Genomic DNA, 72089 nt, shown 5'->3' with positions numbered 1-72089 from the left:
ATTACCTATAATTATCATGCTGTACATTAGTTTCCTAGACTTAGTCAATCTGCATAGACTTTACTATAATTTTATACTTTTTGACTAATATATCTCCATTTCCCCAACCTCCTTGCCACCACTGGTAACCAATATTCTACTCTGTTTCTATGTATTTTGAGTTTTTAAGATTTCACGTAATGTGAGATCATGCAGTGTATTTCCTTTTGCATCTAGTTTATGAAAGAGATGTTTTTAATTTTTTTCAAGTGAGTATCATGTATTTTTTAATAGTCATATATATGTGATATCTTATTTTACATATATTTTTTATCACATATATGTGATATTTTATTTTACTTATATCTCATGTGACTCCACTGTAACACCTTAAACTCATAAGAATTGTGATTTTGGCTCTCTTGATTATTGTAGAATCTGTTCTCAACTAGAACAGTGCTTGATACATAACCAGGTGTTCTGTGTTGAACAGTGAATGAATATTATGACTATTGTTAATTGTGTAGTGTGGCATTTGGGCAGTGTCTTCTAGGGTTTTGAATGCATAGGATTCTTTTCCTATTTATTAAACATCCATTTTTCTTGTCATTTGTGTCTACTTTTGTACAATGTCTCTCTGTACTTACATGTTACTTCCAGTTGTTATTTATTTAGCTTTCTGACTATGCCTGCCAAAAGTAGGTCCTTTCTGATTCTAATATCAATGCTGGATTGAATGGGGAAAATAGATACTCAAATTAAAAAAAAAAAAAGATTAAACATAAGAGAAGGCTTCAGGATTTTGTCTATGAATAAGCAAATCAGTTTAATGTATCTGAATTTGTAGCATCTGATTTTGGTACTGTTAAAAAGACTAATATTGTAGTTTGAGGTTCTCTTTCTCTCTCTCTCATTTTTCCCCTCTACCAATCCATGGCAAATCTCAGTTTTCTCAAAAGGACACTGATAGAGCTCTTCTTTGTAAATCGAAAGTCTTGTTGGTATTTTTATTGATCCTTCCAAAAGTCTCTCCCCAATGTCATGTTTATAAACTTTCCCATCAATTTCCTATTGTGTCCCTCCAGGGTATATTATGTTAAGTGAATGTTACAAGCTTATGTTACAAGTTTTCATAAAGTTTGGGTTATTGAGGGAAGCATAAAATTACTGGCAGATGGAAGTGAATGAGTCTGGAAAAGAAATAAAATAGAAAACTTTGAAGAGAGTCCTAATTGTATCCATTGTTGCAGCTTTATGAACCTAGCCCTCAGTGGAAGAGTCTCATGGCAATGGTATTAAATATTGAGTCCCATTTCCACATGCTCAATATAAAATTTAAAGACTAATGAATGTAAAGATCATTCTCTCAACCCTACACACAGTGAGTCCTTTTGGTATGCCCATAAATGCCATCCAATAGTTTTGCATTATTTTAAATCCTGATATTAGTTAAACAGATCGATATTTGATTTTTTTTTTGTGTGTGTGCTTTTTAGGGCTGCACCTCTTGGCCAGGGCCTGTGGTTCCCAGGCCAGGGGTTGAATCGCAGCTATAGCTGCCGAACGCCACATCCACAGCAACTCAGGATTGGAGCCCCGTCTGCGACCTACACCACAGCTCACAGCAATGCCAGATCCTTAGCTGACTGAGCAAGGCCAGGGGTTGCACCAGCAACCTCATGGTTCCTAGTCAGATTCGTTCCCACTGCATCACAATGGGAACTCCCAGTATTTGATAATGTCTTAAACAAAATCCCAGACATGGACCTAAAGCTAACCTGGGGTTAGGGAACTGGCAGAGAAGTTTTGAGGCTGATTGGTGGGAAAGCTGGCAGTTTGGTGTTGCAGATGCTTGATGTTTCCAAGTAATTTTCAAGTTATCCTCAAAGGTAGTATTATGGGAAGAGATTAGTGTGAAGATCAGGATGCCTGCATTCAAATTCTGGTTCCCACTTGAGCTCTGTCCTGTAGGCAAGCACTTTCTCAGGGTCTCAGTCCTAGGACCAGGTCAGGGTGAGGCAAGCAAGGTGCCTAGGGCACAAAATTTAAGGAGGCCTTTAAAAAGAAACACTCTCAGGGTCATTTTTTAAAGTGTGATGTCAGCCCTGAGGATTAGAGCCTCCTTAAATTTTGCACCCTAAGCTCCTCACTTTCTTCACCTTCATCCAAGCCCTGCCCAGTTCCTCTTTGCAATGAATGGTGTGACCTTAATTAGTAGTTCCCAAAGTGGGACCTACAGAACAAGAATTTTTTGGCTACTTTAGAAAATGAGGTTCTGTAAAGGTGATTGAGTTCATAAAATGTAGTATATTACATTCCCACCTTGGAAAATTACCATACATCATATATTAGATTGCTCTGAAATACCCTACAGAATGTATACCTGTTTAACTTGATGTAATTCATTGTTTCTAAAATTATTGATGATCAAAACTTTTTGCTCTTCTCTGCTTAATAACTGAAAAAAAAGTGACATCTTAGAAAAACTATGTATTAGGCACTCTGGCGCAATTTCTAAATTAATCCTCAGAACAGCCTCTGAGATGGGCACAAGTACTATCTACAGTTTATAAAGGAGGAAACAGTCTGAGGGGGAAAAGTAAAATCATTGAAAGAGATGTTTGTGCTTTACCAACGCATTTCTCTGTCATTATGGTGGACTTCACATTACATAGAGAAGTTTTCCTGTGTTTCTTATTTCTTTCAACATTAGCACAACATTTTATTTTCAGAATAATGAAAACTATTTTTGCATAAATGAAGTAACAGCTTTGGTCTACACTTGTCTTTTTTTTTTTTTTTTTTGTAAACTTCTTGCCTTAACCAACTTGTAATGCAGATTTTATTTACCTCTAACCCCCCAGCCTGCCATGCTATCATGGTTTTTCAGCCTTGGCTGGCTCAGCAGGCTTCTACATACTCCTGAACAATGTGAATTTCAACCCCAGAGTTGCTCAGCTCTGCCTCTGAAATCAATACACAAAATTGTAAGATGGTGGCATTGAATAGCACTTTGTATAGAGTGTGAAGAGGGAAGCAGGTGATAGAGTGAACAGGTAGCTATCTCCAGAAGTCCCTCTGTAAAGGAAACACTTCTTCTATGGAGTGTCATAATCTACACTGGAAGTTCATTACTGAGCTCCATTTTTTTTTTTTAAACCAGAGACTATCCCATAACCCAGACATACAATGGTGGAAAGATATACATGATCCATGTTCTCTTATAATTTATAATCTGGTAGTCTTATATTCTGCACAGAAGCCCAAGTAAAAATAATGATTAAATTGTTAGTTGAGAAAATCACTTCCAATTCTCTATTGCTCAGCACTCACTGTCTTTTGTGATTGGCAGGACACATCAATTTAAGGGGCTGAGAGATGCTTCAGCTGCATCCACAGAGAGTAGTTGTATTTATATTTAGAAACTCAATCCCTCAGCACTTCTTTTAGTCCATGAGGTGTGGGTTCAAATACAGTTTCCATTAGTCCATTTTCAAGGAGGCTGAATATACATTTTGGCTTCAGTGACACTGACATATAAAATTCCCTCGGGACTTGAAATGACTGCTGAACTGCAGGACTCTGCTTGAGAGAAACTAATGAAACTCAAGTTGACTACAGATCTTTTTCTGGGTCCAAATCAGAGAATTTTGCTGACTTCCTCTAGCAAGTGAGTAAATAATTGGCCCCAACACATATTTTCTAGAGCTATATTTAGAGGGCTGAGTCAGCTCAATATTTATCACATTTTCAATTCCTATTTTGAAATGAGATCACCCTCTTGATTTTATGCTCTGTCCTACCATTACCGTCCTTGTATGTTAGGGAAGGTCCGTCTGGTGGGGAAGCTTGCCACGTATCTGTATATGGGACCAAGTTGCAACCTGGCAAAGAATTCCCTCTCAGGGAGATGGGGTTTTCCTTATAAAGCTTCATCATCAGGGAAGAGAATGTTGTTTCTTAGCACAACATGGAATATTTAGAGCATGCTTCCCTTAAGGTTCTTATATTTCCTTCTCCTTGTGTATAAGTAGATTTTAAGAGCTTGAATAATACAGAGCATGCATTATTCATTTTGAATTCCTGGTATCTACCACAGTGCCTGGTTCATAGTAGGAACTCAGTAAGTATTTTTAAATAAATATAAATGGCAGGGTTATGGTTAGACTTAGGGTAAGGACTGAAATTAGAGTCTTTTTTTTTTTCCTGGATACTTGGCAGTTCTCTAGAAGTTTACATGTGTGATATACTTTATTAGCTGCAATAAAACTCTTTGAAGTAGGTGTAATATTATTATCCTTACTTTTCAGATGAAGAAATGAAAGCTCAAAAAACTAAGTGTTTGATTAAGTTCACATGGCTGGCAGAGCATCTAATCTCAGGATTATGTGGCTCTAAATCTCATGGTGCCTCCTAAATATTCTTGTTCTGACTTTAACCTGAACCTCTTGCTAAATATTTAGGACACAGTACAAAAACGGAGACAGTTTGCCAGGCAGACTCAATAATACTTTAATGCTGGAGAGGGTGTGGAGAAAAGGGAACCCTATTACACTGTGGTGGGAATGTAAACTGGTGAAATCACTGTGGAAAACATTAATGGAGATTCCTCAGAAAACTAAAAATAGAATTACCATTTGATCCGGAATATCCCACTCTTGAGCAACTATCCAGAGAAAACCATGACTCAAAAAATACATGTACTGGAGTGTTCATTGCAGCACTATTTTCAATAGCCAAGACATGGAAACAACCTAAATGTCCATCAACAGAGGAGTGGATAAAGAAGATGTGGTACATATACACAATGGAATATTACTCAGCCATTAAAAGGAAAAAATAACAGCATTTGCAGCAACATGGATGGACCTAGCAACTATCATGCTAAGTGAAGTTAGCCAGTGAGACACCAACATCATATGCTATCACTTACATGTGGAATCTAAAAAAAGGATACAATGAACTTCTTTGCAGAATAGGTACTGACTCAAAGACTTTGAAAAACTTATGTTTTCCAGAGTTTCCATCATGGCTCGGTGGTTAACGAATCCAACTAGGAACCATGAGGTTGCAGGTTCAATCCCTGGCCTTGCTCACTGGGTTAAGGATCTGGCATTGCCGTGAGCTATGGTGTAGTTCTCAGACACAGCTCAGATCCCACGTTGCTGTGGCTGTGGTGTAGGCTGGTGGCTACAGTTCCCATTAGACCCCTAGCCTGGGAACCTCCTTTTGTCGCTAGTGCGGCCCTAGAAAAGACAAAAAAAGAAAAACTTATGTATTCCAAATGAGACAGGTTGGAGGGGGGGGGGATGCACTGGGGGTTTGGGATGGAAATGCTATAAAATTGGGTTGTGATGATCATTGTTCAACTATAAATGTAATAAAATTCATCAAATAATTAAAAAATAATATTTTAAAAATTGATATAAAGTAATGAAATCAAAATAGCATGGCAATGAAATGTTCTGCATGCTGAATATTAGCGTGCTTAGAATTCCTAGAATTCTGAGTCTAAAGATGAGGATAGGTCTTGAAGATCATCTAATCAATTGCTCTTTTGCTACTACTAGATTCTAGGAATGACTTAAGTATTTTGCTGTAGTTAATGGTGTAGTATACTTACTTGAGCAATGTGGAGTAAAAGGAAGCCCTCTTGATATTATTTCACTGTCTGAATTCAGGTGTAACCGAAAATCTATCTCCAGATTTCCTTCCACTTCCTAGTTTTGTTGGGCATTAAACAAATTTTCTCTTGTTGTTTTTTTTATTTGTTAAGCTATTTTGGGTTGGATTTTTCTTACTTTAAATAAAAAAAATATTTCTGGTAAATATAGCATATAGTCTACATACCAGTTCTAAGTCTTTGGTTTTCCCAAGACCATCCAGTGAAACGGTGTGATGGCTGGGACTAGGAATGCATGCATATCCTTTACATCTAAGCCTGAAATTGACATGAGTCCTTCTGAGTTTTAATTCAATAGATTGGGACTGGACTCTGGGTCACCCAAATTATTTTTCCCCAGATTTGTTGAGGTATACTTGGCAAATAAAATTGTAATGTATTTAAAGTGTACATTGTGATAATTTGACATATGCATACACTGTGAAAGGATTCCTCCCATCCAGTTAATTACATCCTTCACCTCAAGGCATATATATGTATATGGCAAATACATATGTATATATATTTGATGAGACATTTAATTTTTTAATTCTAGTTAATTTCAATTATTCAAAAGATTATTATAATACTATAAAAGTGTTCTATAGTATAATCAACTATAATATGATCAATATTCAGTAGCTTATTCCTAGGAAGCAGAAACTCAATATAGATAGACAGCAGAGTAGTAAAATTACTGTGGAGACACAAAAAATTAAATTGCAAAAGGGAGCTCTTCAGAATCAAAAGGAAACATTAGCAAAGCAAACAAGGAAACAATGGAGTTTTTAAAATGCAATCACAAAAGAAGATATATGTCTTGGAATAAGAAAAGCAAAATTACTTGCAACAAAAATAAAAGAAAAAATAAAATGATTGAAGGAACATTAAAAGCATGAAAGATTTCTATTCTTTTTTTTTTTTTGATTTTTGGCTTTTTGGCTTTTCTAAGGCCTTTCCTGCAGCACATGGAGGTTCCCAGGCTAGGGGTCTAATAGGAGCTGTAGCCACTGGCCTACGCCAGAGCCATAGCAACATGGGATATGAGCCGCATCTGTGACCTACACCATAGCTCATGGAAACGCCAGATCCTTAACCCACTGAGCAAGGCAAGGGATCAAGCCCACAATCTCATGGTTCCTAGTCAGATTCATTAAATTAACCACTGAGCTATGATGGGAACTCCCCCAAAGATTTCTATTCTTTACAGAAGAAAGTAAATGAAATGGAACAAAAAGTCTAGTTACTTCTTCTGGTTAAAGAGGATCATTATAAGCAACTGAATGAAATTAAAAAATACTATACTGCAATACCAGATTGATTTGGATCGATAAAAGAAAATTGTGACAAGTTAGAACAAAGTGAAAGAACCCAGGAAGTTCACCATGCAATACTTGAATTGGCTTCTTACCACCAGCCAAAGAAGAAAGACCAAACCAAGGATGGAAACTGTAGAAATAAAAATAATCTAGTCTTTGATCATATATATCACTGAGTGTCCAAATCTGTGGACACAATAAACAGACCAACTGTGGACTCCCCATTATGTGAAAGAATAAATTTCCTTATTACTTGAAATTTAAGTGTGGTTTTCTAACAACTTATTACCAGAGTACCCTAACATATATTGGCACTTTGTGTCTTTTACTACAGAATATTTGGTCTGTACAAACTAATACATGCTTAAAATATAAAATGTATTTTATAACATCTATAGGATAGTTTACTCTTTTAAATTATAGTTGATTTACAGTGTTGTGCCAATTTCTGCTGTACAGCATAGTGATACTTCACTTTTTAAAGGTCTTCTGTTTTTTACGAATAAATTCCTCTGACCCCTGGGAAAAAATCTATCATACCATGTATTTTATAGTATAATGATAGAAAATATAATCAACTATTGTCACCATGTTATATTAGATCCTCAGAACTTATTCTTCTTAGAGCTGAATATGAACCCACTTAAATTCTTACTTGTGTTAATTGTGTGTGTGTGTGTGCATGTGCATGTAGTGACTACATTGAGCCCTTACTGTAGGGAGAAATAAGACATCTGTGGATTTTCATAATTGAATTTTGCTGCACCAGCACTTATACTAAGACAGACTCTCTCATATTATTTGGACAACTTTTTCACTAATAGCTAAGTATTCAGCATCCACTGAATTGAAAATGAAAATGTTAAGTAAACACATTTATGTGTCTGTTTAAGGGGTTTCTGGAGTTCCCATTTTGGCTCAGCAGTTAAGAACCTGACATAGTCTCCATAGGGATGCAAGTTCTATCCCTGGCCTTGCTCAATGGGTTAATGATCTGGTGTTGCCACAGCTTTGGCTTAGGTCGCAGATGCACATTGGATCTGGCGTTGCTGTGGCTGTGGTGTAGGCAGGCAGCAGCAGCTCTGATTTGGACCCCTCGCCTGGGAACTTCTATATGTTGCAGGCGCAGCAGAGTTTTCTGACATTTGGATGTATTCTCATTTATTTGGCCTTCAGATACTTCCTGTAGTTTTTGGCTTAAGTCTATTAATCCTAGAGAATTATACCATGTATTCTTATTGGGGAGTATGATGACTAATTTTAAGTAAGAATATAAAGTCACCTGAAAACATTTAAGGTGAAAGTAGCAATTTACAAACTCCTTTATTATATTTTGGAATATTGCTGAGCTCAATTTTTTTATCTCTCTTCAGCAGATTTGGTATGTTTTCATGATTAATTATATAAGCCATGTTTCATAATTCAGTGAAGTTGTCATAACATTGTAGGTGCACAATCATTTATCACCCAAGCAGAGAGGCACCTCTCTCTTTCCCTAGCTTTCGTTATATAAGTTTTATATAAAAACATAACCTGATAATTATTTGGTATCAAACATCTCAGGATAAGAAGCTGAACTTAAAATCATCTAAGCCTTTAATGTATGGGTCATATTACCCACTTTAAAAAGAAAATACACCATGTGATAAATGATTTTTGTTTACTGACTGGTAAATGTACTTATTAACTTCATGGAAATGAATGTATTTAATATAAAGTGGTGCCATACCATAATTTTGATTATTTATATAATTTGACTTAAATGTTTTCACATTTTCTCCTGGTCTTTACCCCTATGTTTTTGATGTAAACATATTTAACAAATGCCATTGCTAAATATATTAATTTAAATGCATGAAATAATTTCAGAAAATTCAAGATGATATGATACAAAACATATTTTCTAAGTTAATTACCAAATGTGTAGCCCAAACACCAGGTGCACTGAGACTGGATTTGAAAGCAAGTTAGGTTAGCGTTCTTAACCTAGGGTTAGGGTAGGCTTCAGTGAAATTTTGTGCATGTGTCTACAATGATACTTTCTTTTGTTAAGTGTCCATAGCTTTCGTATTATTTTCAATGAAGCCCATACCCCTACCTTCTAAGTTCTACTGACATGATAGTTTCTCCATTGGCAAAATCAAAGACACTGGATTTTATTTTCCCTAAATTTCATTCTACTTCTCAAATTCTGACCATTCATCTTGCATGTTCTCTGAGTTCCTTCCTTCCCTCCATTTCTCCTTCCTTGTTTTTTGCTGTTTTTTTTTTTTTCCTTTGCAGGAAATGATGTAGTCAAATTCCCTCATTTTATAGACAAATAATAAGTTCTACTGAGGTATAACTACTTTCCAAAAGTTGTAAGGTTTTTCTCTCTTTGGGGGGGGGGGCAGATGTGGGAGTTTTGAAATCAAGTTTTCCCAAAGGAATGTTTTATATCAAGTTGTTAGGAAGGAGCAGTGAGAATAAAAATACTCAGACAAAAAGATGAGGGTCACGATAGCAGAATTGGCATGGGCAATGAATTCACTGTGCCATAGAGAGAAGTTTGTCTTTTTAATAATGTAAAGGAACTGAAAAATAGAGATCCAGGAAATGGAGGCAGAAATTGTAAAGTAATAGAAGCAATCAATGCAGAGAGGGTCAAGGCAGAAAACAGAGCAGCACAATTGCCTGGAAGAGGTGGCAAGACATAATGTCCCAAGGCTTCTACAAACAGACTGTGTTAAATTAAGTGGGAGAGGCAGCTGCATTCAAAGCCCAAATCTACTGCTCTGCTGCCTCTCTTCCATCATACTTTTTACACATAGGCTTCTCTTTCTGCAACAACAAATTCAATAACTACTTAAGGAGCTCCTGCTGTGGCTCCTTAAGAATCCAACATAGTGTCCGTGAGTGTGAGAGTTCTATCCCTGGCCTTGCCTAGTGCGTTAAGGATCCAGTGTTGGCACAGGCTGTGGCATGGGTTTCAGATGAGGCTTGGATCTGGTATTGCTGTGGCTGTGTCAGGCCTGCTGCTACAGCGCTGATTCGATCTAATTCCGGTAACTTCCATATGCCGCACATGCAAGTGCAAAAAGGAAAAAACAAAAAACAAAAAACAAAAAAAAACCCCAAAAAACCCAAACACTTAAGAATCTGAAGCTTCTAGAATAAACTAGCATAAAGGAAGCTTTTGTGATGAGGGAGCTTTGGCCTGTCATACCAAATGAAGAGAGAAGAGATAAAGATTAAAAATTTAAGTCAGGAACTTACAGGGTGTTCACTGAGCATCAGATCAAAGCCTTGCCTGTTATTTCCACACTGTAGAAAGAAGGGCATATGCTTGAGTGCTCTAGTTTCTGCTTCTCTGTGAGCCATCTCCATCATGGAAGGGCTCTCATGAAGCATTTAATACCTGCTAACTGCCTGGACGCCTGAGACACTCAGAGGTAAGATCTCTGAATTCTTTCTTGGGGGGAATTTCCACCACCAAGGTTTAGGTAGATAGTCTGAGGTCATTAACAAAATGAAACAAATGGTGTGGGGGGAAAGGGCATGAGATTTCAGAGGCCCAATAACACAAATTACATCAACTCAGTAATTTTGTCATTAATCAGTTTCCCCATATGACAAAATGAAGATACATATGCACTGGATTTGGTACAGAATTTAATTTAGTTATGAATATGGCAGAACAGTGTAAAGCTCTATACAAATGTTAGCTTACTTACTTATTTAAAAGATAAATGTGTGTCCCTGGAACTTGCAAGGCCCAGAGATCATTTGGAGGTTAAGCCTGCATACAGTAAACAGATCAGTGTACAAATGGGGCACAGTGGGGACCTTTCCCCCTGCTCCTTGCCCTGCAGAGCAGCTGGAGACAGCCAAGCATTGTGAGCCAGCTCCTAGCATGAGGCCCATCACCAATCCTCCAGGTCAAACCCTTTCTCTCTGGGAATATTTTCCAGTGAAATGTTATTGCTATATCTTCTCTGGGCAGGAGGGATTGAGAGCAGGAGGCAGTGGAGGCTAATCCAGGCTGAGTGAACAGCTCCTGAGCTTGGTGGTATAGAAATCATCTGACCTCCCATCCTCCTGCCTTTAATGGGAGGAGACAAATTAGCTTCTTTAAGAAGAAAAACAAAGGACTTCATGTCAGAATTATTAGGGGTCCCTCTGTTTACATCTCTGAACAGCATGATTAGACGAGATCTGGACTTGGAGGTGGGAAGTTTGTTTTCCAGACTGGCCACGCCATTAACTCTCCTTGGGATCTTCAGGAATTCATTTCACTTCTCTGTTTCCTCTTCTGTAAAAATGGGATATAAAGGGAGTTCCCACTGTGGCCCAGCAGAAATGAACCCGACCAGTATCCATGAGGATGCAGGTTAGATCCCTGGCCTCATTCAGTGGGTCAAAAGGATCTGATGTTGCTGTGAGCTGTGGTGTAGGTTGCAGATGCAGCTTGGTTCTGGCATTGCTGTGGCTGTGGACCCCTAGCCTGGGAAAGTCCATATGCCATAGGTGCAGCCCCCCAAAAAAGAAAGATGTAAAAGTACATCCTAGTTTCCTTATGAAGTGTTCTGAAATACATCTGAAGTGTTTAAAAGGCACAATGTTATGAAGAAGTAGGTATGCACACATACACACTCCCTTACATTGTGTGACAACAATACAACTTTATTTATGAGACATTATATTATATCTACTTTTGACCCAAATAAATAGCATTGCAGGAGACATGATTCCTCAAGTTGTGCCTTGGGGGTGAAATGTCAGAGTTGAAAGACTGTATGCTTAAAATTAGGCAGACTTGGGTTTAAATCTTTGCTCAATCTCTTAAACAGTCCTGAATGATTTCCCTAAACAGCCTTGGATTAAGTTGGTTCGCCTATAAAATGGCCATGAGAATGCCAGAACTGGCATCACGGAATTTCTAGAAGGTGGAGAATATGCGATAGACCTCTATACAGTATCTGGCCAACAGCAGATTATTATTCATGATTAACTTCGTTCTACCCACTCTGTACAATATTAAAATGGAATTTGTAAGTAGTTTGAATGTAAAACTCTTTATCAGGCATCCGGCTTCTGTTCTTCTTTAGGGTTTTGACCTGCATAAAGTACATAAATGTGGTTTCACATGGACATTTTAAGGCACAATTAAGAAAATAAATAGCACATTAAAGACTACATTAAGCTGTTCAAGTGAGAGAGGAGTAATTTCCCTGTGAAGATTCACTTCCCCTTAGATTTAGGAAAAATTTAAAAGAAAATGAATATAGTAACAAGCACATCTGCAATAGGAAATGTGAAATGTAGATTATTAATGTTTTTTTTTTTTAAATTGTGTGTTATTGTTAACACATTGTGCATTTACGTTGGGTCTCAGTTTCCTTCTGCACAGTGTGATGCAGTTCAGCATAAGACCCTTTCCAGCACCGACATTTTTGGTTTCTACGTTTCTCTGATTATATTTCTGCATCTTTGCCTCGGATTAATTCACCCCTAGAAAAAGAAGCTTGGGTTGAGCACTGCGAACAGGCAGGAGGCAAAGTTTACACAGAAACATGAAGGAATGATTGCATTTCCAGCCTCACCCATCTCTCTAACACATAGCCCTGCTAGTGGTCACCTGATCAGGAATCTGCTTAATGAACATCTGCAGTGGCACATGACACTGCATTTTGACCAGCGGCCCTCCCACAGACAGACCTGTGTCTCTTTCAGGCAGGGGAATCTGTTTATGCTTTTCTCTTAGTTGGAATTAGCACAGTGGAAGCTCATAACCCCCAGCGGTGGTCAGAGCAAAAAAGATATTTTGCATCAAAAGCAGCAGATAGATTTAACCTGATGCATAATTTTTACAAGGTATGGGCTTTCATATGGGTATAGCTATAATAAGATTTTTTTTTTTTTTATAAAAGTGCTCTCATCTGCTGTGGTAGCCTTTGTGGAGGCAGAATGTATCACTTTTCATCTGGAGATCAAAAATATGATGTAGGAGACTTTCCACTGCTCGTGGAAAAAATGCCAAAGTTTAACAGTTTTCTCGCAAGCAGTGTGGTTTGAGTGGCCAGACATCAGCAATGGGTGCTTTCTTTTTGTTCCTTCCTTGTACTGAGTTCAGTGATTCTCTCACTTCAGGATACATATGTATTAGCCTGCAGGGCTGTAATTTCCAACTGCATATATTATATATTATGAATGACTCAGGGGACTTTCCAGGATGATTTTAACAACATGCAATTTTCATATTATGTACTGAATATAGAACCTATTCTTAGTAAAAGAAGTAATTCTCTTTTGTTGTTTTTCACTCTAAAAATGGACAATTCTTAAAATCATTTATAATAATGAGTTAGCTAAGCTTGGATGTGGGCTCTCATATACTTTGGCTGAGTCTCAGAAAAACATTTTCATTAAGTAATTGGTCAATATCTATCAACTTTAAAAATGTGCATTTTTTTTACTTTGTAATTCCATTTCTAGCAATTGTTCTGCAAGACTTTTATGCATGTGCCAAAAGATGTATAGAAGATGTTTATTGTTGGACTGATTGTTTTAGCAAAACAAAGCCATTATTTAATATATATCCTTAGATATTGTCATACTGTACTTTTGATAAAAGTGTAGTCTCTTACCTTGATCTACAAAGCCCTAAAAGATCTGGCTTTTGGTTACATCTGCAGCCTTTTCTTATGTTCTTTCCTTCTTGTCATCTACACAACAATAATTGGTATTTTTCTAGTAACTCCACAAAAGTGGAGTAAATAATAAATGATAATACATCTAGACAATAACAAATTTGAAATGGATATATCTATAAAGATGAAAAGATCTTCAAGACAGCATCATCCTAAAGAGGGATCCGTGTGTGTGTGTGTGCACGCACATGCATGCTTGTGCATAGCGTTTGCTCACTTATACTTCCACATCAGAGTTGTGAAGCTGCTCCTTCAGCTATGCTGAGTGGAAAAGCTGAAAAAACTACCAAAATTATCACTTCCAGGCATAATCCCTTTCCCTCTCCTTCTTCATAGAAATCTTAAAAACGTAACTAGATTACTTCTCTTGTGGGTCCTGGAGAATGCTTTCATAAGCCTGTCTTAAGCTTTATTATACTTTTTTAATAGCAAGTATTTATCAAATGTGAATTTGTGCAATATCATGTGCACACTTCCAAGGCATTTATTTAGCTCATTCATTCATTTCAGGGACTCATGGAAGTAAGTAGTCAATATCCTCATTTATAGTGAAGATAAGCAAAGTTAATTAACTTACTCTGGTCGGACAACTAGTAAATGATAAAATCAGCATTTATACCTAACTCTAACTCAAAAGTTCATGCTTACAAGCACTAAACTGACTGAAAATAGTGGATAAATGGTAAGGTTTTTCAACTTAAATCCAACTGCCCCAAACCCCACACTAGGTAAAACACCTGAGAGAGAAAGGGACAGTTGGCTGTATTGCTCTTAAAAATACAAAGAGCTACAGTTTTGCCCTTCCATATCTGAGACAACCAGAGACTTCTTGACTGTCATAAGATGGGGTTCAAAGTCATAGAAGTATCTCAGCACTCTCCTCAGAGCAGAGGTGACCAGACCTCCTATTGGTTCCATTCTAGTCCGGTAAGAATCACAGGGACAGAAGAGGAACCCAGTGCAGCTCATCTTCTACGTCTACATCAATTTCTAGGCACCTGAGCTCATACAGAGGACACCTGGGTCAGCTTTGCTATCTCCCATTGTTCTAGAACAGTTAAAATTAATAACTGCAAAGTCAGAGCTGTTCATGATTTATGGACTAGAGTCAGAAAGAGCACTTGCATATATTGTTGATACTCTTAATTTAAGGACCCTAATTGCATTTCTTATCTTTTTCGTGCTAGATTTTGGTCATTATTTATATGGCAACATGGATCATCTTTGTCCTTTTGGCTTGGAGTTTTTGAACAGTTGTACTAAATGAAGACAAAACTGTGAAAACAAACAGTTCAGAAAGGTTCAGAAAAAGTGGAACTATCCAGTCTGGGTCTCTTGATCCCTTGTCATGGTCAGATCATCCTGGAGTTATGGGTTCTCTGTGCCTCCAATTTCACATTGGTAATGGATCTTACTACCTACTCTCTGTTTTGCTAGAGACTTTGTAGTTTATACCCATGTTCGCTTGTTCTTGGTTTACAAGATTTATTTCATGGATACTTTAACAATGGAGAGAATGCTAATGTTTACTCTTAAGAATTTTGGCAAATATTAAATAGACTGCTTCAGAAAGGAGTGCTGTTGAGTATGTGCTGCACTTGTCTTTAGGATACAAAGGAAAGAAGTTTACTTAAACTAATTTGCCTAAACAGGATAGGAAGTGGGGTAGGGGTTATTTTAAGGATACAGTGCTGTTGGCGATCTAATGGGTATGGAATTATAAGCTGGAAAACCATAAGGAGGTAAAAATAGTGACTCCTTCTGTCTTTCTGTTTGTCTCTGGTCTGATCTTTCCTAGAGTGTCTTAATTTCTCTCTCTCCCATTCTCTACCTCTCTCTGAGTCTCTGATATCCTTGAGATATTGTTTCTGCTTCTGTTTTTGTGCCCCTTTCTCCTATTTCTCAACTTCATCCTCTCTGCCTTTTTCTCCTTTCAGAATGTGATTTCTTTGAAATATTGCATGTGTGACCTCTTACATCAGATGCCTGTGCCACCTAGCAACAACCTCAGAGCTCTTCATTCAGCTGGGAACCCATTTTCTGGGGCTGGGGGCAGGTTAAGGAGTAACACACAAGCTTATAATAATGTATTTGCCAGGATGGTCCCTCTGAATATCTTCAGTAGGATGTGGTGGATAGGATAGGTCTGAAGCCAAACCTTAAGGATCCTGAGCTACATTGAAACATAACCTATAACAACCAATATATGTAAATTTGGTTCTTTCAAACATTACAATGAGCAAGTCTATATCGTGGATAATATCACCCTAAGAAGGTGTACCAAGTGCTAATGAAAAGGTATAAAAAGACACTAATAAGCCTATGCCAGATAATGCCCCTTTATTATTTTGTGTTTTCCCTGTGCTATACAGTAGATCCCTGCTGGGTATCTATTTTATGTATAGTAGTATGTCTATGTTAATCTCAAACTCCTAATTTTTTTCCCTCTTTCCTTCCATTTTGGTTACCATACATTTGTTTTCTATGTCTGTGGGTCTATTTCTGTTTTGCAGATAGGTACATTTGTATCTTTTTTTTTTTTTTAGACTTCATATATAAGCCATTATATTTGTCTTTGTCTATCTTACTTCACTTAGTATGATAACCTCGTGTTATTATTTAATTATTTTTTATTTCTGGGTAATATTCAGTTCCATATAAATACCACATCTTATTAATCCATCCGTCGATGGACATTTAGGTTGCTTCCATGTCTATTTGAATGAATATTGGGGCACACGTATTTTCAGTTATGGTTTTCTCCCAATATATGCCCAAGAGTGGGATTGCAGGATCATACAGTAGCTCTATTTTTAGTTTTTTAAGGAACCTTTATAATGTTCTCCACAGTGGCTGTACCAATTTATAACCCCACCAACAGTGTAGGAGGGTTCCTTTTTCTCTACACTCTCTCCAGCATTTATTATATGTAGAAACATTTAGATGATGGTCATTCTGACTGGTGTGAGGTGATACCTCATAGTTTTGATTTGCGTTTCTCTAATAGTGATGTTGAGCATCTTTTTATCTGCCTTTTGGTCGCCTATATGTCTTCTTTGGAGAAATGTCTATGTAGGTCTTCTGCCTATTTTTTGATAGGGTTGTTTGTTTTTTTGACATTGAGATATATGACTGCTTTTATATTTTGGAGACTAAGCCCTTGTTGGTTGAATCATTTGCAAATATTTTCTCCCATTCTGCAGGTTGTTCTTTCATTTTGTTTCTGGTTTCCTTTGCTGTTCAAATGCTTTTATGTTTAATTAGGCCCTGTTTATTTATTTTTTTTTTAATTTCTATTACTCTAGGAGACGGATTCAGAGAGATCCGGCTGTGATTTTTGTCAAATAATGTTCTATCTTTCCCTTTAGGAGTTTTATAGGATCTGGTCTTACATGTGGGTTTTTAATCCATTTTGAGTTTATTTTTCTGTGTGGTGTTACTCCTTCATTTGGAACATACTCCTTTGCTGTCTCATTTTTTCCAAATTTCTATTTGTATTTTTTATGTATGTGGGAGGTTGGTTATCTTTCTCGACTTTTCCAAGGCGTCCCATCGGTTCACTCCCCTCTCATCACCCAGTTGCCAGGGGCCAGCAGGTCCCAGGGTAGGTTCTATCCCATTAGAATTGTTATGGTTTAACAATTACTTTTGTAACTTTATTTAATGTCAAAAATAGCACTAAAAAATATCTCTTAGCATAAGGGGGTGGTTGCCTGAGTGGAAATTTCAGCAAAAATATGATCATAAAATCAAAGACATGGCCTTCATTTTTTAGGGATTAAGTAGAGGTGTCTTCTGCAGAAATCAGGACAAGAATGTCAGTATAATACCCTTTAAATGTCAACATCATTTTGTATTACCGTTAAATCATTAAAACAAACTTGAAAATTCCTGTTGTGGCTCATTGGTAACAAACCCAACTAGCATCCATGAAGACGTGTGTTTGATCCCTGGCCTCACTCAGTGAGTTAAGGATCCAGTGTTGCTGTGCACTGGAGTGAAGGTCACAGACACAGCTTGGATGTGGCATTGCTGTGGCTGTGGTGTAGGTCACTGATGTAGCTCAGATCCTGCGTTGCTGTGGCTGTGGTGTAGGCCGGCAGCTGCAGCTCTGATTCAGCCCTTAGCCTGGGAACTTCCATATGCTTTGTGTGTAGGCGGCCTCCCCAACACACACACTCACAAAAGACAAAAATCCTATTGTTAGTGGGACACAAAATAGAAACAATGAATGGAACATGGAGTTCAGAACCAGTTGAAGAAAGTCTTAATTTCCTCTTTGTGGCGGGTGAGTCACAAACTCTCTGAACTAACATTTTTTGTCTATTTCATCTGGAAAGTGGAATTAATGACATGGTTCTTCTAAGAATTCAGTGGAGATGATGGATCTTAATCAGATATAAATTACAACATGAAGTTGGAACAATATTTATTCTGAAACTATTGTAAACTATAATAGAATGAAGTTTAGTTTTACATAATAAAAATCTTCCCTTTTTATTACATAAAGTGATAAGAGTAAGTGATAATAAAAAATTGTTTTAACCAATGTGCTTTAATATCCTTAAGGTGGGTAATCAGACCTCTTCTTCCTCTAGACTATTTTTTTTCCTATGAAAGAGGTTTTCTAAATTAGAAAAAAAAATAGTAAAGTTCATGACCTTGTGGTGGAAATTCAAATCCTTTTAATGATTGAGTGGACACAGAGGTTCTGTGTACAGAGGTTCTTTAAAGAAACAAAAGTTACAGAAGTAAGTGTTTAACCATAACAATTCTAATGGGATATAAGCATAATACAATAACCACAATTTACCCTTATTATTAGAGGAGTTAATTGAACTTGGACTTCTACCAGTTAAAGATTTTGTTTTAAAAAACAGTGCATTGAATTTCCTCCATATATAATTCTTTACAGTGGCAATGCAAATAAGGAGCAAGAATATAGGATTCTAGGTAAACCTTAAAAAGATGATTTCATTCCAGTTATCTGCTCTTTCCACACAGATAGAGAAGAAAACACTGCCGCATTTTAAAATTAAAATATTTGTACATATTAATTTCCTTTCCAATTGAAAGAGGCAAACAAAAATTTTAACAAGACAAACTTTGCACTGTAATCAATCCCAGATGAAATCTAGAGAAATGGTCTTCCCATATTCCTACTAGAATCTAAATGAATCCCTATGACAGAACGTGTCTCTGTGAACTGTAGGAATGCATCCAGAAGAAGTTTGCTTACACCCTTGGATTTTTAGTTTATTGGGATGTTACACCAATTATCTCTCTTTTCAATATCAGTATTGAGGTATAATCTACATAACCACAGAATATATCTATTTTGTTTGTTTGTTTGTTTTTCTTTTTAGGGCTGTGCCTAAAGTTCCCAGGCTAGGAACTATATGGAAGTTCCCAAGCTAGGGGTGGAATCTGAGCTACAGCTGCTGACCTATGGTACAGCCATAGATGCAGATCCAAGCTGCATCTGCTACCTATACTGCAGTTCTCAGTATATGTGGTTTTGCCACATCCTTAACCATTGAGCAGGGTTGGGGATTGAACCTACATCCTCTTGGATACTAGTTGGGTTTGTTTCTGCTGAGCCACAACAGGAATTCCAGAATGTGTCCATTTTAAATTTAAATTTCTATGAGTTTTAATAAACATAAATAGTTATGCAACCATTATAAAACCCTGTTTTAGATATTCTCCATCACTCCCAGAAAGTTCTAATGCTACTATAAAAAAGAAAAAACACTTTTTTTTATTCAGATCCTACTGACTTAGAATTACTGGCAATTCAGCAAAATGGGAACTTTGTATACATATGAAAGATGATATTGGCAAGTATAAAATATCTTCAAGCTTTACTTTATTCATCTGTGGAAATGGTTAATGATCTCTGCTTAACTTTACCCATAAATTAAGTGATTAATATCTCTATTTAACTTTACCTGTAAGTGTTTCTACCACTTTGAATGAAGAGTAGAAATATTAGTTTCTTATGGTCTCTTTATTCTCCCTGCTTTTTAAGTACAATTGTATTAATTTTATTTATAATTATATAATTATATTTCCTCCATGTGCTTCTGAGAAGGATTAAGATATTATATTTACTCCTACTTTTGCTCTTTCTGATGTCCTTTTCTTTCTGAAATTCCTTGACTTCTTCTGTCCTCCCCTTTTTGTTTAGAGAACTAAATTCAGCCTTTGACTGAATGTAGTTATGCTAGCAAAAAATTCTTTGATTTCTTTTGTCTGAGAGTGTCTTAATATCGCCTTCATTTCTGAAGGATATTTTTGCCAGATAAAGAAATAAAGGTTGATAATTCCTTTATTTCAGTACTTGAAAAATATTTCATTTCCTTCCGTCCATATGTTTTGAGATGAGAAATCTGTTATTCTGATTGGGGTTTCCCTGCATGTGATGTGCCTTTTTTTTTTCTCTGACTTCTTTAAAGAATTTTTTCTTTGTCTTCAGTTTGCAGATAATTAATTATTATCTTTGATTTTATTCTATTTGGAATTCACTTAGCTTCTTGAATCTGTAGGTTTATGGTTTTCACTATATTTGGGAGGTTTTCAGCCACTATTTCTTCTAACAGATTTTCAGTCTTATTCTCTTTCTCTCCCCTCTGCTACTGAGATCCTAATGATATGAATGTTAGCTCTTTTGTTACTGTGACAAAGTTCCCTTATACTCTATTAATTCTTTTATGATCTACTTATTCTCTGTTACTCAGATTTGGTAAATTGTATTGCACTGCCCTCAAATTCACTGATTCTTTCCTCTGCTGTTTCCACTTTACTTTTGACGCCCTCCGGAAAGTTTTGTTTTCATTTTATTGCTTTTTTCCATTCTGGAATTTCCATTTAGTTATTTTTTTATAATATATTTCTTTCTTTCTTTTCTTTTTTTTTTTTTTTTTGTTGTTGTTATTGTTGTTGCTATTTCTTGGGCCGCTCCCATGGCATATGGAGGTTCCCAGGCTAGGGGTTGAATCCGAGCTGTAGCCACTGGCCTACGCCAGAGCCACAGCAACGCGGGATCCGAGCCGCGTCTGCAACCTACACCACAGCTCACGGCAACGCCGGATCGTTAACCCACTGAGCAAGGGCAGGGACTGAACCCGCAACCTCATGGTTCCTAGTCGGATTCGTTAACCACTGCGCCACGACGGGAACTCCTATAATATATTTCTTGACTAAAATATTCTACTTATTCATTAGCTTCAAATTAATTGGTTATTGTGTATTAAGGCGCATTTATGATGGGCTGCTTTAAAGAACTTGTCAGATAATTTCAACGTCTGATTCATTTCAGTCTTGGAATCTGTTGATGATCTTTTTTCATTGAAGTCGTAATCTTCCTGGATTTTGATAAGATGACTGATTTGTTATTCTATCATGTAGTTTGGCTGTTACATTGTGAGATTCTGAATCCTGCATTACCCATATCGAGGTGTAGCATGAGAGCAGGTGAACATATAAGTACAGCTTTCTGCTGCTCCCCCCACCCTCCGCCCCACCATCCTACTGGCAAAAGTTTGATGCTGCTTCATTGCAATGGATCAGGTGTAAGTTTTACTCCCACCTTTGTCCACTAACACTTCCCCGACAAAAGCAGGGTGCCAATTTAAGCTCCCTGCAACCCCCAGGTGACTCAAAAAAAGGGGAAAACAGAGAGCTAACTCATATCACTTTATTGCTACAGGTTGAGGGCTGAAGCTCTGCTCTACACTTGGCTTTATTGATACTCAGGGAGGGGAGAAAGGAAGCAGAGTTCCAGAGTTACTGCTGGCAGGGGAATTAGAGTCCTTCCTACCTCCACTGTGCACGAGATGGGGATTGACTCCCTTCTATGCTCTATTAGCACTACTTAGACATGGGATGTGGAATACCACCATCTTCGAATGGACAGAGGGTTGGAGATCAGTTCCCCGTTCATTCCCGCAGACACCAGTGGACAGAGGGCACCGGAAGTGCCCTGGGGAAGCAGGGCGCTTCTCTGGAGGTGGGGAAGAAAGTCAATTCCCAGAGTTGCCATTGTGGCTCAGTGGAGTGAGGACCTGATATTGTCTCCGTGAGGATGAAGGTTTGATCCCCAGCCTCCCTCAGTGTTGCCATAAGCTGTGGCATGGGCCATAGATGTGACTTGGACTGGGTGTTGCCATGGCTGTGGTGTAGGCCCCAGCTGTAGCTCTGATTTGACCCCTAGCCTGGGAACTTCCATATCCTGCAGGTGCAGCCATAAAAAGAGAGAAAAAAAAAAAAAAAGGTCAGTTCCCACTCAGCTCCATTGAAACTGTGAGATTGATATGTGTGTATGGATATTCTGCTGCTGTTTGCCTGGAGTAGATTGGGTGTTAGTAGTTTTTCTTCTTACCCATCCATTTTCTGGTCCTTTGGCTAAGGGAGAAAGGATTTTCTAGGGAAAACAATAATGTTTATGTGTCTGTCTACAGTTCTGGGTTGGATGCTTCTGCAGTGTTCTGTCCAGGATATACGGGAGCCTATAAGAAAATCATTACCATGTGATTTCTCTAAGCAGTCTACCTTTCCACCTTCAAGGGTCTTCTCTGCTAGCTTATTATCTTATGTCCAGGGTTTTTTGGTTGAGCTAAAGGAAAAAGGCCACTCCCTCTTGGCCAGAACCAGAAGTCCACTGATGGGGCACTTTTAAATTACAAGGTCCAACATAGATGTAAGAAGATATTTTCAAGATTAAATCCAAGAAACAATGATCTAGACAAGTAGGTGGAAGAGAAATTACATTGCTTCAAAGATTAAGCTCTTTTTAGTCTCTCTGGAAGCATTATTTTCATCCTAACAATAAATATGGTAATGACAGTGTTTCAGAATTAGTTCACTAAAACTGATTCTCTCCATGGAATGGTTCCTGTTAGCATTTTGCTGTACAGATTGTGCTTATTGCGCCTTTCAAATGTATTTCAAAACTCTTATTTTTCAGAAATTCAAAATGCTCATCACTTCACTAACCAAATGAGTATGCTAGTCATTTTCAATGCCTAAACTGACAAAAATGAAAAATCTGTGTTGAAGTAAACTCTTCCTTGGTCTTGTTTGAAAAAAATCTCCCTGTGGGATCTGAACTTCGTGTCTTATAAGTTATCCTCTAATTAGAGATGGTAAGGAATGGGCTCATTTTGTTCTTAATCTGAGTTTCATTACAGTATTGAGTTCCATGATGACAGAGCATGGTCCCTTATAGCATAAATACAACATTTTTAACCTTCTGGCTTGGTATAATTTATTAGCATGTTATCAAGTGCCTAGGAGTCTATTTACAGCTCATAAAATTCAGTATTCCTGCGATTCATTGGTTCTGGTTGTTGTGGTTGTTCAGTGTGCCACGTTTAAGCAATGCTAAACCGCATCTCACTATGATTTGTTTCCAAACATGTGTTTATCAAGGATGCACCCAGAATTATACTACAAGCTCTAATGGATGGACTAAAGTAATTGGTAATTAAAACACTATTGATAATGATTATTATAGACGTGTATAATTATTATAAAACCTGAAAGGAGTTTACAGTTGCATAAGGGAGATGAATTGAATGCACAAGTAAGGAAGATGTACTGAATATATAAAACTCTTAAAGATGCCACAAAAATTACAACCAGAACCCATGAGAAGTTCTGGTGTCTGAAATGAACCACACTATTGGTCTAATCATGAGGCAAGGAGCCTGGGCTTTTGTACCTCCAACTTAGCCACTATATATCTGCAGCCCACCTGGCCTTTTGGTGATAGAGGGTAATGTTGCAGGTAAGGCAATTTCTGTTTGAGAATAGTTCTCAAGGATAGGTGATTATTGTGAGGTCTTAGCCAACAACACTTATGGGAAATGTGGGATGGATGCTCCTTCACATGTATGATGGGTTGCATTTTCTTCTGCCCCAATTCGCATACTGAAGTCCTAACTCCCGTTATTTCAGAATGTGACTTTGTTTGGAGATAAGGTCCCAATAATATTTAAAGGAAGGTCATTAGGATGGGCCATATCCAATATGACCAATGTACTTATAATAAAGAAAATTAGGATACAGAGAGTGGCAGGCAAAGAGGAAAGACAATGTGAAGAGACACAGGGAGAAACAGGCATCTCCAAGCCCAGGAGAGAAGCCTGAAATACATTTTTCCGTAGTGTTGTCAGAAGGAAGCACCTCTGCTCACATCTGATCTCAGACTTGAAGTTTCCAGAACTGTAAGACAATACATTTCTATTTTTTAAGCCATTTAATTTGTGGTGCTTGGTTATAGCAGCCCTGTAAAACCTAATATATCCCAATTTAGCTAATGTCTCTCTTTTATGAGCATTTGGTGCATAGAATCAGGAAGGAACTTGAAATCTGCATCTCTCTGAGAAGTACTATAAAACTTTAGAGTACTTGTTACTCTTGAGTTTTGGACATGTGGAGAAAGATAGTTTTTGACAGGAGCAAAAATAAATAACATCCACAGAGAAGTAGACACAACAGAGAGAAGGAACATAACTTTCAATATCTCCATTTTATTTGAGGTTCTCTTTTAATATTCCTAGTACTTATCAAAAGACATTTTCTGATGTTCCCGTTGTGGCGCAGTGGTTAACGAATCCAACTAGGAACCATGAGGTTGCAGGTTCGGTCCCTGCCCTTGTTCAGTGGGTTAACGATCTGGCGTTGCCCGTGAGCTGTGGTGTAGATTGCAGACGAGGCTTGGATCCCGCGTTGCTGTGGCTCTGGCGTAGGCTGGTGGCTACAGCTCCGATTCGACCCCTAGCCTGGGAACCTCCATATGCCGCGGGAGCGGCCCAAAGAAATAGCAAAAAGACAAAAAAAAAAAAAGACATTTTCTCTTCAATGCATCTTTCCTCACTTGTAAGTGCATGTACCTTTGCACACACAATCAATGAGTGTGAAAAAGTATTAATTTTAAATTCAGCAATTTGGCTACTGAATTTGGAATTGAATCCATTGATCCAGATCCTAAAAAGTCTCCTACATTATCTTTGTTCCTATTTCTAAATAGGCACCAACTCTGGCTAGGTTTTGTCCTATGGGCACAGTACTCAATGAATTGCATGTGAGCTGGATTTTAACTTTGAACAGTCCCTACCCCCAGCTTGTTTTCCTTGTGCAATAATCAATTACCAGCCATCATAACAGAGAACCTGGCTGAGTCCTAGCATGGAGGTGCTAAATTCCACTTTCGTTGAATGCCCCCTCTCTGTCTTTCAAACACCAAATCCTTGTTTTCAATCACCTGAACATCTTGGGATACTAGCCAGGCTAACAGGTCAATACATCAAGCTTATCAATCTTCAATTCATGGGTATGCTATTACCTCCTTCCCATGACCTCTCTGATAACCCATAAGTGAGGAAGGGTGGACAGTTGTGAAAGTGGTTGCCAGGAGGAACAAGTGGGATTTTTGGCTTGGTCTAGTGTTTTCTTTTTGGTTGTTGTTGTTTTTAATATTCTGAGGAGAAAAAGACAACTTATTTCCAACATTATCAGCTTTTTTTTTTTTTTTTTGCTATAATATTAAGTTTGGACACCAGATAATAGTCCCTGGGAAACTGGAAATTGCTTTAATTTTTTTTTTCTGGAAGTAAATTCAATTTTTCTGGAAGTAAATTAAGTCATAATGAAAACATAATGCTATCAGAAGGAAAAAACATGCCTGGATAGGACTTGTCTAGCTCCACGGACTGCAAATGTACTGTCCTACAACACAGGATGCCAAGTAGAGGGGTACGTGGCAACAGGCAAGGTGATTGTAATTCTCAGCTACCAAGGCGAGAAGATTACCCCAAAGAGATGATTTTCTCAGAAATTTAGGAAGATGCCAAGTACAGGAAGATAACCTTCAGCATAAGTAATTCTCCAATTTATAAACATTTTCATGAGGATAAAAATGTAATTTAGAAAGTCAGCTTAGGAAAGGAGAAATCCAACTTAAGAGATATTTAGTATAGAAAACATATTTAGTTAAGGTGGAGCAAATGAAATTAAATGAAACATTTCTACAGATTAATATTTTTCCAATTATATTACTAGGATTTAAAAATCAAAGAGGTAGGGAGCTTGGGCTGTGACTTGCCAAGATGGGATCTTGTGTATAACTTTTATGGGCTCTAAAAGCGGGTGTGCCACATCATGCTTTATGGGCTGCACAGGAATGGCACAGGATCCTGAAGATGGACTGGAGAAAAGCCTCTGACATGTTTCTGAAGGTAATATATATCTACTCTAATCAGCAGTCTGCTTTAGAAAGCTTCCCTGTGCCCTTCCTGAAGATGAACTGTTTTTAAAATAACTACTCTAAAGGTTCAACTGCTTTGTCCTCTGCACTGTCGTTTTCCTGAGATTTCATTGCAGGTGAAGTCTCAAGGGAGCACAATAAATATTAGAAGTTACCCATGACTAAATAGACGACCTGCAGCACTGAAACACAAACAAGAGTACCATTAGCATTTCCCTCAGCAAATGACTCTGATAACCTTTCATGCTATTTAACTCAGGTTGTGTTAGCAGGTGATGGGTCCAGTTATCCTGTGGCAGAGAATAAATTCACACAGTGGGTTCAGTGATCTGAGTAAATATCCGTAGCAATGGCAGAAATAATATCTTCATTAAAACATTTATAAATACCATTAAGTTTTCTTGGAATCAGCATTTTTTATATATTCCATGACATCATTATCACCAACCTCATCATTACCATCTTCCGCATCATGAAAAAAATAGCAAAAATAAATATATGTATTTCATACAAACCAGGCACTGAGCTAAGCACTTAAATATAGTATCTCATTTAATTATTTCTAAAACACACATGCACAACAGAGAGATTAAGTATTTTACCAAAGGCAACTCATCTAGCAACAGCTGAGCCATGAATATATCGAGTTGAGTTGCATTTTTAAAATAAGTCTGAGGCATTAACCACATGCCACACCACCACTCACCTAAAAGCGTATCTGAAATCTTTAAAGTTCTCAGATTAACGTTGATTAACTTCTTCCTTTGCTACTTATGTTAGCCCACAGAGGGTGGACCCATCCTTTTAATACCCCAAGTCCTTTTTTGCTTCTTTTCGGCAAAAAATTGTCAGTACAAAGGAATTGAAAACATTTTTTTGGCATTCATAAAATACCAGGCTTTTACATAGATTATTTTATTCACAAAGCAATCCTGAAAGGTGATTATATTCACTTTGGAGTTGGTGGGATTGAAGCTTAGAGAGGTGAAGTGGCTTTCTCAGGGTCATACTAAAATATCAAAGACTGGATAGAAACTCAAGTCCATTGGGCTAACCTCTCAAAACATATAGGCCAGAAGGAAGTGAAATATTTTTCAAGTACTGAAATAAAAGAATAATCAACCGTGATTTCTCTCTTTTTTTTTTTTTTTGGTCTTTTTGCCTTTTCTAGGGCTACTCCTGCAGCATGTGGAGGTTCCCAGGCTAGGGGTCTAATTGGAGCTATAGCTGCCAGCCTACGCCAGAGCCACAGGTTTGCTGGATCTGAGCCGCGTCTGTGACCTACACCACAGCTCATGGCAACACAGATCCTTAACCCACTGGGCGAAGCCAGGGATCGAACCTGCCTCTTCATGGTTCCTAGTTGGATTCGTTAACCACTGAGCCATGACGGAAACTCCTCAACCTTGATTTCTTTATCTGGCAAAAATACCTTCAGAAATGAAGGAGATATTAAGATATTCTCAGACAAAAGAAAACTAAGAATTTGTTGCTAGCATAACTACTCTGAATCAGAAGCTGAATATATATTTCTAACATAGATGTTGTCATTCATGACCCCTTGGTGTGAAACCGGAGATAAGGTCAAGATACAGAATAAAATGTGGCGTGGAGGGGGAGGGGGTGTTGTAGCTTAGAGCAGCAAAAGTTTAGCAGAAGCAAAGAAGTAAAGCTAAGGAAAAGGGCATTTTAATGGGTTCAGAGGAAAGCAGCAAACATGTGGCTGGTAGGCAGGGAAGAGAAAGCCAGAGTTGAGGGGCAAAAGCAGTGCAAGATCTGGTTCATTATGTGTTTCAGGCAGACTCAAGAATGAAAGCAAAAGGGAAATAAAGAATGGCATGATACAGTGCTGCTTGTTCCAGACTATGGCTTCTTTTGCTCCCTCCAAATCCGTTTAATGGCTTAAGTAAGACTCAACTTTAAACTAGTTGTGAGCATCCCTCAGAAATCTGTTCTTGCCTGAAGAATTGGAGAGAAGGGGCAATGATGTGCAGGTTTTGTTTGGATGGAGGTGGATGGAGTCACACGGCTGCTATATTCCTGTTTCCATTGTTGCCGTTGCCATTGTGACTGCTTTAAAGTATTCAGCACAATTTGCTATTTCTAACAGTGTATTTAAAGTAATTTAATAGAATTTACTGTTTGTGGGCTTTTTGATGACAGTAATAGTGATGGATGTGAGCTGATAACATAGTTTTGATTTGCATTTCTCTAATAATTATGATGTTGAGCATATTTTCATGTGTTTTTTGGCCACCTGCCTGTCTTTTGAGAAATGTCTGCTTAGAACATCTGCCCACTTTGGATTGGGTTGTTTTGCTTTTGATTTTTGTTTTGTTTTGTTATAGAGCTACATGAGGTTTGTTTTGTTTTGTTTTCTATTTTGGAGATTAATAACTGTTGGTCACTTTGCAAATATTCTCTCCTATTCTGTGGATTGTCTATTTGTTTTGTTTATGGTTTCCTTTGCTGTGACAAAGCTTTTAGGTTTAATTAGGTCCTGTTTATTATTTTTATTTTTATAGATCTAAGAGGTGGATTAAAAAAGATACTGCTGCAGTTTATGTCAAAGAGTGTTCTGCCTATGTTTTCCTCTAAGAATTTTATATTATCTGGTCTTACATTTAGGTGTTTAATCCATTTTGAATTTATTTTTGTGTATGTTCTAATTTCATTCTTCTGCATGTAGCTGTCCAGTTTTCCTAGAACCACTTATTGAAAAGACTGTCTTTTCTCCATTACATATATTTGCCTCGTTTGTCATAAATTAATTGACCATAGGTGCATGGGTTTATTTATGGGCTTTCTATCCTGTTCTATTGATCTTTATATATACATTTTATTTTTTAAAATTTTTATTACACTTGATTTACAATGTTCTGTCAATTTCTGCTGTACAACAAAGTGACTCAGTTATATATACACACACCCATTCTTTTTCTCACATTATCCTCTATCATGTTCCATCACAAGTGATTGGATATAGTTCCCTGTGCTATCCAGCAGGATCTCATTGCTTATCTACTCCAAATGAAAAAGTTTGCATCTACTAACCCCAAACTCCCCGTCCATCCCACTCCCTCCCCCTCCTCCTTGGCAACCACAAGTCTGTTCTCCGTGTCCATAGGTTTCTTTTAGATGGGTTCATTTGTGCCATATATTAGATTCCAGATATAAGTGATAACATATAGTATTTGTCTTTCTCTTTCTGATTTACTTCACTTAGCATGAGAATCACTAGTTCAATCAGTGTTGCTGCAAATAATATTATTATTATTTTTTTTATGGCTGAGCAGTAGTACATTGTATATTTGTATCACATATTCTTAATCCATTCATCTGTTGATGGACCTTTAGGTTGTTTCCATGTCTTGGCTATTGTGAATAGTGCTGTGATGAACATAGAGGTGCATGTATCTTTTTCAATAAACTTTTTGTCTGGATAGATGCCCAAGAGTGGGATTGATGGATCATTTGGTAATGCTGTATTAGTTTTCTGAGAGACCTCCATACTGGTTTCCACAGTGGTTGTACCAATTTACATTTCCACCCACAGTGTAGGAGGGTTCCTTTTCGCCACACCCTCTCCAGCGTTTGTTATTTGTGGACTAATTAATGATGGACATTCTGACTGGTGTGAGGCCATTCTGACCTCATAGTAGTTTTGATTTGCATTTCTTTAATAATTAGTGATGTTGAGGATTTTTTTCATGTACCTGTTGGCCATCTGTATGTATTTTTTGGAGAAATGTCTATTCAGGTCTTCTGACCATTTTACAATTGGGTTGTTTTTTTGTTTTGTTTTGTTTTGTTTTTCTTTTGAGTTATATGTGTTGTTTTTATATTTTGGAGATTAAACTCTTGTCAGTTGCATTGTTTGAAACTATTTTCTCCCATTCCATAGGTTGTCTTTTTTTTTGTTTGTTTTTATGGCTTCTTTGCTGTGCAAAAGCTTGTAAGTTTGATTAGGTCCCATTGGTTTATTTTTGCTTTTATTTCTATTGCCTTGGGAGACTGATGCAGAAAACATTTGTATGGTTGACATTAGAGAATGTTTTGCCTATGTTCTCTTCTAGGAGTTTTATGGTGTCTCATCTTATGTTTAAGTCTTTAAGACATTTTGAGTTTATTTTTGTGCATGGTGTGAGGGTGTGTTCCAGTTTCATTGATTTACATGCTGCTGTCCAGTTTTCCAAACCCCACTTGATGAAAAGACTGTCTTTTTCCCATTTTACATTTTTGCCTTCTTTGTCAAAGATTAATTAACCATAGGTGTCTGAATTTTATTTCTGGGTTTTCCATTCTGTTCTATTGGTCTGCATGTCTGTTTTTGTACTAATACCATACTGTCTTTATTATTGCAGCCTTGTAATATTGGCTGAAATCTGGGAGAGTTATGCCTCCTGCTTGGTTTTTGTTGCTCAGGATTTCTCTGGCAATTCTGGGTCTTTTGTGGTTCCCTAAAAATTTTTGGATTGTTTGCTCTAGTTCTGTGAAAAAGGTCATGGGTAATTTGAATGGGATTTCACCAAATCTGTGGATTGCTTTGGGTACTATGGCCATTTTTACAATATAAATTATTCCAATCCATAAGCATGGAATAGCTTTCCATTTCTTTGATTCCTATTTCATTTCCTTGATTAATGTTTTATAGTTCTCAGCATATGAGTCTTTCACCTCCTGGGTCAGGTTTATTCCTAGGTGTTTAAAAGGTATTGTATTTTTACATCCCTATTCTAATATTTCTTTGTTAGTATACAAAAATGCAACCAATTTCTGAATGTTAATCTTTATCTTACTACTTTGCTGAATTCATTGATCAGATTGAGTAATTTTGTGTTGGGTCCTTAGTGTTTTCTATATATAGTTATCATGTCATCTGCATAGAGTGACAATTTTACCACTTCTCTTCCAATTTGGATAAATTTTATTTCTTTTGTTTGTCTGGTTGCAGTGGCTAGGACCGCCAATACTATGGTGAATAAAAGTGGTGAGAATGGGCTTCCACGCCTTGTTCCAGATTTTAGTGGGAAGGCTTTCAGCTTTTCTCCATTGAGTATTATATTTGCTGTGGGTTTGTCATAAATGGCTTTTATTATGTTAAGGTATGTTCCCTCTATACCCACTTTAGTTAGAGTTTTTATCATGAATGGTTGTAGAATTTTTTCAAATGCATTTTCTGCACCTATTAGGTGATCATTTGCTTTTTGACTTTTCTTTTGTTAAGGTGGTATATGACATTGATTGATTTGTATATGTTGAAGCATTCTTGCCTCCTCCCAGTTTCCTTGGCTGTAGTGCTCTTCTCCCCAGCCTGTGGCACACAGCTCCCTAGCCCCTCAGGCTAGTCTCCACACTGCTGGTGCTAGTCTTCTCCCTGGAACTGTTTTGGTCTGGATGCTTGCTTTGCTTAGGCTGTTATCCCTGTGCTGGTGTATGGCCTAAATGTGCTTCCAGGGAGATGAAGACAATGGGCATGTCTGGTAGCAACTGCCTGGTTGCTGGGCCCTTGACAGTGGCACAGACTGATGGGGAAGTGGCACAGGTTGCTCCTGGTTGCAGGGCCTGGGAAGTGGCAGTAACCTTCAGGCAGTTGTATGTAGTGCCCAGAACCTTTGGCAGTGGCAGCAACAGAGCATGTGCTTTCCCAAGGGAGTGAGAGCAACAATGGGTAGCCCTTGGTTGCAGTCCCCTCCTCTGCACTTATCCCTGAGTTGACTGGAGCTGCAGTCACAACCCATAGTTGTGGTGGGCCACACCCAGCTCTGGAGTCTGGGATGGCTATGGTGGTTCTCCCCCACCACCCACAGCCCTATATACAAGAGTTTCCCCTCTGCCCGTAGCCTATGCAAGAGGCACCCAGCTGCCCCAGATTCTATGGTGGTCTCCCCTTCCTCCTCTTACCCTCCCCAACAAATGCTGCCTTGCTTCTCCTATGGGCCCAGGCCTCCCTCTGGGTTCCCTCAGCTGCGGCACTCTGCTCCTCAGCCTATGGTGCACCACTCCCTTGCCCTTCAGGCTGTCTCCACACAGCCAACCCTAGTCCTCTCCCCGGATCTGACCTCTGAGTCTTAGTTTCAGTGCACAGCCCCCACCTGAGTGTCTCAGGCTTGGTGTCAGGGGCAGTAGTACCTATGGTTTGTGTAGCTCTCTCCTTTGCCCTCCTCAGTTCAGCTGCTGCACTTTTGTCTGATGCTTTGAGGTCCCTATATCTTGGCTGATTTCTTCATCAGTTAGGTGGCTTCCCAGGGTGTGGGTTCCATTCCTCTTTTTGTTTTCTTCTATATCACTTTTTTCCACCTTTTGTTCTACCCAGTTATGTGAAGGTTTCTTGCCTTTTTTAGAGGTTTAATTTCTTCTGCCAGCATTCAGTAGTTCCTGTGCAATTTATTCTACATGCAAAACTTTTTCTTGATGTTTTTGTGGGAGAAGGTGAGCACCATATCTTCCTCCTCCAGTATCTTGGTCCCACCCCTATATATCTGTTTTTGTGCCAGAACCATACTGTTTTGATTACTGTAGCATTATGATATAGTTTGAAGCCAGGAACACTGATTCCTCCAGCTTTGTTTTTTTTTTTTTTCAGGATTGCTTTAGTTATTTGTGTTTTTTTTTTGTGTTTCCATACAAATTTTAATTTTTTTGTTCTAGTTCTGTGAAAAATGCCATTGGTAATTTGATAGGGATTGCATTGAACCTGTAGATTGCCTTGGTTAGTAAAGTCATTTTAACAACATTAATTATTTGAATCCAAGAGCATGGCACATATTTTCATTTGTTTGTGTCATCTTTGATTTCTTTACTCAGCATCTTGTAATTTTCAGAGTACATGTTTTTTCTTCCTTAAATGCTGAAGGAGGGTATGAAGGAAAGGTAACCCTCCTACACTGTTAGTGGGAATGTAAGTTGGTACAACAACCATGGAGAACCACATGGAGGTTCCATAAAGCACTAGAAATAGAACTACCATATGATGCAGCAATCACAGCCCTGAGCATGTATCCAGAGAAAACCATAATTTGAAAAGATACAGGTACCCCAATGTTCACTGCAGTATTATTTACAATAGGCAAGACATGCAAGCAACCTAAATGTCCATTGACATGATTGCATAAAGAAGATGCAGTACATATACCTAATGGAGTATGAACATCCACAAAAAAGAACAAACTAAAGCCATTTGTAGCAACATGGCTGGACCTAGAGATTGTCGTACTAAATGGAGTAAGTCAGACAGACAATTGCAAATACTGTGATATCACTTATATGTAGAATTTAATAAAGAATGATACAAAAAACTTATTTCACACAGAAACAGGGAGTTCCTGTTTTAGATAAGTGATAATGAACCAGACTGGTATCCATAAATACATAGGTTCAATCTCTGGCCCTGCTCAGTGGGTTAAGGATATGGTGTTGTTGTGAGCTCTGGTATGGGTTGCAGATGCATCTCAGATCCAGCATTTCTTGGTGCAGGCCAGTAGCTATAGCTCCAATGACTCCTAGCCTGGGAACTTCCATATACCATAGATACAGCCCTAAAAAGCAAAAAGAAAACCACCACCACCACAACAAAAAAACAGAAACAGACTCTAAAACCAACTTATGGTACCAAAGGGGAAATGTCAGGGGAGGGATAAATCAGGAGGTTGGGATTAACATATAACTACTGGAGTTCCCGTCGTGGCGCAGTGGTTAACGAATCCGACTAGGAACCATGAGGTTGCGGGTTCGGTCCCTGCCCTTGCTCAGTGGGTTAACGATCCGGCAATGCCGTGAGCTGTGGTGTAGGTTGCAGACGCGGCTCGGATCCTGCGTTGCTGTGGCTCTGGCGTAGGCCAGAGGCTACAGCTCCGATTCAACCCCTAGCCTGGGAACCTCCATATGCCGCAGGAGCGGCCCAAGAAATAGCAACAACAACAACAACAACAAAAAAAGACAAAAGACAAAAAAAAAGAAAAAAAACATATAACTACTACTATATATAAAATAGATAGCCAACAAGTACCTACTGTATACCATAGTGAACCCTATTCAATATTCTGTAATAACCAGTATGGGAAAGGAATCTGAAAAAGAATGAATATGTGTATACATATAACTGAATCGCTTTGCTGTGTATCTGAAAAAAATGCAACATTGTAAAGTAACTATACATCAATCAAAAATTAAGGTAATACAATAAAAAAATTTATAAAACATCCAATAAATCAAGAAGTAAATAAGCAGGTTAGCCAGAAGAAAACAAAAAGCAGTCATTCAACGAAGAGCTTTCTGTTCCTAGATGAACTGGGAGGAGGCCCTTGATAAGTTTTTTCTTTTTTTTTTCTTTTTATAATGATTTTTACTTTTTTCCATTATAGCTGGTTTAAAGTGTTCTGTCAATTTTCTACTGTACAGCATGGTGACCCAGTCACACATACATGTACACATTCTATTTTCACATATTATCATGCTCTATCATAAGTGACTAGACATAGTTCCCAGTGCTACACACCAGGATCTCATTGCTAATCCATTCTAAAGGCAATTGTCTGTATCTATTAACCCCAAGCACCTATCCATCTCATTCCCTCTCCCTTTCCTTTGGCAACCACTAGTCTATTCTACAAGTCCATGATTTTCTTTTCTGTGGAAAGGTTCATTTGTGCCTTATATTAGATTCCAGATATAAGTGATATCATATGGTATTTGTCTTTCTCTTTCTGACTTACTTATTTCAGTAAGAGAATCTCTAGTTCTATCCATTTGCTGCAAATGTCATTATTTTGTTCTTTTTTATGACTAAATAGTATTCCATTGTGTATATATACACCACATCTTCCTAATCCAATCATTTGTCAATGGACATTTGGGTTGTTTCCCTGTCTTGGCTATTGTGAATAGAGCCGCAATTCAGTGCTGCGGGTGCATGTGTCTTCTTTAAGGAGAGTTTTGTCCAGATATATGCCCATGAGCAGGATTGCTGGGTCATATGGTAGTTCTATGTATAGATTTCTAAGGTACCTCCATACTGTTCTCCATAGTGGTTGTACCAGCTTACATAGCCATCAACAGTGCAGGGGATTCCCTTTTCTCCACACCCCCTCCAGCATTTGCTATTTGTTGACTTATTAATGATGGCCGTTCTGACTGGTGTGAGGTGTTGAGTTTTTCTGAGTCATGAATCTTGGCTGGGGTTACAGAGAGGACTAGATTTTTCTGATATTTTCCCTTGACACCTAGTAAGCTCTACATATGTGTTTACTGAATTTACCTTGACTCTTTGAAGAAATATATAACATCCAAACTAGTTCTTCCTCACCACCCAATTATTTTTCATCAATCTTTACCCCATTTTAGTCACACAGATATCATCTAGGAATGGGAGTGAGTTTTATAATCTGGAATAAACTCTAATTTGCATAATAAATTTGCTTTAAATAAAGAGATTCAGAATGGAACATAGATGGCATTACGATTTATCTAGAATCCGTTCCTTGACCAATTCCCACCAAATAAACTTAACCAAATATTGAACCAATGGATCACTGATCCCATATACCCCTTGATAACAGATATAATGCTGATTTTCTATTTTTTTAATTTTATTGGATTATAGTTGACTTACAGTGTTGTATTAGTTTCAAGTGTACAGAAAAGTGAATCAGTTTTACATATAGGTGTATCCACAATTTTATCCCATACAGGTTGTTACAAACTATTGAGTAGATTTCCTTGTGCTATACAGTAGGTTCTTGTTGATTATCCATTTTATATAGCAGTGTGTATGTTATTCCCGTCCTCCCAATCCCCTGCACAGTTATCCCTATAGCATTCATAAGTTTGATTTTGAAATCTGTGAGTTTGTTTCTGTTTTATGAATAAGTTAATTTGTATAATTTTGTATTAGATGCCACATATGTGTTATCATATGACATTTGTCTTCCTCTGACTTACTTCACTTAGTATGATCATCTCTAGTTCTATCCATTTTGATGCAAATGACAGTATTTCATTCTTTTTTGTGGCTGAATAATATTCCATTGAATATGTGTACTACTTCTTCTTTTATCCACTCTTCTGTTGATGGACATTTAGGTTGCTTCCATGTCACACCTATTGTAGATAGTGCTGCAATGAATATTGGGATGCCTATGTCTTTTTAAAATATGGTTTTCTCCAGATAAATGCCTAAGACTGGGATTGCTGGATCATATGATAGTTCTATATTTAGTTTTTAAAGGAATCTCTGTACTGTGCTCCATAGTGGTTATATCAATTTACATTCCCACCAACAGTATAGGAGGGTTCCCTTTTCCCCACACCCTCTCTAATAATGCTGCTTTTCTTAAAATATTGGTTAATTATATAAAGCTGCAGGCTCACTTGAGAATGTTTTGTCAACTCTATCCTTCATTCAAAAAAGCGTATATGTAAAAAATAACATTTATGTATATTTTGAAGACAAAGTACACACATTCACTGCTGCTATAATTTGTTTTGAAAATAAGATTTTTCCTAATGTGCTATATTGATACATTAAGGATCAGTTTGAGGATTATAAACATTATGTGTTCGCTTATGAAAACTTTTGTTCATGTGAAATGTTAAGCCAACTTAAAAACTGCATCCAGCTGAAAAGAGCTGTAAAGGATACAAACACATGCACCATCTCAAACATCTATAGCTACCTATGTTCACTGTATATGTCATGTCCTAAGTCCATGGACACCTGGTGTTACATCATTTTGTCTGATTTCAGACAAAAAGTATACTTAAACCACTCTACAATAACTCTCAAAGGTATACCCTTTACTGTCTGCTCCTCTAAATAAACTTCAGATAATTTTAAGTAAAGTGCTATATTTACTGGAATATTATGCATTCCATTACCATTTGATATATGTAAAACTGTGCTACAGGTTTATTATGCTCCTATATACTTACTTTTTCACTCATAAAGTTTTTACATCTTGTGCCTATAAGCTCCTTTATCTCATAAACCCTATGGTGTTTGTTGCATGACTTTGCATCATATAGAATTCTTAAAAATACTTATAAAGACAATGTAAAATGCATCACTTAAAACAAATCAAACAAAAAGTTACTTTAAGTTCCCAAATGTATGAATGTATCATTGTGGGTGTGTGGAATCTTATTACTTTGAAGCGATGGGGAGCATTGTGTGGTGTTACTAGATCACGGGGTGGGAGGTTGCTCTATAAACTTCAGATATGCGAAGTTTAGATATTGCTGTGTGAAGTTCAGATATTAAAAGTGATAAACAACTCAAGACAGTTCATCTGTATGTCATTTATCACTTCTGATTCAAGCAAGACATCTGCCCATTTAGAAGAAAGACTTTCTCCCCCACAAATCCTGACAAAGCATGATACTGATAAATAGGCAATAAACAAACTATTACTGAGCAAACAGAGGATGAGCTAGGCAAACTTAGAAGTGGCCAAGGTCTTTGAATTGAGATAAATTGTGTTGAAAATACTCTTTTACCCAATGTTTGAGAAACAAAGATAACCAGCATTGCTCCCAATGGTAACTGTGAAGAGCTGCAGAGGAAAAGGTGTCGATACATATTTGTTGAAAGAAAGTAAAGCCAAGGACTATCCATGGTATATTCCAGTCTACATTTCATAGATTTAACATATATTTTTCACAATAATTTTATTAAAAATCTTTTTTTTTTTTTTTAGGGCCACACCTGCAGCATATGGAATTTCCCAGGCCAGGGGTTGAATCGGAGCTTCAGCTTCTGGCCTGTGTCGAAGCCACAGCAATGCTGTATCTGAACTGCGTCTGTGACCAACATCACAGCTCACAGCAATGCCAGATCTGAGCCATGTCTGTGACCTACACTGCAGCTTGTGGCAATGCTGGATCCTTAACCCACTGAGCAAGGCCAGGGATCGAACCTGCTTCCTCATGGATACTAGTTGGGTTTTTGATCCACGGAGCAATGGGAACTCTGAGAAATATTTTTATATGCCCTTCTTATAAATGTGAAATGTGAGTCTCAGATAACTTAAACAACTTGCCTTAAGACACACAGTTAATTGGGATTTGGGGTTAATAGATGCAGACTATTGCCTTTGGAATGGCTAAGCAATAAGATCCTGCTGTATAGCACTGGCAACTATATCTAGTCACTTATGACGGAGCATGATAATGTGAGAAAAAAGAATGTATACATGTATGTGTAACTGGGTCACCATGCTGAATAGTAGAAAATCGACAGAACACTGTAAACCAGCTATAATGGGAAAAATAAAAATCATTATTAAAAAAAAGATATGCAGTTAATATGTGCAGACCAAGATTCAAACTACTACTACTACTACTAATTCTTCTCTCCAAATGACCATGATAAAAATAGAAGCAAAAAGAGGGGGTAAATTATCCACTTACATGGTTATATGTCTATGTCTCTGTCAAACTTCTAATTTCTTGTCTGTTACTCTTGGCCTTTTATTATTGTTCTGCGATCTCACCATGTATGGACATTTTACCATTTATTTATCTTTAGGCAAAGAGTAGATATGTACCAACCTGATAAAATTATGTTGAACCATTCATAATACTTAGTACCCTTGTAAAAAAAACAAAGTCCTTGCAAAGGCTGATGTGCCTTCTGAATGAATTAGAAGATGGTTTCAAAGTTGGCTTTTCTTACACAACTTGTGAATATGCATCCCAATATTATGTTTGATTAGGAACAAATGAAGCACCAAAGACTAGCTTGTGGCTTCTCAGCAAAAGGAAAGGTGGTGATTCCTCACAGTATTTATATATTGCACAAAGGATGTGATTTGTGTCATGAGGATATGATAACTGTATTAGCCCTGTGAAAGAACCTGCCACTTTTTCTTTGGTACAAGTCACAATAAGATTGAAAATTGAGCTTATTTGCTTACCAAGATTGCAGTGACCTTCTGCCTTCTATTAACGTTAAGCCAAAGAGATGGGGTCTTTTCTTTAATCCTTTAAAGTATTTTTAGAAAGAGATCTGATGTGGCTGTGACATTATAGAAGATAATGAATTCACTGGTAAAGTCAAAGGGAAGCCATCTAAAAATAGTCTCAAATGCTTTAGTTATAACTTTATATGATGATGAAAGGGAATACATTCTATTAGAGTATATATGTAATTTAGAAACTGGAAAATGTTTCTGAAATTTATTTTAATAAGATACAGAAAAGTTGTAGATGGATCTCCAAAGATGTACTTTGTGGCTTTATCTTACGCTTGAGCAATTTGAGTAACATTCAACAAATCCTAAGGAAAACAAAAACACGCAACTTATCATTAGGCAGTGCTTTTAAAATATTGCAAGTAAATAATGACATTTCAGTTACTGTATATAGAGGAAAATATCATATAGTAAATTAACAAATTGAGTGAAGGGAAAACAGTAAATTAATGTATTAGGAATCTGGTTAGACTATTTTTCACAAGTTAATTCAGTAGTCTATTTTTTTGATTAACTATAGAAGTAGAGACTAATTGGGGTTCTGTTGTGAAATGTATAAAATTAATATACAAGTGAAGGAAAACAAAGCTCTTTTACCATTTAATAATGGCCATTTATGACTTTAATTAAGCAGAGTACCTGATAATAAATGATTGACCTTGTATTTGCTCATTATTTTTCTCTGTTCCAGACTTTAGTCTTTGATGTTAGATTGTGACAAACATTTGTGATTCACTTGTCAGGGGCTCTTGTTTTTCAGGATGCCAATGTTGATGGCGGCTTTTCTGTCTGTGTGCCAGTGCAGCTACAAAATACACACCTTCAAGTCAACCTTTAGTACTAATCTTCTTTGACTGTCCTCCAGGCTGTGGTCAGAGCTGAGCTGCTCTTTCAGAGCCTGTCATTTTAGTTTACTTGACGTTTGAATTCCTAGTTGGCTGAAAGCCCTTGTTCAATTTAAACTGCTCCCTATCTTTTAAGTTCCTACCACATAGACCTGGCTATTTCTATATCTTCCCACCCATGTCCAGCTAGGCATACCTCTAAACTGCCATGCAAACATCAGGATACCTCTGGTCTTTTTTTGTTGCTGTTGTTGTTTTGTTTTGTTTCTATGGCCACACCTTTAGCATGTGGAAGTTCCCAGGCTAGGGGTCAAATCAGAGATACAGGTGCAGACCTGCACCACAGCCACAGCAACACCATATCCAAGATGCATCTGTGACCTACCCTGTGCTCACGACAATGCTGGATCCTTAATCCACTAAGCGAGGCAAAGAATAAAACCTGCATTCTCACAGACACTATGTAGAGTTTTTAACCCACTGAGCCACAATGGGAACTCCTAGGATACCTTTAAGATATTGTCTTCTTTATGAGCCATTGCATAGCCCCTTCTGGAAATAACTTGAAATCTGTTTGTGCCATGAGACTGGATGGTTTAGGACAGCTGGGGAATGGAAGGTGGTCTGGGACAGGGCCCCACATCATTGAGACTGACACATGCAGCATTCAAAAAGTCATCCTGGAGTTCCCATCATGGCTCAGTGGTAACAAACCCAACTAGTATCCATAAGGATGTGGTTCAATTCCTAGCTTCACTCAGTAGGTTAAGGACCTGGCGTTGCCATGAGCTGCAGTGTAGGTCACAGATGTGGCTTGGATATGGCATTGTTGTGGCTGTTGCAGGTCCTATTTGAGCCTTAGCCTGGGAACTTACATATGCCACAGGTGTGGCCCTAAAAAAAAAGCCATCCCAACTGCATTAAACTCCACCATAAAATTCTTAAGCTGAAATTCAGTGCTTCAAGGAGAGTTAATTTCTAATTAGTATGAATCATTTTGTTGCAAAAGACCACTGCACTTAATCAAAATCAGTTTCCACAGGCCTTCCGGACCCAAGTGACAACTGTGGAAAACATTTTTTCTATTGATAGGTTATCTCTCTCCTCCCTTCAATTTTCCTCATCCTTTTATTTTTTAAATTTTTTTTAAATTAAACTATAGTTGATTTACAATGTCATGTCAATTTCTGCTACACAGCATGGCGACCCAGTCATATAGATAGATAGATAGGTAGATAGATAGATACATTATTTTTCTCATACTTATTTTCCATCATGTCCTATCCCAAGAGACTGGATAGAGTTCCCTATGCTATACAGTAGGACCTCATTTCTTATCCATTCTAAATGTAATTATTTGCATCTACTAACTCCAAACCTCCAGTCCATCCCACTCCCTTCCCCTTTCCCTTGGTAACCACAAGTCTGTTCGCTACCTCATCCTTTTCTAATTGGCTCTACTGTGTAAGAGCCTCATTTCATATATCAAGTCATGCATTGCTTCCACATTCCTGCTTTTCATGATATATTTTTGCTATTTCAAGGATAGGGATTGGTTTTAAATGTATCTCTCTACTTGGAATTCTAGCTGCTGCAGCTCACTCTCAGCCCAAAGTCCTGCAGGCTCCTCTGACTTAACGTGCCCTCTCATGAATGAGGTTCCCCAAAGCACCTCCTCCTCATGGTTCATCACCTCGTTAGAGGAATCACCATCTCCTTTATCATTCATGCCAGAGAGCTTCTTCCCTCCTCCCCATTACTAAATTAATCACTGACACCTATCAGTCAGACATTCCTCTATTTTCCCAGCATGTGACTCCACCCCCTCCTCACAATGAGGGGTTTCTCACCTGCTATATTTCTTGCCTGGATTTCTACAACAGCCTTCAATCTTCTTTCTCTGCCTTCAGCCTTGCTGGAGCCATTTCAGCTGCTTGAGGGCACAGAAAGTCCATCAATGAACCTCTCCTGATGGGATATGTTCAGTGGGGATGGGAAAGGGAAGACCACAGGCATCTGGCCATGCTCTGTCTAGGTCTGCTGGGGGTGGGAGCTGGAGCAAAAGAGAGTGCTAAGAGAGTTGAGTCTGAGCTGCAGGTGGCTGAGGCCTTCAGCCTGGAAGTCCAGACATATTTTCTTGCCCCAGGAACCAAGATCCATCAGAGTATTTTTTAGCTTCTGAAAGGCAAAGGCAAGTTCTGGGTTGTCAGGATCACAGCACCAGCCAGTAATACATCAATGCTGAGTAAGAGTGAAATATGAAATAGAGCATGTGCTTGAAGCAAGAACAAGCAAGAGGAAGAAATCATCTGAAAGAAAGATTACTCTAGGGCCTTTGGAGGGCTACTAGGAAACTCTTTTGCAATTATTTTCATTATGTACTTATCCTTGGTTCTTGAAATTCCACAAAAAAAAGATTTCTTTCTGTATCCAAAAGTACGTCTTTCTGAAAAAAAAACCAAAAAAACAAAAAAACAAAACTTTTTTTGCAGTTATGTATGATTTATACATGTATCATTATGTATCTATATATCATTAAGCATTCTTCTATTCTCTTTCCTTCCCTACCTCCTTTCCTTCTTTTCACTTATCATAATGTTTATAAGGTTCATCCATGCTGTAACATATATCAATATTGCATTCTTTTATATGGCAAAATAGCAAATCTACCATATTTTGTTTGTCTACTTATTGGTTGATGAACATCTGGGTTATTTCCACTTTTTTGGCTATTATTCATAATGCTGTAATGCTGTTGTGAATATTCTTGTACATACATTTTCACTTGTTTTGAATATATACCTAGAAGTGGAATTGCTGGCTCATATGGTAACTCTATGTTTAAAATTTTGAGGAACTACCAAACTGTTTTATAACATGGCCACACCATTTTACAACCTTACTAGCAATGTTTGTGGGTTTCAACCTCTTCATCTTCTCATCAATGCTTTTTTTTTTTTGATCATAGCTATTTTATTGAATGTGAAGAATCACCTTCCATACTGACTGTTAATCACAGCTATGATCTTAGAATCTAAATCATCATTTTTCTATGTTTTCGGGCATTCAGGTCTCCTCTTGAAGAAGTTACAGTCCAGCTCCCCCTGATGGATTTACAGTGACTCTTATATAAGGAGAAGTTTAATAATTACACCAAACATTTACTGAACCTTTGCCCTGGACCAGGCCCTGCTAGAAACATATGTTATTTCATTAGATCTTCACAACTACCCTGTCCATACTCACAGGAAAAATTTGACTGTGATAACGTATTACTCTAAAAGTTGTTGAACAAAACACAACTATTTAAAAAATCTGTTTATAAAACCCATGTTCCCAGTGCTCTTGATTTTTTTCAGATAGGTTGTTCCATTTCTCCCACAAGTGCCCTTCAAATATTTCCTATTATAAAGGAATTATTTTACCAGAAACCTCAGCACAATGCAAATACACATGGCAGGTTCATTAAGCCCACAGAACCCCTAAGGTTAATGCAAGGGAGTGAGGGGGAGGTTTTAAAACAACACTTTCAGAAAGTTCTCTCCACATAACTTCTAGTCGGTGGGTTTCTCGATAAAAGGTAAGGTGTAGTGGTATTGGAAAGGAAAGAAAGAGAGTGCTTGAGCAAGTAGTTTGAGGATTGCACACCCAAGATGGAAGGAAAGCTCATGAATTGAGAGGTAGGGGATACCCTTCCTCCATAAACGAGGACAGATTATTTTCACTCCTGTAGGTTGCATACAGGAGAATAATTATCCAAAAAGGTTTTCTCATTTTATACTTTTATTCTATAAAAATGCAAAAGTCAATATGTGCAAAACCACTTAGCAAAATGCCACCATGGGGTTAATAGTTTGTAATTTTAAAAAACAACAACCAAAGCCTGCTGTACCTCATAAATTATGCAATAAAGGGTTTTGAGTAAGGAGTAAAACCTACACTCCCAGCAGGCAATATATCATTTGACATTTTTCATAATAATGAAACCTAAGACCTCAGTGGGGCAAACCTAAAACACATTTGCATGTCAAAGAATAGGTTCTATTTAATTTGTTTAGGTTTCTTTGTTAGCTGTTCTGTTTCTTATGGAGTAATATCAAGGTTACAAAGAATATAAAAAGTGTCTAAATGGTTGAAAGGAGGTAGGAATCCTGATGGCAACAGCTGATTTTCTAACTAGACAGTGAAAGAACAGAAAATTGTATGCAAGAAGTAACCTCTCCCCTTTGTTTCTCTAACGTGGTTTTATATCCAGAGGCAAAAAGGAAACCAAAGTATTGGTCAATTTACTCTTATATAATGTGTATTTTCCTGGCTGTGCATAAATTTAAGGGCTTACTTTCTTGCCCTGAGGAGTCTTACCTAATTGTCACTTTTTTGACCTTTGCTCAGGAGAAACGTGATGATGACAACAATCTCCTAAAGTTTAGCACTTCATGGATTATTCATCTAATGCTGTTCATTCCTCTCTTGGGGAGAGAGGAGAAGCTGAGGCTGTGATTTACAGTGAAATTGAGTTTCACAGGTTCAGAGTTAGAACAGAGGCAACATGTTGTGTAAATTTTGGTTAGCTTGAAAAGCTTCGAGGATATTAAAAACCAAGGCAAACAATATACTTATTATAATTTAAAAAAATCAATCCTTTCTACTTTATAATTGGTTTTTATTTCTCACTTAGTAAGATAAAAAGTAGCTTTAATGGCTGGTAAATCAATATATAGGGACAAAAAATGTTTTCTGTGGACTTTCCTCATCTTAATTAATGTCATTAATCTCTTTTAATTGAGAAAAGCCTTTGAGATAGACTAATTTATGTCTAAAACAGTGGTTTTAAGTTATCAAAAGAGCGTCATATGGACTCACGGCCAAATAATCCAGGTGGTTCTAACAAGGTATAGGAGAGAGAACTGGGTTTTTCAAGAGTTTCATTTTACAGAAAAATATTTCCCAAGATTTGGATTTTGTTGAACTGACCTTTAATGCACAGGAGATGTTTAAATACCATTTGGAGACATGTGGGGTATGACTCTGTTTGTCTAGGTCTGTTCTCTTGAGTATTGCCCTGCTAAGGTAAGAGGTGTTCCTTTAGGGGTAAGGCAGAGTGTGCCTAAGTGCCTGACATTTGCCAGGAACTCATATTTGCAAGGGTATGTATGTAAGTGCACAAATGAATGGATGAAATGAAAATACGGCTAAACCTGGTTTCTTGGGAGCAGCAATATTGATTTGCACATTGGGATGGTGTTGGTAGAGATTTAAGCAGTTGGACACTCATAGATAGTGAACTCTAGGGTATGGAACAAGGACTCACTTGTAGAATTTGAGTTGACCTATAAATGAATCAACTTAAAATGTGAATCTGGGTGTCATTTGTTTTGCTGCAAAATTAGATGGAATCATTCTTACTCTCCCATCATTTCTCCTACTAATCTCCTTCCTCATGGGCCTTCATTGTCACATTTTTCTAGTCCTAGTGTTTCTAATACAGCTGGAATTTCCATTTTTGATTTTGTCTACCTCTTCTGTGTTACTTTGGGTAGATTAGTTAACTTCTCCTAGTTGAAGTTGTTCATTGTCAAGAGAAGGGGGCAGACACCTACTTGTCAGTGTTACAAGGTTTTAATGCAGCAATACACATCTACGCATAGAAATATGTAGCAAAAATAAGCTACCATCAATAGCAGCAGCAGTACCAACACCACCATTAAATAGTAACACAATGAAGGGGAAGTTATGCATAAATATGATAACCTAATCTAAACCAATCACTGTCTTCTCACCACAGGGTGTTGCCTCTCAGACGGTAAAATGCCTTGACTGAGGGTTTTCCTTTGTTTTTTAAGGTTATAACTGCAGCATATGGTGTTCCTGGGCCAAGGATTTAATCTGTACCCCTGCTTCCACAGGAACCTGAGTCCCTGCAGTTGGATTCTTAACCCACAGGGCCACAATGGGAACTCCATTGACTGAGGTTTAATTATATATTTACTTAAAAATTTTTCAGTGAAGTGAACTGTAAACTTCAGCATAATGTCAAGTTGTTGGTTGTTTCTGTATATTTACATGGCAGTAAAATATTATTCCATTAGAAAGCAATATATTTTGATAGAATCATGTCAAACCCTCCTGGACAAAATATAAATCTCTTAATATGTCTGTAAAATATTACTAAATAACTGTTACCTATGTTACAATATGAATATCTCCCACACTATAATATAGTCTTTCTTTTTTCAGTTTTGGTAAGATTATTTTTAATTGGGAGAAAATAAATTTTTAAAGTCTATTAGAGTTAAGTGAGTATATCAGAACTAGTTACCAAAGCCATTTTAAATGTTTTATTCAGCTAAATGATTAATGCTGTTTTTAATATTAAAAAAAGTATTGGGAGAACTGTTAGAATTCAGAATTTCTTTTGAAGTCTAGGAGGCTGAAGAAGAGATCACATGTGGCTCAAATACCCTCTCCCTTTCCATGTCTTAGCCCCATGCATCTAATATATAATTCGCCAAAGTAAGATGGTACATAGAAATACAAACTCCACATTTTAAAGTAAAAATTACTTTAAATTTAATAATTTCACAGGCACTTTTTTAATTTATTCATTTGCTTTTCAGCTTTATTGAGGTTTAATCGACAAAATTGTCAGTCTTATAATTTTCTCTATTCTTAATCTATTGAAAAAAAATTCACATTGGACACTTTTCAGTAGCTTCTTACTTTCATTTTTTCCCCTACTTTTGGCAACAATCTTTTTTTTTTTTTTTTAGTTGAGGTATAGTTGATATCCAACATTGTATATTGTATTTCAGGTATGCAACATAATGATTAGATTTTTAGATATATTGCAAAAGACTATCATACTAAGTCTTATTCATATCTATTACATGCATAGTTACATTTTTTTCTTCTAAGAACTTTTAAGAGTTACTATCTTAGCAGCCTATAGATATATAATATAATATTATTAATTATAGACCCCATTACATCTGCAGGAGTTACTTATTTTATAACTAGAAGTTTGTAACTTTTTTTTTGTCCTTTTTTTAGGGTCATATGGAAGTTCCCAGTCTATGGGTCAAATTGCAGCCATAGCTGCTGGCCCACACCAAAGCCATAGCAACATGGGATCCTAGCTGCATCTGCAATCTACACCATAGCTCCATGGCAATGCCGGTTCCTTAACCCACTGAGTGAGGCCAGGGATTTAACCAGCATCCTAATCGATCTTAATTGGGTTTATTACCGCTGAGTCATGATAGAAACTCTGAAGTTTGTAACTTTTGACTCCTTTCTCCCATTTTGGGATACCCCTGTCCACCTCTGGCAACCACTAATCTCTCTTTGTATCTACGAGCTTGCTTTTTTTTTTTTTTTTAAGATTGTACATATAAGTGAGATCATATGGTGCCTGTCTTTGACTTATTTCAGTTAGTATAATACCTTAAGACCCATCCACATTGTTACAAATGATAAGATCGCATTCTTTTTTAGGGCAGAATAATATTCCATTGTATTGTAGAGAGCATCTCATTTTATTTATCCATTCATCCAGTGATGGATGGCAACGACTCAGTCTTTGGTAACAACATTCTAAGAGATTTGTTGAATTTCTAAGAAGAAAAGCCCATGATAAAGGTCCCAAACTTAGCAATTTGTGCCTACAAACTTAGTTGCTAACTTCTTGCAGACTGATAGCTATCTGGTCATTTGTCATATCTAAAGAGTTCACATTGATGATTTGATATATGAACACATTGTAACAGGATTCCTATCATCTCACCAAAGATTTAATTAACATATTGACACTTCATATATTTGCCTTTTTTTGTGTATGAAATACTTAAGTTCTGTTCTCTTAAATTTCAGTTACACAACTGAGGTCACTGGGGTCACTATGTTATCCATGAGATCCTCAGACCATATCCATCTTATAACTGAAACTTTGTCCTCTTTCACCACACTTCCCATTACCTCCCCCCAATTCCTGAAAATGACCATACTAGTCTGTATGGGTTCAATTTTTTTTTTAATTCCATACATAATGTGATACCATGTATTTTCTTTCTCTGACTTATTTAGCATAATGCACTCCAGATTCCTCTATATTGTTGAAAATAGCAAGATTTCCTTCTTTTATAAGGATGAATAATATTCCATTGTGTATATGTGCATCACATTATCTTTATCCATTCATCCATTGATAGACAATAAAGTAGTTGTTATGCCTTGACTATTGTAAATACTATGATAATAATGTGCTAATACAAGTATCTCTTCAAAATAGTAATTACATTTTTAAGATGTATTTTAGATATACAGCTAGAAGTGGGATTGTTGGATCATATGATAGTTCTATTTCTAAAATGTTGAAGAGTCTCCATACCATTTTCCACGAAGATTTTACCAATTGATATTCCCACCAATGATGTGTGAGTTCTTTTTTCTTCACATTCTCACTAACATTTATTATCTATCATATTTATGATGATAGATATCCTAACATGTGAAATGATATTTCATTGTAATGGCCATTCTGACTTGTGTGAGGTAGTACCTCATAGTAGTTTTGATTTGCATTTCTCTAGTAATCAGTGATGTTGAGCATTTTTTCATGTGCTCATTGGCCATCTGTATATCTTCTTTGAAGAAATGTCTCTTCAGGTCTTTTGCCCATTTTCAATTGGGTTGTTGTTTTTTTTTGCTGTTGAGTTGTATAAATTATTTGTACATTTTAGAGATTAAGCCCTTGTCAGTAGCATTGTTTGAAATTATTTTCTCCCACTACATAGGTTATCTTTTTTTTTTTAATACTTTCCTTTGCTGTGCAAAAGCTTGTAAGTTTGATTAGGCCCCATTGGTTTTATTTGGTTTTTGATTTTATTTCTGTTGCCCTGGGAGACTGATCCAAGAAAACATTTGTATGGTTGATGTTTAAGAATGTTTTGCCTATGTTCTCTTCTAGGATTTGTATGGTGTCTTGTCTTATGTTTAAGTCTTTAAGACATTTTGAGTTTATTTTTGTGCATGGTGTGAGGGTGTGTTCCAGTTTCATTGATTTACATGCTGCTGTCCAGTTTTCCAAACCCCACTTGATGAAAAGACTGTCTTTTTCCCATTTTACATTTTTGCCTTCTTTGTCAAAGATTAATTAACCATAGGTGTCTGAATTTTATTTCTGGGTTCTCTATTCTGTTCCATTGGTATGTATGTCTGTTTGGGTAACATTACGACACTGTCTTGATTACTGTGGCTCTGTAATATTGTCTGAAGTCTAGAAGAGTTATGCCTTCGGCTTAGTTTTTCTTCATCAGGATTGCTATGGCAACTTTGGGTCATTTATGGTTCCCTATAAATTTTTGGATTGTTTGTTCTAGTTCTGTGAAAAATGTCTTGGGGTAATTTGATAGTGATTGCTTTAAATATGTAGATTGCTTCAGATAGTATGTCCATTTTTTGATATTAATTCTTCCAATCCAGGAGCATGGAATATCTTTCCATTTCTTTGATACTCTTTAATTTCCTTGATTGACATTTCATATTTCTCAGCATATGAGCCTTTCACCTTTTTGATCAGGTATATTCCTAGGTATTTAATTTTTTGGGGTGTGATTTTAAAATGTATTTTTATATTCTTTTTCTAATATTTCATTGTTAGTATACAGAAATGCAGCTTATTTCTGAATGTTAATCTTATATACTGCTACTTTGCTGAATTAATTGATGAGTTCAAGTAGTTTTTGGGCTGAGTCCTTACAGTCTTCTGTATATAAAATCCTGTCATCTTCATAGAGTGATGATTTTACCACTTCTCTTCCAGTTTGGATCCATTTTATTTATTTTGTTTGAATGATTGCTGTGGATAAGACTTCCCATACTATGTTAAATAAAAGTGGTGAGAATGGATATCCTGGTCTTGTTCCAGATTTTAGCAGGAAGACTTTCAACTTTTCTCCATTGAGTATTATATTGGCTGTGGGTTTGTCATAAATGGCTTTTATTTTGTTAAGGTATGTTCCCTCTATACCCACTTTGATAAGAGTTTTTATCATGAATGGATATTGGACTTTGTCAAATGCTCTTTCTGCATCTATTGAGATGATCATGTGGTTTTGACTTTTCTTTTGTTAATGTGGTGTACAACATTGATTGATTTGCATATGTTGAACCATCTTTGTGCACTTGGGATGAATCCCACTTGGTCCTGGTGTGTGATCTTTTTTATATGTTGGTTTGTTTGCCTAAAATTTTATTGAGAATTTTTGTGTCTATATTCACCAAAGATATTGGCCTATAATTTTCTTTTTTGGTAGTATCTTTGTCTGGTTTTGGTATTAGGGTGATGGTGGCTTCATTTAATGTCTTTGGGAATGTTCCCTCTTCTTCAATCTTTTGGAAAGTTTCAATCTTTGGAAAAGAAGGAGGGACATAAGTTCCTCTTTGTATGTTTGGTAGAATTCACCTTGAAGCCATCTGGTTCTGGACTTTTGTTTGTAGGGACTGATTTTATTACATATTCAATTTCATTTCTAGTAATTGGTCTTTTCAATTTATCTATTTGTTCTTGATTCAGTTTTGGCAGGCTGTAAGTCTCTAGAAAGTTGTCCATTGCTTCTAGGTTGTCAAATTTGTTGGCATATAATTGTTCATAGTATTCTCTCATGGTTTTGTGTATTTCTGCAGTATCCATTGAGATTTCTTTTTTCATTTCTTATTTTGTTTATTTGGGTTTTTTCTCTCCTCTTCTTGGTGAGTCAGGCCAGATGTTTGTGAATTTTGTTTAACTTTTCAAAGAACCAGCTCTCAGTTTTATTGATTTTTTTTCTGTTGTTTTTTGAATCTCTACTTTATTGATTTCCTCTCTGATCTTTATGATTTCCTTCCTTCTGCTGACTTTAGGTTTTGTTTGGTCTTCTTTCTTTTTCAGTTTTGCCTTCTAATTTATGTTCTCAATGAATTTTATTACATTTATAGTTGTACAAGGATCATCACAACCCAATTTTATAGCATTTCCATCCCAAGCCCCCAGTGTATTCCCCCACCCCTGCAACCTGTCTCATTTGGAAACCATAAGTTTTTCAAAGTCTGTGAGTCAGTATCTGGTCTGCAAGGAAGTTCATTGTGTCCTTTTTTTAGATTCCACATATAAGTGATAGCATTTGATGTTGGTGTGTTGCTGACTGACTTCACTTAGCATGATAATTTCTAGGACCATCCATGTTGCTGCAAATGCCATTATTTCTTTCCTTTTAATGGCTGAGTAATATTCCATGGTGTATATGTACCACACCTTCTTTATACACACCCTTTGTACAATCAACTAATCTACGACAAAGGAGGCAAGAATATACAATGGAGAAAAGATAGCCCCATAGATAAGTGGTGCTGGGAAAACAGGACAGTCACATGTAAAAGAATGAAATCAGAACACTCCCTGACACCATACACAAAAATAAACTCGAAATGAATTAAAGACCTAAATATAAGACCATATACTATAAAAAGTTTTAGAGGAAAATATAGACTAAACACTCTCCAACATAAACCACAACAACATCTTCTAAGATCTACCTCCTAGAGTAATGACAATAAAAACAAAAATAAACCAATGGGACTTAATTAAACTTGAGTTTCTGCATAGCAAAGGAAACCCTAAACAAACAAACAAAAAAACAACCCACAGAATGAGAGAAAATATTTGTGAATTAAGTAAGTGACAAGGAATTAATCTCCAAAATTTATAAATACCTTCTGCAGCTCAATACCAAAACAAAAACAAAAACCAAACAACCCCATCAAAAATGGGCAGAAGATCTAAACAGATAATTCTCCAAGACTTACACACGGCCAAAGAACACATGAAAAGATGTTCAACATCACTAATTATTAGAGAAATGCAAATCAAAATCATTATGAGGTATCAACTTACACTGGCCAGAATGGCCAACATCAAAAAGTCTACAAATAATAAATGCTGAGAGGGTATGGAGAAAAAGGAACCCTATTACACTGTTGGTGGGAATGTAAATTGGTGTAACCACTGTGGAAAACAGTATGGAGATTCCTCAGAAAACTAAAAATAGAACTACCATTTGATTGAGCAGTCCCACTCCTGGGCATCTATCCAGAGAAAACCATGACTCAAAAAGATACCTGTACTCCAGTGTTCATTGCAGCACCCCACACAATAGTCAAGAGATAGTCTTCTTTTCCTAATTCATTTAGGTGGTGGGTTAAGTTGTTGATTTGAGATTTTTCTTCTTTTTTGAGGAGGGCTGGAATCCCTCAGAATTTCCCTCTAAGCTCTGCTTTTGTGGCATCCCATACATTTTGAATGGTTTTGTCTTCATTATCATTTGTCTTGAGGTATTTTTAAAATACCCTTTGGTTTCCTCATTGACCAATTGGTTTTTTAGTAGCATGTTGTTTAGTCTCCATGAAGTCAGTTTCTTCTCATTTCTTTTCCTGTGGTTGATTTCTAGTTTCATGCCATTGTGGTCAAAGAAGATACGTGAAATAATTTCTTTTTGTGTGTGTGTGTGTGTGTGTCTTTTTTTTTTTTTTTTTTTTTTTTTAGGGCTGCACCTGCGGCATATGGAGATTCCTAAGCTAGGGGTCCAATTGGACCTGTAGGCACTGGCCTATGCCAGAGCCACATCAATGCTGGATCTGAGCTGTGTCTGTGACCTATACCACAGCTCACAGCAATGCTGGATCCTTAAGCCAATGAATGAGGCCAGGGATCGAACCCACATCCTCATGGATGCTAGTTGGGTTTGTTAACTACTGAGCCACGACAGGAAGTCCTTGAAATAATTTCTATACTCTTAAATTTCTTGAGGTTAGTTTTGTGCCCTAGTATGTGGTCAATCCTTGAGAATGATCTATGTGCACTTGAAAATAATGTATATTCTGAATTTCTTGGATGTAATGTCCTGAAAATATCAACTAATTCTAAGTTTTGTGCTGTGTTATTTTGGATCTCTGTTGCCTTATTGGTTTTCTTTCTAGAGGATCTGTCCATTGATGCGAGTGGGATGTTAAAGTCTACTGCAATTATTGTTTTCCCATGATTTCTACTTTTATGTCTGTTAGTATTTATTGTATGTATCTGGGTGCTCCTGTATTAGGGCCATATATATTAACGATTGTAATATCCTCTTCTTGAATGGATCATTTTATCATTGAATAGTGTCATTTTTTGTCTTTATGGCCTTCATTTTATTTATTTATTTATTTATTTATTTAATTTAGTCTTTTCTAGGGCTACACCTGTGGCATATGGAGGTTCCCAGGCTAGGGGTCTAATCAGAGCTGTAGCCACCAGCCTATACCATAGCCATAGCAACACAGGATCCGAGCTGCACCTGTGACATACAGCACAGCTCACAGCAATGCTGGATCCTTAACCCACTGAGTGAGGCCAGGGGTCGAACCTGTAACCTCATGGTTCCTAGTCGGATTTGTTAGCCACTGAGCCATGATGGGAACTCCTGTGGCCTTCATTTTAAAATCTATTTTGTCTGATATGAGTATTGCAACTCCTGCTTTCTTGTCTTGCCCATTAGTATAAAATATTTTTTTCCCATCCCGTCATTTCAATTTATATGTGTCCTTTGCCCTATGGTGGGTCTCTTGTAGACAACATATTGTAGGCTTTTGCTTTATTATCCAATTTGCCACTCTGTGTCTTTTGATTGGAGCATTCAGTCCATTGACATTTAAGGTAATTATTGATGATAAGTATCTATTTATAGCCATTTTAAACCTTGTTTTCCAGTTGATGCTATGTTTCTCCTTTCTTTTTTTGGTTGGATAATTTCCATTTATTTTACGCTTTAGTACTTTTCTTTTTATTTTTTATGAATGTAATGTTTCATTTTGATTTGTGGTTGCCCTGTTTTTTAAGTATGTTAACCCCTTCCTGTATATGCTTGCTTTAGCCTGATAGTCATATAGGCTCAAACACATTATTTAAAAAAAACAGTCTAGATTTTCTTACTTTCCTTCCCCACATTCTAAGATTTTGAAGTTCTTTTTTAATGATTTCATGTTTGTCCTTTTGCTGTTCCTTGTGTTTATCATCACTTTTACAGTAGATTTTTGTTCCCCTTTTATATCTGTATACTGGTTTATATAAGTGATTGCTTCCCAATTGTGATTTCCTCCATCCAATTTCTTATATCTTTTTTATTTAGAAAAGCCCTTACAGATTTCCCAGTGGTTAATGAATCCAACAAGGAACCATGAGGTTGTGGGTTCGATCCCTGGCCTTGCTAGTGGGTTAAGGATCCGGCATTGCCATGAGCTGTGGTGCAGGTCGCAGACGCGGCTCGGATCCCACATTGCTGTGGCTCTGGCATAGGCTGGGGCTACAGCTCTGATTCTACCCCTAGCCTGGGAACCTCCATATGCCATGGGAGTGGTCCAAGAAATAGCAAAAAGTCCAAAAAAAAAGAAAAGAAAAGAAAATCCCTTTCAATATTTCTTTTAGAATGGGTCTAGTATTGCTGTACTCCTTTGGCTCTTGTTTGTTTGTTGGAGAAATTCTTTATTTCCCCTTCTATTGTTAATGACATTCTTGCTGGGTAGAGCATTCTAGGCAGCAAAATTTTCCCTTTAGAACTTTGAATATATCTTGCCACTCTCTTCCGGCCTGTAGCGTTTCTGGAGAGAAATCAGCTGATAGCCTTATGGGGGTTCCTTATAACTAATGGTTTGTATTTCTCTTGCTGCCGTTAGGATCCTCTCTTTAATATTTTCTGTTTTTATTATAATATGTCTTGGTGTGGGTCTATTTGGGTTCACCTAGTTTGAGGCCCTCTCTGGTTTCTGTATCTTGATATCTGTTAACTTTAGATTTGGAAAGTTTTCCGACATAATTTCTTCAGTTATGGTTTCAATCCCCTTGTCTTTTTCTTCTCCTTCTGGGATTCCTATTATGCATAGATTGGCCTGCTTTATATCATCCCACAGATCTCTTAGATTGCTTTTGTGTTTTTTCATTTGGTTTTCTGTCTGCTGTCCTGATTGGGTGATGTCCACTATTCTATCTTCCAAGTCACTCATTTGTTCCTCTGCATTTTTCATTCTGCTCTTTAGTGCCTTTAGCTCAATTTGTGTCTCTGCAAATGAATTTCTAATTTTTCTTGGCTCCACCTTATATTTTCTAGTTCCTTTCTAAAATATCCTGCATTACTGTTTATATCTGTTCTTAATTCCTTCAGATTCCCCCTAATTCCTTCAGTGTTTTCACTATCTCCCTTTTGAACTGAGTGTCTATTAGACTGCAGAGGTCTGTTTCATTGTTTGCTGCTTCAGATGAATTATTCTGTTCTTTTAATTGGGAATGGTCCCAGAGCTTCTTCATCTTACTTAAGTTTTTCTTTTTCTGTGAGTTAGGAAAACCAGCTACTGTATTCTTGGAGGTCTATTTTCATGCAAGAGCACTCTTTGTATTTTGTGGGGGTTTACTATTTATTTTTGGCGTGGGAGTTTGGATATTTGCTGTCTTTTCAGTGTGAGCAGACTGTTATCCACAGGGTGCTGACTGTGTTTTCAGGGAGAAGGATAGTAGGCAGTGACTGGTTGCTCTTCACAGCAGCAAGGACCTGCAGGAAGATGGTTCAGGCTACTCATAGTTGCAGGGCCCTGGGAAGAGGTAATGAGCCTTAGGTCGATTTAGGAGGTGCCCAGCACATTTGTCAGTGGCAGCAACAGGTTGTGTGAGTTTCCAGGGGAGTGAGAGCATCAACAGGTGGTGTTCGGTTGCAGTGCCCTCCTCTGTGGTTCCTTCTGAGGTGATTTGGGTCGCAAGTGGTGCCTATTCATGGACCCCTGTTCAGGCCATGGCCACCTCTGGATTCAAAGATAACTGCAGTGGTTTGCCCCTGCCACCTGTAGACCATGTAAGAAGAACCTGGTTCCACTTAGCACATGCAGGAGGTGCTGTACAGGCTGCTCCTAGTTTCAGGGTCCTGGGAAGGTACAGCAATCAAGTGTGTAGGTGCTGCTCAGAGAGTTTGGCTGTGGCAGCAGCAGGGCGGGTGTGTTTTCCAAGGGAGTTAGAGCAACAACATGTGGTGTTCAGTCACAATGCCTTCCTCTGTGGTGCCCTCTGAGGTGATTGGGGCCTCAAGTAGTGCCTGTTCAAGGACTCCTAATGGCGGTGGGCCATGCCTACTTCTGGAGTCATAGATAACTGTGGTGGTTTTCCCTTACCACCTGTAGACCATGCAAGAAGCACTCCACCCCACTTAGCCCATGCCGGAGGTGCTGCACAGGCTTCTCCTAGTTGTAGGGTCCTGGGAAGGGACAGTGATCAAGCATCTTGGTGCTTACCCAAGCATTTGTCTGTGGTAACAGCAGGGCAGTTGTGTTCCCAGGGGAGGGTACTGCTCAGTTGCAGTGCCCTCTTTTTTGCTAACCTCTGAGGTGATTGGGGCTGCAGGTGGAGCCTATTCAGAGACCCCTAGTGGTGGCATGCCATGCCTCCCTCTAGTTTCTGAGATGACTGCTATCGTTTGTCCCTGCTGCTTTTAGATCATGCAAGAGGCATAACATCAGGCTTAGGCTCCCACTGCCCTTAGCGCACACAAGAGGTGCCTGGCCACCTGCAGCCTGCAGAAGAGCCAGCTGGTCTCCTATAGCTAAAGCAACTGGCCTATCATGACCTGTATCCTTTTCCAGAGGCACCCCACCCTCTGAAAGCCAGTACTTTACAGGGAGATTCCTGTGGTGGTCTACCCCTCCTCCTCTTGCCCTCCCTAACATTTGCACCTCTCTTCTCCTGTGGGCCCAGACCTCCCTCTTGGGTTCCCTCTGCTTGGTGTTCCATTCCCCAGCCCATGGCACACCGCTCCTTAACCCCTTAGGCTGTCTCCAAACAATCTAAGTCCTTTCCCCAGAAATGACCTCCAGTGCCTGAGTCTCAGTGCCCAGCCCCCAGTTGAGCATCTCAGACTGTGGTATCTGGGGTTGTGGTGCAAATGATCTATGTGGCTCTCACTCTGCTTTTCCCCCCTCAGTCCAGCTGCTGAGCTTTTCTCAGTGACTTTGAGGTTCCTCCATCTCAGCTGATCTCCCTGTTGGTTAGGTGGCTTCCCAGGGTGTGGGTTCCTTTTCTCTTTCACAGCTCCCTCTCATGAATGCTAGTCTGGTCCTGATTCTTTTTTTTTTTCCCTCTATCTCTGTCTTTCTTTTCTTTTTTTCTTTTATTCTACCCAGTTATGTGGAGGGTTTTTTGTCCTTTGGGGAGGTTTAATTTCTCCTGCCAGTGCTTAGTAAATGTTCTGTGTGAGTCATTCTACATGTAGATGTGTTTTTTGATGTGTTTGTGAGAGAAGGTGAGCAAGATGTCTTACTCATCCACTATCTTCATCCTTCCTGGCTCTCAGTCTTTGAAGCATCCTGTTTAGAAAACCAAGATGTGCCTGTTCCTTCCTCCTTAGTTTAATCCCCATTCTCTTTTCTCATTTACCTTTTCATCTGTTCTATATTATTCCTGTGAATTCTCTGGATTGTAGACTATTGTTTGGAGACTTGCAATGTCTACTGGAAAATTCTATGCCATTTCAGTTCTTTGTCTTAACACATGCGATTAGCTCCATTCTATTACTGCCATAATTTTTGTTGGAACATCCCCTCTGGAAAACGTGGGTAGTTCCAGCTGATCTGGGACATCATTACAGATAAGTACCTAGATGTAAAGATGATGTTTTCACTGATGTTATTTGATCTTGGCAAAACCAATATTTCTAAGTACAGTTTTGGTCAATGAACATCATAGAGATAAGATTATATTTACTTTCTAATAAATAGAAGCAATATTTAATGAACTTCTGGGGCAAGATCAATGACCCATTTTTTGACATCTGCCATAAGTAGGCTAGCTAGGAACTCAGGTCCAAATAGTCACAGTATCACTGCTATTTTGATGTTTTCATCCCCATAGAGGAGTACAACTGAATCATTTTTCAGAATCTAAATACACCTGGATTTTGTCTGAATTTCTCAGTCCCTATAAGATAACTTTGATTCTTAAATATAAAATCATAATGTGGGCTCACTGTACTTGAGAATCTCAGGCAAAAAAGGAAAAAAGTAATGTGGCTTCATGGTTTAGAGCCTCCAGCACCAAATAGATGAATGTAGACTTAATTTATATTATTAATTACATGATTGGAAACCAAAGATTTTTGCTCTGACTTTGGCTTTCCTTTAAAATCCAAATCAAAAGCTAAATATCATGGATTCACTGTCTGGACCAGAGAATGAGGACTTTTCAAGTCCTCCAAAATTCCTGCTCATACCTGGAAAATGACTGATCATACCTACCACATTGATGTACAAGGAGCATCCTTCTCTCAGGATAATCTAAGTAGGTCTGTGGTCACCTGAAATCAAAATCATACTTTTCAACACCAAGAACTGCAACTTATGCCCCTACATGTGGTCCTTTGAGACCATCTCAGCCTCAACAAGTGAATGATGACTTGCTGGTGAATCATACCTCTTGAAAGAAGAAAGGAGCAAAGTCTCAGGAAACAGCTCCATACAATGAGGGACTTGAGCTCTTTCTAGCCAGCTACTCTATATAAAGTAAGTCTCCAGTGAAATTTGACATGCCAAAATGACAACACCTGCTGAAATAACTATCTCTTACCAGTTTTATGTAAATCTGAAATTTTGTGATTAAACTACATAGTTTTTTTTTAATTTGTTTACTAATAGATATATTTATTTAAAATGAAAACTCTGGAGTTCCCATCATGGCTCAGTGGAAACAAATCTGACTAGTATCCATGAGGACACAGGTTTGATCCCTGGCCTCACTCAGTGGGTTAAGGATCCAGCATTGCTGTGAGCAGTGGTATAAATCACAGACACGGCTCAGATCTGGTATTGCTATGGCTGTGGCGTAGGCCTGTAGCTACAGTTCCAATTTGACCCCTAGCCTAGGAACCTCAATATGCCATGGGTATGACCCTAAAAAAAGACAAAAAAATGCAAATTGATGGCACAGTGGAAATGGGGTGAGTTACAAAGTATAAATGTTTAGCTCAACTGATGTTATTCCAAACTAAGCCTTTCTAACTGTTCATCTTGGGACAAGTTCCCTAACTTTAAAAAGTTGTGTTTCTTACATTTAAACAAAAGACAATGCTGTCTTTTAAATCACCCGAGGTTATTTAAATATTAGCTACCATAAAGCATATAACATATTTAGAATAGGCCCTGGTTCTGCAGTCTCCTCTTGTACCACACTCACAGGGCAAACAAAAGAAACCCTGGAGTCTGTATCCTCAGTCTTTGTAGCATTTGTACCTTTCTGAAGATACATCTCCTCTATCCAAAGCAAGGAGATGAGTATGAGGCCACCTAGTAGAGAGGTTGAATTGAGACTGTTAAAATGAGAAAGAAAGGACAAGTATATTCAGGCCTTAGGAACACAGATCAGGACTTCAGGTCATTGTCAGAAGATATAAGACATATTGTGGCTCTCTACTGTCTTTGTGAGCCAAAGCTACTTTCAGAGCTAAAGGACCCAGCAATCCTGCAGCTTCATAATAACTGACTGTGCCTTGTAACACTGTGGCTAAGCCTTTATGGAAAGCAGGATGGTGGAGTAGAGCACTCAGTGCATTCGGGTCTGACACAGAGATGGTGGCTTCTTCCAAAGGAATTACATTCTCATATCTCTTTAAACAAATGTAAAGAACTATGCATGTATATGTATTTGTATAACTTACAGGTTATTGGGTACTTGTTATGTTCTGGGCTCTTTAAGTTCTTTACACTGTTATCTCATTGAATTCTCATGATCACTCCGTGAATATAGACACTTAGCAGTACCCATTATGCATGGACATAAGAAGTGTACTACAAAAAGAAATGAATGATTACTCAAGATCAATTGGACTGAAATGACAGTTTTGCTGGGTGTTGGATTTGTTGCAAGCCATGCAACTTTCAGAGAGCTAGCTGGAGGGTCTAACCCTGCTCTGTTCTGACACACCATCAACATCACCATCAGAGGCTCTAAATTGGTGCCCACAGAGCCATGGGTTGTAAAGAGCTGAACAGTTTAATGTAGAGATGACTCCCAGACCCATGGAACATAGGCCACCAGAACAGGAAGGCAGCCATGATATAAAAGAAGTAAGTTCTTATCACAAGTCCCAGGCCTTAATAGCCCTTGTTCTTTTCCTCATCAGCTGTGCAACCTAGGAGATTTTCATAACTTCCATGAACCTCCAATTCATCATTTGTAAAGTGAGAATAATGAAGTCTTAGCTCAGTGAGGATTACTTAAAATCACAGAATACATTTCTTGGTGTTGTGCCTGGAAATAAAGGAAGCTTTAAATAGATGGTTAACTCTAATAATATTACTATTAGTAGCTATGGTAGGATTAGTATTGCTGCTACAAAATATGAAGAATTACTTGGTATATTGAGTGCCAAAACTATGGGTAGATGCTGACTTTTTAAAAGCTTTTTTTTTTTTCATTCCTTTACAAGTCAAGGGATGGCAAAGATTGTCAGAAACATACCATAAGCTAGAGAGACATGAAACAGATTCTTTTTCAAGCCCTCAGAAAAAACCAATCCTGCCTACACCTTAATCTTGGACTTTTCTAGACTCTAGAACTGTGAGAGAATACACTTTTTGTTGTTATTCTATTTTAAGCCACTAAGTCTGTGGTTCTTTATAAGGTATCTCTAGAAAACTAATACAAAGGGGAATGGGATTGTCAGGAATTGTTGGATTGGAAGTCACTTTTTTTATTCCTAGATTCCTTTGCAAAGTAAACTGTTGTGTGTGTAAGACAGACATTTGAAGCCAAAATCTCTTAAAAAGTGGAAAGTCCTAAATATATTCAAAGCTGTCTCACTCTGAGGATTTAGTTTTTGCTCTGGAGAAAGTTTCAGATTTTTTATTTCAATTGAAAACCTTTTTTTTCCAATTTGTGATGTATTAAGAGTCCAAACAAGTAGAGCTCATTGAATAAAATTACTTTCCAAAAAGGTGTATGATTCATTCATCCACATGTTTGAGCTATTTACAGAAAATTATCTATGGGACTATATCATCCATTTAAAACCACTGCAATTGTTTTTGTGTCAGTATTATTTTAGGACATGTAAGAGCATTAGTTGGAAAAACATGTTCAGAAAAAGTGACTCACTCATTCCATTATGTTAAAAATGAGATTAAAAGATTATTTGATTCTTTGTTTGTAACTGATCCCATAGAGGGAGTTGAAAGAGAACCACCCATCTTCTGCTATTTTCAAAGGCTATAATTCACCCCTAAATTTTTCATTAGAGTGTGTTACAGAGTCAAATGAAAATATAAGCCCCAGCTATGCTTGGCTTACATGTCATGAGAGAAGAAGGGCTTTAAACTCATTTCCTGTTAACTGCTTCTGAAAGCCAGGTTATGATGGTTGAGTCTCTGAGATCTGCATGGATCTTAAGAAATTTCTTCAAATGTCACATGGAACTAATGTAATGCCTGTGATTTGCATAAGAAACAATTTATCTTCTTCCTATAATGTAGTGATTAGGAGTTTATAGCCAAGAGCCTTCTCTTAAACTAGAAAAATACTAAATATATCTAAATTTATATCCATCAATCACCCTTATTCATCATAAATTTTAAATCTCCTCAAAAAAAAAAGTTCCTGTTGTGGCTTGGAGTTCCCATCATGGCTTGGAGTTCCCGTCATGGCTTAGCAGTTAGTGAACCCGACTAGCATCCATGAGAATGCAGGTTTGATCCCTGGCCTCGCTTAGTGGGTTAAGGATCCAGCATTGCTGTGAGCTGTGGTGTAGGTCACAGACATGGCTAGGATCTGGCGTTGCTGTGACTGTAGCATAGGCCAATGGCTACAGCTCAAATTGGACCCCTAGCCTGGGAACTTCCACATGCCATTGGTGTGGCCCTAAAAAAAAGACAAAAAAAAACATAAAAAATAAGTAAATCTCCAGAAGAGTCATTATGAAAAGGGCAAACCAAATGTTAAGGCAAATTTCCATGGAACAAATTCAGTCAGAGACTAACAGGTCAGAAAATTCAAGGGAAAAGACATTTTATCCTGATAAAGATTTTTAGACATCCTGCAAGAGGTTGTTTGTGTGGGGGGGGAAAAAAGTGGAAATGTTCTCTCTTTAAATACTTTTAGTAAGGAAAATTAAAGTCCACATGCCCACACTTGTCAAACACTTCACAAAATTGTTTTGTCACAAAATAGTGCAGGTGTTTGATTTCTTAACTATATTTCCTGACAAATAGCAATTCTTTAGTTTCTTTTTGCCCAGCATTTATTGAAGTATATCCAAAATAATAATTTCACAGAAAAACTTCCAAAAAATATTTTTAAAGATTCTTAGTAAGATAGAATTAGGGGGCAAGAAAAAAAATCAAACTCTATTAATTTGAAGACTTTGGAGATATAGGCAAGATAAACTATTTATATATGTGTGTTTATTTATATATTTAGATATTATGTTATATATATTTAAGTTATATATATATTTCTTTTTTTAGAGCAGTACAACAAAATGAAGAGGAAAGCATAGCAATTTCCTATACGGCACCAACACCACTCATGTGTAACCTACACTGTTATCAGCATGGCATACCAGAATGGAATCTGTCCCCAACTCTGTGCAACCGCTGATCTTTTCATTTTCTTCATAGTTTTGCCTTTTTTGTAAAGTGTTGTAGTTGGAATCATGCATCTCGTAGTCTTCTCAGATTGGCTTGTTTCACTTAGTAATATGCATTTAAGATTCCTCCATATGTTTTCATGGCTTGATAACTTGCCTGTATGAATCACAGATGATTTACCCACCCATCTACTCAAGAACATCTCAGAATCTTGCAAGTTTTGGCGATGGTGAACAAAGTTGCTATATACATTTATGTGCAAGTTTTTGTGTGCATGTAAGGTTTCAACTTTGGATAAATAGCAAGAAGTACAATTGCTGCATCTTAAGGGAAGAGTATGTTTAGTCCAAAATGGTTGTGCCATTTCACATTCACACTAGCACTGCCTGAGATTCCCAGTTACCCCACGTGTTGTCGGTATTCTGGATTTTGGCCATTCTAGTAGGTATTTCATTGCTGTTTTTATTTGCATTTCCCTGATGACATATGATGTCAAGCATCATCTCATGTTTATTTGCCATTTATATTGTCTTCTTTGTTGAGGAATAAGTTAAGGCCCTGGCCTATTATTTTTGTGTGTGTGTGTGTGAAACTCTGAATTTAATTTTTTAAAACTTTATTGTAGTACAGGTGACTTACAATAATGTGTTATTTTCAGGTGTACAACAAAATGAATCAGCCATACATATATATCCATTCTTTTTCAGATTTTTAACACTAGAGGCTATCAGAGAGTATTGAATAGATTACTGCAAGCAATATAGTAGGTCCTTGTTAGTGATCCATTGTGTATATGCAATCCCAACTTCTGAAACCACCCCTCCCCACAGTTTCTCCTTTGGTAACTGTAAGTTTGTTTCAAAATCTTTGAGTCTGTTTCTGTTTTTTGAATAAGTTCTTTTGTATAATTTTGTATGAGATTACACAAATTAGTGAACTCATAGATATTTGTCTTTCTCTGATTTACTTACAATGATAATCCCTAGGTCCATCCATGTTGCTGCAAATGGCATGATTTTATTTATTTATTTATTTTTTGATGGTCAAGTAATGTCCCATTGTATATATGTACCATATCTTCTTTATCAATTCCTCTGTTGATGGGCATTTTAGATTGCTTCCATGTCTTGGCTATTGTAAATAGTGCTGCAATGAAGATTGGGGTGCATGTATTTTTCAAATTATGGTTTTCTCCAGATATATGCCCAGGAGTTTTACTGGATCATATTATAGATACGTAGTTTTTTGAGGACTCTCCACACTGCTCTCCACAGTGGTTGTACCAACCTACATTCCTGACTTTTTTTTTTTTTTTGTCTTTTTACCATTTCTTGGGCCACTCCCACAGCATATGGAGGTTCCCAGGCTAGGGGTTGAATCGGAGCCATAGCCGCTGGCCTATGCCAGAGCCTCAGAAACTCAGGATCCGAGCCGCATCTGCAACCTACACCACAGCTCAGGCCAACATCTGATCCTTAACCCACTGAGCAAGGCCAGGGATTGAACCCGCAACCTCCTGGTTCCTAGTCGGATTCGTTAACCACTGCGCCACGATGGCAACTCCCATTCCTGACTGTTTTTAATTGTTTCTTTGTTTGTTTTGGCTTTCTTATTGGTGAGTTTTAAGAGTTCTTTAGTCCTTAATTGGATGTGTCTTTCCCAAGTGTTACTCCCAGTCTGTGGCTTGTATTCTCATTCTCTCCATATTGTCTTTCACAAAAAAAATTATTAAAATTTTAAAAATTTGAACTTTTATTTCTTTCATGAATTGTGTAATTGGTTTGGTATCTAAAAAGGCCTCATCTTACTCAAGATCATCTATGTAATCCTCTATGAGTTTTACAATTTTGTGTTTTACAATTAGGTCTATGATCCATATTAAACTAATTTTTGTGAAGGGTGTAAAGTCTACATCTAGATTCTTTTTTTTTTTTTGCATGTATATTTTTAGTTGCTCCAGCACCATATGTTGAAGAGACTATCTTTGCTCCCTTGTATTACATTTGCTCCTTTATCAAAGACCAGTTGATTATATTTATGGGGGTCTATTTCTGGGCACTCTATTCTGTTCTATTGATCTTTTCATCCTTTCTTTTTACCAATACCATGCTGTTTTGGTTACTGTAGCTTCAGATTGGGCTTTTTCATTGAGTATTTTTCATCATTAATGTTCAATCTCTCTTATGTTTACTTTTGGAAATTATATTAAGTTTACACTGAATGAAATATGTGAAGTGTTTGTTCCAGTTGTGTGATCACTTTGTGTCCTGTAGCCAAACATCCTCTTGAATGTTCACTCAGTCATGTAGAGAAAGTGGAAAAGAAGTATCAGGCTTTAAACAAACAAACAAAAAGTATGAAAGAAAGCAAACCCACAAGCTTCCTTTATGTGAAACTCTGCTTTGAATTATAATTTTTTACTATTTTTAACTTTTTTGTTGAATGAAAGTTTCAAGTTCTGTAGTGCGTTACAATTTTCAAGAACTTCAGACACATGATTTAATATAATTTCATGATAATCTTTTTTTATCCCCAACCCCTAAAATACCCCCACCTCTCCCTCTCCCCACTGGTAACTACCAGTTTATTCTCTATTTGTGAGTCTACTTATTTTTTTATATACATTACTTTTTAAGATTCCATATATCACTGATATACAGTATTTGTTGTTCTCTGACATTTCACTTAGCATGACAAACTCCAAATCCATTCACATTTCTGTAAATAGCAAAAATTCATTCTTTTTTGTGTTATATTGTCTATCTGTCTATATACCTATCTGCATGTATGCTATATATTCTTCATCCATTCATCTATTAATGGACACTTAGGTTATGTCCATTCTTTACAATTTTCAGTAAAGCTGCACAAATTTACATCCCCCCAGCAGTATAGGAGGAGTCCCTTTTCATCCTTGCCTAAATTTATTATTTGTGGTTCTTTTTTTTTATGATAGCCATTCTAAAAGGTGTAAGGTGATAGCTCATTGTGGTTTTGATTTGCATTTCCCTGATGATTAGGGATGTTGAGCATCTTTTCATGTGTCTGTTGGCCATCTGAATTTTCTCTTTGGAAAAATGTCTATTCAGTTCATCTGCCCCCTTTTAAGTGGTGTTTTCTTTTGATGTTGAGTTGAGTAAGATATTCATATATGTTGGATATTAACCCTTTATAGGTCATATCATTTTCAAATCTTCTCCCATTTAATAGGGTTTTTTTAAACTATTTTCAAGGAAAATTTATGTTCTTTTACTTTTATCTCTGATGTACAGATGACTTCAAATTTCTACATATACAAGAGGAGCATCAATGTGACTTTTCTAATCAATAGCACACATAGTAAGTTAGTGTCTGTATCTTAGCATGAACATCAGCTCAAACTTCTCCATGTAATCTTCCCAAACAGCCAATATTAATCATTAAAAACATAGAGCTTCAGAGGCAGAAGGGATGTAATTGTCCTTTTATGGAAGAATAGCATAAACAAATATAATAATTAACTTCACCTGGGAGAAATACATTTTCTTCCAAAATACAGGAACTCGAATCCCTGATGCACTGAATCACAAGTTCTATGATTAGTTTACAGGTAAATGTGAAATGAAAATGCCCATGTAATTTACCTGCACACTCTACTCCACAATAATGAATCACTGACTGATTCATACCTTTATTTATTCAAAGACACAGCACTCAGTACTTGATACATTTTTTTTTCTCTAAGCAACCCTAGGAAGTTAAGAAACTTAACCCAGTACCATACCGATAGTAAGTGTCAAGGAGAATCTCAGCACTCAATCTGAAGCCTGAAATTTCACTCTTAGCTACCACAATATTATGCCACATTATTAGATACTTTCTCCACAGATGGCATAGAAAGAGTTGAAATTTATATACCCTTGCCTTTTTCTTGAAAGCCCTATTCATGTTTTTGTCTAGATGGACTTATTTTTAAAGATAAAAACATGAGATTTGGAACCATAATTTTGAATGGAATTTTAGATCGTCCATTTTCTTATCATATTACCTAGATCATGTTTTTACCTTACCTAAGACTCTTCTCCTTTTTATTGTTGGCATTAACCTATATGTGTTTGAAGATTAAATGGAATAGCATGTGCAAAGTTCATAGCCCACTATAGCATGTAACAGAAACTCAGTGTTATCAATTTCATTTTCCTTTCTTCTTGTTTTTACTCTCCTTTATCATGCTCAGCAACAGTGATCACATATCCACTATGAGCAGACAACTATTGTATGTTAATAGCTCCCATTTACCAAGCTGTACACTACTGTATGGTCTATGTATGTACCGGGATGTGCTGGTGAACACACAACGCATGCATGCTCCTCAGTTCTGATCAGCATGTTCACTGTGTATACTGGACATAGCATACAATGCTCCATGAGTGAGAAGAATAATTTGAGCCTAACACTAAGATAGAATCAAGGAAAATTAATAGGCCTTGAAGTAATTCTCTCTTCTGAGAAAGTAAATGCAGTCTGAGCAGTTAAACTGATTCAGTGCTGAAGGATGACCAAACAATGTTGTCAACACTGAGGATCATTTTTGAGGCAATATATTGCTTTAAATTGTGATACTAATTGTGAAAGTGCTACTCTGAGAGAAGTGAAAACCCCTAGTGGTGTTTTCTTCCTGCTAATTGCAGTGAACATATCTAGAAAAAAAAACCTAAAGCAAGTATCTGAGAATTCTGGAAAGTAAACAAAAGGAAGTCGATTATGGAGTGGAGTTAAAACTTGGAGCAGTGACTACTTGAGGGAGAGTTTCCTTTTTTTCCCTTTCTTTCTCTTACAGCTTTGCCCCAAGTGCAAGCCCCAGCAGCTAGAAAGGAATATGAAAGAAAATCTCACAGTAGAGATTCAGAGAAAGAAACAATTCTGTGTATTAACTCACATATCTCTCAACTTAACCTCTGATTTGTGCATTCATGTCATAGGCACATACTAATTTTAAAAAGGCTTACTAAATTTGAAACCACTCCCATGAAAGTTAGGGTGCTAAATTAAGCATGTATATAGCAAATTCAATCCAGCAAATGTCAGAAGGGTACCAAGAACTAATTGAGACTTGACTGTCTTTTATAGTTATAACAGTCTATTCTCAGTGGATAACAACTTCAATTGTGTATAAAAATTCTAAACCTTTATTTCTTCCCCTGACACTTTATTAGCATCGCAATATAGGTATTTTTTTCATATTGTATATTAACATTTTTGTAGATATAGTAATTTTTTAAAAAATTTTATATTAGAATCATGTGATTTACACACCACCATTACAACATTATGGTACTCCATTTTTGCCTATATATTTACCTTTACCTGTGATTTTTATATTTTCAAATGGTTTTATGTTGCCCTTTATTTTCCTTTCAATTCAAATTAAATAACTCTTTTTAACACTTCTTATAAGGCAGAAAATCTTTATCTCTCCCTGGTTTTTTAGAGGATAGTTTTTCAGGGTATACTAGTCTTGATTTGTTGTTTTGTTTTGTTTTTACTTTGAATAACTATTATCATCCAACATCATTCTGGCCTTATGCAAGGAGGAGGAAATAAAGAGTTGCTACTCAATGGGAATGCATTTTCAAGTATATATGACGAATAAGTTCAGAAATCTGCCATACAGTATTGTGTCTATAGTAGTTTAAAATTGTATTAGCATTTAATATTTGGTTAACAGAGTAGATATGTTAACTGTTATTTCTACAAGAGAAAAAAAATTGAAAAATTGCCATTTATATCATGCTAACCATAGAGCAGTGCTTTCACAGAGACAGACACAAACCAAAACAATAAAAGCTGTCAAAAAAAAAGTGAGATGCACAACACGTATCCAAATCCCAACCTAATGGCTAATCCATACATGTGGAAACCATTGCAAGACTAATAGAGCAATACCAGATCCTTAACTGTACCAGACCACAGACTGAACTGGTGCCTCCATGAAGACAAGCCATATGATTAACCTACTGCACCACAGTAAGAACTCCTACCACTTTGAAAGCAAATGTTATAGCATTATCTCCAGTTTAGGTTGAATGAAATAATAAACTATATAAAGTTAAATATTAATATTCTACAAAACCCAAATTAAAGGATAGAAGAAGAAAAAAAGAGTGATCATCTGTATTTTAAAGGATTTAAGAGGAAAATAATAGTTTTTTGCATTTACCCAGATAATATCATTTCAGACACTATCATTGCATTTCTGAAAACTCAAGTTTCCTTCACATATCATTTGTCTCCAGTCTGTAGAAGTTATTTCTTCATTCCTTGCAGAGAAAATATAAGGGTGATAGTTTCAATTAAATACTACTTCTTCAAAGAGTGTGTATTTTGCCTTCAATCCTAAGGATATTTTTACTCAATATAGAATTTTTCATTGATAGTGTTTTACTTTTTTTTTTTTTTAAGCATATAAATTACTTTGGATTTTCATATTCTAGGGTGTTCCCTTGGCCTCTGTGCATACTTGTTCTCTCTGCCTCGGATGCCCTTAAGCCCCTTTCTTTATTTTATTTTTTTTATTATTTATTTATTTATTTATTTATTTATTTTAATTTATTTTTTTTTGTCTTTTGTTGTTGTTGTTATTGTTGTTGTTGCTATTTCTTGGGCCGCTCCCATGGCATATGGAGGTTCCCAGGCTAGGGGTTGAATCGGAACTGTAGCCACCGGCCTACGCCAGAACCACAGCAATGCAGGATCCGAGCCGCGTCTGCAACCTACACCACAGCTCACGGCAACGCCGGATCGTTAACCCACTGAGCAAGGGCAGGGACCGAACCCGCAACCCCATGGTTCCTAGTCGGATTCGTTAACCACTGCGCCACGACGGGAACTCCTGTTTTACTTTTTTCTTTCAGCTCTTTAAATATGTTGAGGTACATTGTATTTTTGTTGCCATGCTTTTTAAATAAAACAATCAAGTCATTTGAATTATTATTCCACTGTGCATATTAGTTTTTTTCTGTACTTTTTCTTTTTTTTAGGCTTTGTTTTTTATTTTTTTATTTAAAAACTTTTTAAAAATTTTTTCCTGTTCTTCAGATTAGATCATTTGCATTAATCTGTCTTCAAGTTCACTGATTCTTCTTTGTCATTTTCATTATATTATTAATCTCATCAAGATATTCACTTGTAATTTTTAAATTTATATTTTGGCAAGTTCCCATCATGGCTCAAGAGAAATAATCCAACTAGGATGCATGAGGATGAGGGTTCAATCCCTGACCTCTCTCATGGGTTAAGGATCTGGAGTTGCTGTGAGCTGTGGTGTAGGTCACAGATGCAGCTCAGATCTGGTGTTGCTGTGGCTGTGGTGTAGGCCAGCAGTTGTAGCTCTGATTCGATCCCTAGCCTTAGAACCTCCATGTTCTGTGGGTGTGGCCATAAAAAGACAAAAGAATTATATTTTGGATTTTTATATAATTTCTATTTCTCTGAGATATCCTATAATTTAATTTCTTCCTTAAGCACATAAAGGGAAAACAATATATCATGCAGACAGTATGCATAAGAACTCTGTGTTAGATATATAGACTCCAAGATAAATAGTATTATCAGAAAAATAGAATGGTATTTCACAATATAGAAGGAAGCTATAAGCTAAGGAAGCTAAAATGCATGAACCAAAAAAAAAAAAAAAGAAAGAAAAAGAAAAAAGGAATTAAGGAATTATATTAAAAAAAAATCCCCAATCACATTTGGAAATTTTAAACCCTTTTCTCAGCATTTGGTAGAAACATCAGATGAAAAGAGAATAGCAATATGGAATATTTAAAAAACCAACAATCTAGTTTTCATTTATAGAACAGTATTTAGAAGTGTAGAATATAACCGCTTTTTTAAGTGCACAAGATATTTGACTCAAATAAGTAATTTTCTAGTCAATAAAACAAATTTAAATATATTTAAAAGGATTGAAATCACTAAATTATTCTGACAACAATAAAATTAGCAATGATGTACACAGGAATATACTTCATAAGTAATAATTAATGCATTTCTAAATGGTTAAATATGAATTTTCAGTTGCTACAGGAAACATTTAGAGATGAGAGATTCATAAAATTCTAAGTATTCTGTTGTTGTTGTCTTTTTTTTTTTTTCTATCATGAGAGTCAGATAAATGCTTTTGGATATCTGGCTTTAACAAAGAGCAGGAGAAACAACCCCAGTTTGGCCAAGGCTTTCTCACACTATATTTAAAATAAGTTCATATATGACATTTTATAGAAGTAGAGAGTAGGTAGACATATGAGGTAAGTAGGCTCTGCTTAACTCAAAGAAACAACTCTGCAGTAAACAAATTAACAATACTTAGAGTACTTGATAATATTTTTAAGCATTTACATGAACTGTTCTTTCAGTACACATAGAACACTTTGGGTTTTATAGCTATGATTAATGTCATTTTAGAGATAAGCAATTTGCAGTTCAGAGAAATCATGTAATCATAAAGTAAGCAGGTGAATTAGGATTTAAATTTATGAGTGAAAAGATAAAGAAAATAGGGTGTACAGAAAAAATAGAATATCATTTCAGCCATATAACAGGAAATAGTGCCATTTGAGACAACATAAACTGGAAAATCTAATACTCAGAGAAGTAAGCCAGGCACAGAAAGATAAGTATAGTGTAATTTTACTTACGTGTGGACTCTGAAAAAGTACAACTCCCAGAAGGAGAGAATAGAATTGTTGTTCCCAAGGACTGGGGGTGGGTAAGGAGGAAAATGGGAAATAGAACTAACCTGCAGTTATAAGACGCTTTAGTTCTAGATGTCTCATGAACAGCCTAGTGACTATAGTTAATAATACTATATTTTATACTTGAAATTTGCTAAAAGAGACTTTTTTTTACAGGTTGAAATTTGATTTTATTTCAAAATGATAAATAAGCAGAGGCATAGTTCTGACCATGTACTACTTTTGAAGGGCTTGTGCATTAGAGAAACAGTTCTACAAGGGCTCCAGTCAGACCAAAATGTACCAAACTCGTGATTGGTGGAGATAGCCTCTTTAATCTTCAGTGATTTAAAAAGTTTCTCCACCCTAATTCTGAATATCATAGAACGTAAAAACTACTTTTGTCATTTTTTCCCCTTTGAAAATGTTTTTTAAGCTGCAAATAGGCCTCTTGTTTTCCTTACTTCATTTTTATGACCATAGCAGTTATATGACAACTTACTTAAAATTAGAGAGGGGAAAAAAAACAAAAGCCCCTCAGGGACACTGCTTATCCATGGAAGGCTCACCTAAATAAAAAGGAGTAGATCTTAAGTGTTCTCACCACACACACACAAATGGAACTATGATAGGTGATGGATATATTAATTAGCATGACCATGGTAAAATTTTACAATAAATACATATACCAGAACATGACATTGTACACCAGTGAGTACAATTTTTATCCATCAATTATACATCAATAAAGCTAGAGAAATAACACTAAAGGAATTTGATTCAAAGTTCTGGGAACTAATCACTGTGCTATTGGAGTTCCTCATCTATAGCACATAATATGTAAGGAATTGAGAGAGCATTTGCTGAAAGATGATACAGAGAAAAAAATGACAATGGTGAACTGAAAAAGCCACTTAGTGCCTTGCTTTTCCTGCCAGAATCCAAAAGATTATCTACCATGT

Source organism: Phacochoerus africanus, chromosome 15, assembly GCF_016906955.1.
Source record: "Phacochoerus africanus isolate WHEZ1 chromosome 15, ROS_Pafr_v1, whole genome shotgun sequence".
In the NCBI taxonomy this organism is placed as follows: Eukaryota; Metazoa; Chordata; class Mammalia; order Artiodactyla; family Suidae; genus Phacochoerus; species Phacochoerus africanus.
This window is presented reverse-complemented; position numbering follows the sequence as displayed.